The sequence below is a fragment of the Microtus oregoni genome, unplaced genomic scaffold (genome assembly GCF_018167655.1).
Source record: "Microtus oregoni isolate MIOR12 unplaced genomic scaffold, Mior012 000050F_ref0000143, whole genome shotgun sequence".
Classification (NCBI taxonomy): domain Eukaryota; kingdom Metazoa; phylum Chordata; class Mammalia; order Rodentia; family Cricetidae; genus Microtus; species Microtus oregoni.
The window spans coordinates 11,087,111-11,159,199 of record NW_024543256.1 but is presented as its reverse complement, the minus strand read 5'-3'; the positions used below and the strand labels follow the sequence as shown (position 1 = coordinate 11,159,199).

The window sequence follows — 72,089 nt, the reverse complement described above, 5'->3', positions numbered from 1 at the left end:
GTGCGCGCCGCACAGGGGTGGGAATCTGGAGTCGCGGTAGGGAGGCGAGCGACTGGTGCGGTCACCGCTGCCCCCTAGGGAGAGCCCTTAGCCTTCCCTTTCCCTTGCGCCTGTGGCTTGAGCGCAAACGCTCTGGTCTGTTTGTTTGTGCTTTTCCCCCACGCAGACTCTCAGAACATCTTTGCCTCGACTTTTCTGGACGAAACAAACTACCAGGAAAACGAGGGATTCAAACCGGCTAGTGAAGAACCAACCCTCCCTTTTGTCGAAACACCGCCAGACTGGGAGGGGTTCGAAGCCCTTGAGTTTGGAGGCGGCTTCCCGGAGGCCAACTCTCAGCTGGAGGAGGAGGCTGCTGCCCCCGAGCCTCAGCCCCAGCGGCAACCCTTGCAGCTGACCCGGCTGAAGCCCCCAATGCAAGCGCTGCGACAGCCCGTGCCGCAGGCCCCGCCGCTGGCCCCGCCGCAGCCCCCGCCGCTGGCCCCGCCGCAGCCCCCGCCGCTGGCCCCGCCGCAGCCCCCGCCGCAGGCCCCGCCGCAGCCCCCGCCGCAGGCCCCGCCGCAGCCCCCGCCGCTGGCCCCGCCGCAGCCCCCGCCGCTGGCCCCGCCGCAGCCCCCGCCGCTGGCCCCGCTGCAGCCCCTGCCGCAGCCCCCACCTCAACCAAAGCGCCGCCGCTACCGAATCACCTTCACTGAGCTTCAACTGCGGGAGCTGGAGGCCTCCTTCCAGCGTGTCCAGTACCCCGATGTGTTTGCTAGGTGAGCGGTTGTTTTTCTTCTTTGGCGCCCATTTCGCTGGCGGGCTTGGGGGGTTGCTGGGTTGTAGCTCTTTGAAGGCGAGAATCGGCTAGGGAGCGCCTGAGCCTGGGGTCCATCTTTCCCCGGGGGCAAAGCTAGAGCACACGAGCAGGAATTGGCGCGGGGGGGGGGGGGGGGGGGGCGGGTTAACGGGGGTGGGGGCGACGGAGCGACAGGATGGGGGCGGGGGGGCGGGGCGACGGATGGGGGCGGCGAAGCGAAGGAATGAGAGCGGGGGGGGGGGGGGGGGGGGGTGGGGTGGGGGAGGGGCCAGAGCGAGGGGGGGTGACTGAGCGAGGAAGGGGGCGGCGGGAGAGGGCTGGGAAGAGAGGGCGGGACTGCGGGGGCTGCGGGCACGGGACGCGGTGAGCAAGGAGGTCGCTGCTCTGCCAACCTGGAACCCCTGGAACCCGCTTTACTTAAAATGTTAATAGTCTATAATCATAAATTTCGAGTTTTTGTTTTGTACGGTTTGACATTTTTAAAATATTATAGTAAAAAGTGATTTTACACATTTAGTGAACTTTAAAACCCTTTGATTTTGCACGTGAGATGAGCGCCACGGAGGACCCCAGTAGGGCGTGGCGGCTACATCTGCCGCTTTTCTCCCACCTAGCCCTGCAAAGCGCTGAAACTTCTTACTGCGCTGTGGTCCTGACGCTGTAGGGGAAATCCCATTCATTTTAGCCCGGGTGAAATGAGGGACGGGGTTGGTTGGTGTATGTAATGAATACAGAGTCTGCTCTGACTTTGCGGCACTCAGTCTTCAGATGAATACAGAGTCTGCTCTGACTTTGCGGCACTCAGTCTTCAGATTAGAAACAGAAAAAAATAATTTCCACTGAGCACCCTTGGACCTAAATAGTTTTGTATTTCCTTCTTTGAGAGTTTACCTATCCCTCTTAGAAGAAACAGAAATATTCAGGTCCAAAGGACCATTTGGGGGTTAGGAATTTAGCTCAGTGTTAGAGTTCTTACCCAGAAAGCCCAAAGTCCTGAGTTGAATCCCGAGCAGCAAGACCAGGGTGGCAGGTGGATGTAGCACTTTATGGGTAACTTGGCTGTTTGGTTTTTATACAGAACAACCTCTCAAGAAAAATGTTTTGAGGGGTGTTCTCTACTGATTCGCAAACAGAAAAATAAAGGCCATATTTAGTTAAGTAACAGACATTTTCATATATATTCCCTTTTTAATTTTTTTTTATTTTTATTTTTCGAGACAGGGTTTCTCCGTAGCTTTTGGTTCCTGTCCTGGAACTAGCTCTTGTAGACCAGGCTGGCCTCGAACTCACAAAGATCCGCCTGCCTCTGCCTCCCGAGTGCTGGTATTAAAGGCGTGCGCCACCACCGCCCGGCCATATATTCCTTTTTTAAATTTTCAATTGAAGAGATAACTTGTGACTAGGAAGCCACTCCCTAAATCAAGTCTCTGCTATTATAGAAAACTGCACTGGGAGGTTAGGTTAGATTTAATGTACATCCATATCTTTCTTTTTAGCCACAACTCCAATACTAAACATTACTTATTTTCTCCCATCAGAATGGAACTTGCCCAACGCCTGGGTTTGCCTGAATCCAGAGTGCAGGTTAGTAAATTTTGGAAAAGCAATTAGGTACAACAGGTATTCTAAAACACATTGTAGGTAATGTTTTGTGCTGGGAATTCTCAAGTTGGTATGTTTCTTTGGTGTTTTCTCTTTTTTTTGGCTAATGAATTTTATATTTGAACATAATTGGTCACATGGCCAAGGGATCCAAAAATGATACTGAAGGAAGCATCTGGTTATTTGGATTTTCAAAGGGCAAAGACAATTTCTTACATGTAAGGTCTTGTTTTCCTTTTTGGTGTTTTTTATTTTAACCTACGTTTTCTGGAATCTGAAAGTGCTCTCTTATCTGTGTTAATGTAAAATACCTTTTCCGTTTATTTAGGCATGTGTGGTGGAAATAGCTGTGTATCGGTTGGTGAGACATACAGAAAATCACCCCCACCAAAGCAGGCCGCTGAGTTAGAGCATCTTGAAGCCACAGGCTACTCCCTTAGGCAGACCTAGCTCAGCTTGAGAGGTCAACAAAGCAGATTCTGAGGAAAAGAAAAACTTAAGTTTTTCTGAGTGACACTTTACACACACACACACACATGCACGCATGTGCACGCAAATAACACACCTCTGTCCAAGGCCCGGAAAATAGTTAAAACAGCATTAAAGGGGGAAAAGAGAAATACAATATTTCAAACTCTACACCAGGTTTAGAGCAGTAGTTCTAATTTTAGCGGCCTGTAGGGTTTTTCCTATTAATGACATTAGTTGTCCAATATCCTAAATAATTTTTCCCCTTCTAATTGTAGATTTGGTTCCAGAACAGAAGGACCAAGTGGAGACAACTTCAGCAGGCACATTTATGCAGGAGCATGTTTCCAGTTGCCATGAGTACCCCCGTGGGTCTATACATGGATGATCGTTACGGCCCCATCCCTATCGTGGAGGTTATTTGGAGATATCAACCTGTGGCACCCCAGCCAATCCATCCTCACATGCTGCCTCTCCCACCCCTGGTTCCCCCACCATTCATGCCTATGCCACTAAGGGGACCCCATCCACCTCCATTTCCCTGGCCACCTGCGCCACCTAATGCTCCTAATGCTCAAAATGCTCATAATGCTCCTAATGCTCCCAATGCTCAAAATGCTCCCAATGCTCAAAATGCTCCTAATGCTCAAAATGCTCAAATGCCCAATGCAGGTATGGGATATGTCCCCAACCCCAATGGCCAGTTCTAAGGTCCTGAAAACTGAAGTCTACATCAGTTTTCCCAAAGTGTTTTCCAATAAGATTCCAATAAGATTTTTCCAATAAGTGGTTTCCAATAAGTGTATTCCGTTAAGTGTTTTCCAATAAGATTCCAATAAATATTTTCCAATAAGTGTTTTCCAGTAAGATTTCCAGTAAGATTCATGCTGTTCATAGACATTGTTAAAAGTTACTTATAAAATAGCTGTTAAGGGCTGGAGAGATGGCTCAGAGATTAAGAGCACTGGCTGCTCTTCCAGAAATCCTGAGTTCAATTAGCAGCAACCACATGGTGGCTCACAACCCTCAGATCTGGCACCCTGCTCTGGCGTGCAAGCATACATCGAGGCAAAATGTTTCATATATAATAAATAAGTAAATCTTAAAAAAATACTTGTTAAATGAAATTGTGTGCACATATTCTCTATGTAAAGTTATGAGTTCAATAAAAGTTTGGTTTAGCAGCATATTGGCTTTGAGGATCATCCTGTGTTAAGGGCATGGGTGGAAATTGCTAAGAGAATGAAATTTTAACAGAATATTGCAGAGGCCTCCTTTTATAAGCTAGTATCCCTAGGTTACTCTCAATAGGATTTGTTCATCACAAAATTGTCCAAGAGCCCAAAGCAAGTATACATAGAGTAACACACGGTCTCTGCACACCTCACCCTCTACATTATTATTTTGCCCAGGTGAAAGAGCGCATGCACGTGCCAGATGATTTGGGGGTGTTTCTGGAATGGAAGCAGTCATTTCTAAGCAGGGAGGTGTTGCGGGGGGGGGGGATAACAGCCAGTCACCTGACCAAAGCCCTAATTTTCTAAATCAATGTTTTCTCATTTGTGGAGGGTATAGGGATTGTACGCATTCTGGCCCTATAGCTCTGCTGTTTGAAAGAAATGAGAGTTAGCTCATCAAGACTGGGAAGGGAGGGGGCAGAGAGACATCTCAGGAGGTGAAAGTGCTTGAGATGCAGGCCTGACTAAGTGAATTCGATCCCTGGATCCCTGGAACTCGCAGTGGAGAGAAAGAAGTGACTCACCAGATTTGTCCTCTGTACTTCACACATGTGCTGTGGCCGATGCATTCCAGAACTCAAGGCACATCACACATGCATAAATAAATGTTTATAATATCTAAAAAAAGACCATAGGCTGGGAGTGGTGGCTCGTGCCTTCAATTCCAGTCTCCTGGAAAGTAGAATCAGGCAGTTCTCTGATTTCGAGGCCAGCTTAGTCTATAAAGTAAGTTCCAGGCCAGTTAGTGATACATAGGCAGACCATGCATTTTTTTAAAGTAAAATAAATGTAAAGAATGATAAAATGATATTGCACCCTTCCCTACTCACAGGCAGGAGAGTCTGTTGCTATAGATTTCCCAACTTAAAAAGCAGACATTTCACCATATAAATATAAATTTATATAAATATAAATAATATATATATTTACATTAAACAAGCTGGACAGAATCCTAGCTCCTAGAGGTGAAACACTGAAAGGAAATCTGTTGGTTTAATGCTGCTCCAAACAAAGGACGATGTTTTAGAATAATTCTTGCAAGGCAGCACTCTTGGCTAGAGTAATAAAGTGGTCGAGTATTTATGAGGCCATAGGTTCTCTTCTCAGCGCTGAAACTTGGAAGCGATCAGAATGCTATTTCATTTATGCCGTCTTTATGCCAATCTCCCCAGGCAGAAAGCAGCCAAAACCAAAATGCGGGATGGAAGAAGGGGACCAGTATCACAATTTTGAAAACATTTAACTTTTTTTGCAGCTTACTATTATTATTGTTGTTGTTGTTGTTATTATTATTACAAATTTTCATTTCCTCCCCTCCTCCCATTTCCCTCCCCCTCCCGCTCCCTCTCCAGTCCCAAGAGCAGTCAGGGTTCCCTGCCCTGAGGGAAGTCCAAGGTCCTCCCCCTTCCATCAGGTCTAGTAAGGTGAGCATCCAAACAGACTAGGCTCCCACAAAGCCAGTACATGCAGTAGAATCAAAACCCAGTGCCACTGTCCTTGGCTTCTCAGTCAGCCCTCATTGTCTGCTACGTTCAGAGAGTCTGGTTTGATCACAGGCTCCATCAGTCCCAGTCCAGGTGGCCTTGGTGAGCTCCCAATAGATCAGCTCCACTGTCTCAGTGTGTGGGTGCACCCCTCGCTGGTTCTGAATTTCTTGTTCATGTTCTCCCTCCTTCTGCTCCTCATTTGGACCTTGGGAGCTCAGTCCAGTGCTCCAATGTGGGTCTCTGTCTCTATCTCCGTCCATCGCCAGATGAAGGTTCTATGGTGCTATGCAAGATATTCATCAGAGTGGCTATAGTATAGGGCCAGTTCAGGCACCCTCTCCTCAGCTGCTCAAGGAACAAGCTGGAGATATCTCCTTGGACACCTGGGAACCCCTCTAGAGTACAGTCTCTTGCCAACCCTCAAATGGCTCCCTTAAATAAGATATATACTTCCCTGCTCCCATATCCACTCCTCCTCCATCCCAACTGTCCCATTCCCCCAAGCTCTCCCCATCCTCCCCTTCTCACTTCTCTCTCCCCATCTCCCCTCACCCCCCACCCCCAACCTCTTACTACTCAGTGGTAAAAACAATGACATTTTGAATTTTGCATGCAAATGGATGGAAATAGAGAACACTATCCTGAGTGAGATAACCCAGACCCAAAAAGATGAATATGGTATGTACTCACTCATTAGTGGATTCTAGCCATAAATAAAGGACATTGAGCATATAATTCATGATCCTAGAGAAGCTAAATAGGAAGGTGTGCCCCCCCAAAAAAAACATGCAGTTATCCTCCTGGATATTGGAAGTAAACATTTAACTTTTTCAAGTAAGGGGTTTGTAATTGAATAATTGCCAGTTGTTTTATGAGCGTGATTGTACTGTGAAGTTATTGTAGTTCCTTCAGATAAAGTATTGTATCTATACCAGAATTTGTAGGATAAAATTATTGTAGGCCCTTCAGAAAAAAAGTGTCGAATCTACACCAGACTTGCCTCTCAGCGGAGGTAGAGACTATCACAAATCACTATTGTGGCATTGTGGTGCATGCCTGTATGACCAGAATTTAGGAGGCTCAATTCTAGAAGTCAGAGACCTGCTGAGGCAACATAGTGAGCATAGTGAGACTCCATCTCAATGAGAGAGAGGAAAAAGAAAGAAAGGGAAGAGGCAGCCAGAGAAAGCGTGGTAGAAGGGAGCTATTTGCTCGGGAAAACATACTGTTTAGTGTTGTAAATTTGTATTACATTTTATTTATTTATATTTCTCTCTCACACACATCATGTACATACACACATACACATGCATACACACAAATGCATTCTCTCTCTCTCTCTCTCACACACACACAAACAAACACACTCACTAAAGGTCAGAGGACAAGTTGGGGAAATCAGCCCTCTCCTTTCACTATCTGGGACCATCATCTGCAGAGCCATCTCACCCTACCAAACCAGTTTTCGTGACTCACCCAATACCTTTCATTCCTTTTTCCCATCCACAACTGTCGATTGCAAACACCATCAAAAGCAGTTGTCTATCCAATGTGATTCTTTTACTTGCTGTCACAGGGTCACTGCCCCATAGGCAGCTTAGAGGAAGGAACATTCAGGAATGCATCCCCATAAATGCCCAATGTTGTCCTTTTCCAGGTGATTTTGAAATCCAATAATTGTAACTTCTTGTTGTTTCCACTTTGAACTATGGGATTTTTGTACAAATAAAAGTTTCAGGAACCTTTCATGCCTTGATACCTTTAGGCTCAAAAGTCAAACATTATCCAACAAAAAATCCCCACACTTGGTTGAAGAGATAGCTCAGAGGTTAAAAGTACTGGCTGCTCTTCCAGAGGACCCAGGATCAAATACTAGGACCCATGTGGCAACCCACAATTATCTGTAACTATAGTCCCAAGAAATCGTACACCCTCTTCCGACCTCAGAAAGCACCAAGGACATACATACCTGGTGCAAAGACATACGTGCAGGTAAAACATCCATATACATAAAAAGAAATTTAAAAAAAAATTGAATTTCCATAATTGGCTCTCATATTCGGCCTGACATACACAAACAAAAAAGTTATTTCTTCTCATGGTAACTTGGTATGTGGGAAAGTAAAACTGTGAAAACTTTCACATAATGTATGAGGGCTTCCAGAGACATTACACTATTTTAAAAAATCATACAGATTTCAGCAAATTATTGTTTTCTTCAGTTTAGGTTTTAAATGTTTACTACTACTACTGCTAATATTGCTACTACTACTACTGCTACTATTACGTCTGTGTCTCTGTGTGTGTGTGTGTGTGTGTGTGTGTGCGCGCGCGCGTGCTCCTCTGTGACCCGGGAACATTTATGGAGGTTAAAGGGCAGCTTGCAGGAGATGGTTCTCTCTTTCCACCGTGTGGGACTCAGGTCATCAGATTTGGCATTAAGTGCCTTTATTTGCTGAGTCATCTCATTATCTCACTGGCCTCAAACTAGTTTTTTTGTTGTTTTTATTTTTAAACAATCTTTTTTATTTTACGTACCAATCCCCGTTCCCTCTCCTTCCATTCCTCCTGCTCCCCACACCTTCTCCCGACCACCCTGCCTGCACCTGGAGGTGAAAGTCTGGGTTACTCCCGCGACACATCCCGAGCACCACCCCCACCCACTGAAGGCCCAGAGACCTGGCAGCAGCCTCCCCTTATCCCCAACAGTAGCCCGTGGCACCGGACTGGAGCCTTGGCCCCACCTGCACCTGGAGGAGGTGGGTGTCTGGCCTCCCAGGCCTGCTCTGTAGGCCCTAGCTTCCCCTGCCCCAACATGGCACGTCCCAATCGATCTCCACCCCTGCCCACCGAAGCTCAAACTAGATTTTAACTGAGGATGTGCCAGGCACGATAGCACAGTACTGTAATCCCAGCACATGGTAAACAGGCAGTTGTAGCACAAGTTTGAAACCAGCCTGTTCTACATAGTGAGTTTCAGGCCAGCCAGGGGCCTAGGGAGACACTTTTTTTTCCTAAAAGAAAGGTTGGGAAGAAGTATTCTAAAATAATCTCATCACACACACACACACACACACACACACACACACACACACACACAGAATTCATTCATGCCCACATGCTAAATAAATATGCCATGAATGAATGTTTAAAAAAAAAGAAGAAAAGTGAAGTGCCTCCCTTGAAATAGGTGGTAAGATTATTGTTTAAACCAGGAGGGAAGCCGGCAGGGGGATCTCTGTGAGCTTGAGGCCAGCCTGGTGTACAGAGTGAGTTCCAGGACAGGCTCCAAAGCTACAGAGAAACCTGTCTTGAAAAAAAAAGGAGGGAAATTACTATTAATTATATATACAAAAAAATAAAACAGAGGAACAGACCTTATTTTGAATTGTTTTCAATTCATGAAATCATGAATCATGCTGGAATCATGCTGCATCATACCTAATACTGGGAATGCTGCAGGCACAGGTGCCTCTGCTAGGGAGCTTTATCCATTGATACAAGAGGAAAAGTTGGTACACACTGGCCCATACAGTTTGGCCAGGAGTTCTCAAACCTTGAATGGACAAATGCACGGGAGGAAACTGCTATCTTAATACAAAAATCTCATCACGAACCCCCTTTCTGGGAAAACAGTGCAAGAGATTTCAGGAGGCAGGATTTATTTATTCCCTACTATCCTGTTTTTTCAAGGCACTCTGGAAGGCAGCAAGCCCTCAACCCAGCATCTCCTTCCTTGCAAAGGCATTCTCACTTCACACAAGATTACCTTAATTTCCCACGTGAGACCGGCAGATGTCCCGAGTCTCTTAGGAAAAGGTTGGGAACAGGATTCCAGTCCTATTCTTTCACACCACTCTTCCAAGAATTGCGCTTTTTTTTTCCTGCTGGGAGACATCTGATTTAAAGGAAGGAACTGCAGGGACTTTCAGTCACCCGGCACTCTTCATTTTACACAGGAGGGAGGCCGGGGTTGGGACAGTGAGACAACCTGTCTAAGACGACATGCAGAGTTCTCACCAGAAAAGGCAAGCCTCTGTGGGATTATGTTGCTCCCCAGTGAGGAGCAGCGCACCACAGCCCAGTTATAACTCCTTAGTGGTTATCCCCCTCCATCTGCCCAGAATGCTTTCTTTTCTTTTTTCTTTTATTTTTATTGAGCTCTACATTTTTCTCTGCTCTCCTCCCTGCCTCTCCCCTACCCTTCCACCCTCTCCCGTGATCCCCATGCTTCCAATTTATTCGGGAGATCTTGTCTTTTTCTACTTCCCATGTAGATTAGATCTCTGTATGTCTCTCTTAGGGTCCTCATTGTTTTCTAGGTTCTCTGGGATTGTGATTTGTAGGCTGGTTTGCTTTGCTTTATGATTAAAAATCACTTATGAGTGAGTACATGTGATAGTCGTCTTTCTGTATCTGGGCTACCTCACTCACAATGATGTTTTCTAGCCCCATCCAGGCAGAATACTGGATCTCCTCCCCAAGCTTAAATACTGGGCCACTTTATCTCTAAGAAAAGTGAGCCGTTTCTCCTGAAGACATGCAGTTTGGCGTCCATTCTCCACCTCTGAACTGCAGGGCCTTGAGAGAGTGATACAATTTGGACCCTCCTCACAAAGGGCTGAGTCTGCTTCCAGGATAGCCCTTACTTCTCCCAACCCCCTTGGAAAGCTGTGTCTCTCAACTGGCACCACAACACGTAAGCAAGAGCCAGCTCTGGGCTTGTGCCGAATTAACGTTCTTGTAAAGCGGGCGAATAGTTTGGAAAGTGTCATTAGACAATTTGCAACCGTGTTGAAATATGATAATTTATGCTTTGCCTTGATCAATGCGTGCAGGTCTGTAGGCTCCCCATGCAGAGCACAGATCTTAAGGAGACTAGAGTCCCAACATGGACATATAAATATTAGACTCTAAGAATACAAAACGACTCGTGAAACATACTCTGTGTGTTTCGCGGACAAAGGGACACAAGCGATTGAAGAGGTGGCATACAGACAAGGGCAGCATTATTGTTATACCTGGACCCTCCAGAAACAAGCGGCTGCAGAAAACTGGGGCCTCTGAGGAATGCAGTGTTCAAATATAATTTTCCATTTCAGGTCTTAGCCATTATACAACTAACGGGTTAAGAACACTGACTGCTGGTGCAGAGGACCCAGGCTTGAGTCCCAGTACACACATAGCAGCTTACAACTGTCTGTAACTCCACTTCTAGGGGACCCAACACCAATGTACATTTTTTAAAAAAGGAATAGAAAAGTCAACAAAATAATGTGATATTAAAAAAAAATACAGTATCGGTACTGAAATTCTTTGCCTCTTACCTCCCCTCCACCTGGCGGGTGCACAATCTCTGCAGTTAGGGGCACATCTCATCATGCCTTGGGTACTTTTAGAATAATCTCATCACACAGTTGTTAGCATAGGATTATCATTTTGTTCCCTGACACCACACACACACACACACACACACACACACACACACACACACAAAACAATGGGAATAGGAGAGAGAGAGAGACAGTAATGGGATACATGTGGAGAGAGAGAGAGAGAGAGAGAGAGAGAGAGAGAGAGGGAGAGAGAGAGAGAGAGAACCTGGGGAAAAGGAAGGGAATGAGCTAGAAGGAGCAGTGGGTTTGAGGAGGGCAGGAGGGGCTGAGAAGAAGTAGAATGAAGTATAATATGCTACATATGGATGAAAATTCCATCACAACACCCATTACTTTATATAATCATTTAAAATTATTTTTTTAAAAAAGTATAAACATGACCCTGGTGCTTAGCTGCCTTTTGGGAACGTGTTCCCCATGCTGTATGAGCTTGCCCAGCCTTGACTGAAGGGGAGGAGCTCGGACCTGCCTCAACTTAATGAGCCTACTTTGTTCTAGCCCCTGGCAGGCCCGCTGCTTTCTGAATGGAGGTGAAGGAGGAGTGGATGCGGACAGGGGTAGATGGGAGTCCCGGGGAGGGAGGGAGGGGAGTAAAACTATGGTCTGTTTGTAAAATAAATGAAAAAATGCTAATTAAGTTAAATTAAATTTTTTAAAAAAATTAAAAAGTATAAATATGTTCAAAGAAAGAAGTTCCTGAACAATAAATATCTAAAAATTCAGAATCATTTACTGAAATAGACATTGGGCTCACACCTATAATCCAGCACTCAGTTCACTGAGGCAAATGAGTTTAGGGTCAGTCTGAGATACATACTAATTCCATGCCTGTCTGAACTACACTGTAAGACACGGGCCAAATAAACACACAAAAGGTCATTTATTGAGAGGTAATTTCTTTGGTCCCTAAGATCACCGGCTTCTCATAGCCCAAAATAAATCTGACAGAAAATGGGGATGACAATAGCACTGGAGAAGCAGTTGATAAAATGGAACCACAGTCAGCCTGCATTACAAGGTACAGGTAAGCGGTTCCCTGGAGCCTTTGGAAACTGCCCCAAGCCTTTACAGTCTCTGTCTCTGTCAATGCAAGGCAAGTTGCCAGATAACAGTGGGTTGCCCCTGTAATCCCAGCATTTGAGAGACTGACTTAGGAAGGCCCTGTCCATGGGGCCCACCTGAGCTACACAGTGACTTCCAGGCCAGCCAGGCCTAGTGTGAAACTGTCTGAAAAGAAAAGAAAAGATGGAATATTACTCTTTAAAAAATAAGAACAAAATAAAGCAAAGCTTTCATTTTAAGATGAATCTCAAGAAACAAGTCAGATTCAAAGCTAGGCTGGTGCCTGCGGCTGAATCTATCTCGTGCAAACTTCTGAAGCTTCTGAGCTACTGAGGAACAATGTGGAACCTCAAAACTCAGTGGAACTACCAAATGAACTGGTAAAAATTATCTACAAAAAAAACCCCACTTGGTCATCTTAACTAAAAGAGAAAGTACCTTAAAAAAAAAAAAGCCGGGCAGTGGTGGCGCACACCTTTAATCCCAGCACTCGGGAGGCAGAGGCAGGCAGATCTCTGTGAGTTCTAGGCCAGCCTGGTCTACAAGAGCTAGTGCCAGGACAGGCTCCAAAGCTACAGAGAAACCCTGTCTCGAAAAAACTTAAAAAAAAAAGAGAGAGAGAAAGTACTTTATTAAAATCTAACTGCCAAGCCATAGTTCTTCATCGGGCCTTTTGACTTGGGCAGGCAGAAATTAACCAGCTCCCCCACCGCCCATCCCACCCCTACCCCCGCCTCTGGTCAGCATCATTATTGTGAGAGAATACAGGGCGGGGATTGGGAGAAAGAGGCAGAATGGTTCATGACCTGGGGAGAGGAGCAGATCTTAGCGGGTGACGCTGGTAAGGAACCAGCTGATGTGAATGTCCTGCTTGCTACCCAGGTCTATGGTGATCTCCAGGTAAGAATGTGACACCATAGGGGTCGTGCCGATCTGAGAGGCCTGTACTTCCACCAGGGACCAAGTGATGTCCGGGCCTGAAACACTGCCAAGGACCGTGTCTGAGTCCATGGTCCAATCACAGGCAGAATCTGTGTCGACAGCCTTGGCCATGTTGTCTCCTAAAGCCACTGGGACATCAGGGGTCTGGATGGCCACCTAGAACTGTGCTCATATCCAATAGTTATCGATGCCTCTGCCGGAGGCATACAGATCTGAGTGGCCTGCACTACCACCCAGGGCCATGGCGTCGTCTGGGCCTGGGCTGCTACCCAAGAGGCCCAGGTCTGTGGCCCTGCGGAATCTGCAATCTGTGTTGAAGTTTGTAGCTCCTATTACCACCCAGGGCAGTAAGGACAGAGCTATGCAGAGTCGGCCCCGCCCCCACCCACCAGCTGCTGCACTAGGGACACCTGGTCTTGCCCCTACCAATTACAGCACCCATTGCAGGCTGGGAAAAGTTGCTCTCAGGGTCACAAGAATGGGGGAGCTGACTCTGCTCTTCACTGGGTACAGCACTCAGGAGAGCAGGTCCCTCACCTCATGCACAGCACAGGAGAGCAGACCCTGCTGGACGTAGGGCTAGGTGATCCAGAACCTGTGTGGGGGACCTGAGGCCACCCCTCATCTAAGTGACCTTCCCTCCTCATGCCCTCTCCCCTTCCTAAGCCCTCTCCCCTCCCTGCCTGTGGCAGTAACAGAGCTGACCCAGAGATCCTGAGATTGGGAGAGCTAGCACTGACTTGGAGCACACTGGAGAGGGGGCCTTGCACTTTATCTGTGCAGCACAGCAGAGCTAACCCTCATTATTGCTGGAATGTAGGTAAGATGGCCCTGAGGGCAGGAGAGCAGGAGAGCTGACCTGCCCCCATTCCTATGCCCCATACAGCAATCAGGAGAAAAGGCCCTGTTCCTTGCCTGGGGAAAATGGAAGAGCTGGCCCTGGAGGGGTGAGTGCAGGTAAGCAGGATCAGGGGGCAGGAGAGCAGAAGAACTGGTTCTGTTCCTTGCTGCCGGACACATTGGGAGAGCTCGCCCTGGTGGTGGTGATGAGGGAGAGCTGGCGGGCTGACCAACACAGCCACTACCCAGGCCCAGATCCAGGGATGAGTTAGCCCACCTGGCATCCACCTTATCCATGAACTGCAGGAGCATGTAGAGTGGCTGGACCTACAGATCCAAAGCTACAGGATCTCCACGACACAGGACAACATCAGGATATCAAAGAGGAGTCCCAGTGAGGGCGCAGTATCCATAGTGTAACAGAATACTTAAAAAATACATGAACTAAAGGTGTATTGGGTAATTTACTAGGCCACTCTACAGCTTCCACATCAAAAATTCTCATTCATATTCTCTCTCTCTCTCTCTCTCTCTCTCTCTCTCTCTCTGTGTGTGTGTGTGTGTGTGTGTGTGTGTGTGTGTGTGTGTGTGTGTTTGATTTTGACTTGTTTTAATTTTGTCTTGTTTTTGTGGAAGGTTGCAAGGGCAGATGTGAGGGGGTAGGGAGATGAGTGGGATCAGAATGCATGATGTGACATCTACAAAGCATCAATAAAACACTTTAAAAGAATAATCTGAGGAAGAGGGAAAGAAAAACAGAAATTTAAAATAATTGCCCTATAAATGAAAAATGTGTAAACAAAGGTAAATATAACAAGAGGAATAAAAAATAAAAATATGAAACTTACAAAACTAAGTTTCATTTTTCAAAAGATTTCTAGCTAGTCTCTTTGTTTTGTTTTAAGGTAGGGTCCTCATTTTGTAGTCCTAGAATACAGGTTCCCCCAACCCCAGGCTCCCAAGTGCTTCAATTGCAGGTATGTGCCAACATTCCCAGCTTCAAAGTCTACTGAACTTTTTCCTCTTTTTTGAGTCAGGGCCTCTATATAGCTCAGGTTTACCTACACCTCACTGTGTAACCCACGCTGGTTTTGAACTTGAAGCTATTTTCCAGCCTTAGCTTTCCCAGTGCTGGGATTACTGGAATACACTACCATGCCTTAACTAAGAATTGTGGTTCCGTGCTCCCCTATCCACCTTTCCTTTATCCCAATTCTCCTGTTTCCCAGGTCCCCCCTCCTTCCCTTCTACCTTTTCTCTCCCCATCTCCCTTTACCCCCATCCCACCCCATCCCCAAGATCCCATTTTCTCCCCGGAAATTTGGTCTACTTCCCTTAGCCAAGAGGACAACTATATGTTTTTCCTTGGGTTCTCCTTCTTACTTAGCTTCTTTAGGTTCACCTATTGTAGACTCCGTGGTCCTTATTTATGGCTAGAAACCAATTATGAGTGAGTACATCCCATATTCATCTTTTTGGGTCTGGGACACCTCACTCAGGATAGTGTTTTCTATTTCCATCCATTTGCATGCAAAATTCGAGAAGTCATTGTTTTTTACCGCAGCGTAGTACTCTAGCGTGTATATATTCCATACTTTCTTCATCCATTCTTCCATTGAAGGGCATCTAGGTTGTTTCCAGGTTCTGGCTATTACAAATAATACTGCTATGAACATAGTTGAACAAATGCTTTTGTCATTTGATAAAGCATCTCTTGGGTATATTCCCAAGAGTGGTATTGCTGGGTCCAGGGGTAAGTTGATCCCGAATTTCCTGAGAAACCGAAACACTGACTTCCACAGTGGTTGCACAAGATTGCATTCCCACCAGCAATGGATGAGGGTACCCGTTCCTCCACAGCCTCTCCAGCAAAGGTTATCCTTGGTGTTTTTGACTTTAGCCATTCTGACAGGTGTAAGATGATATCTCAAAGTTGTTTTGATTTGCATTTCCCTGATTGCTAAGGAAGTTGAACACGACCTTAAGTGTCTTTTGGCCATTTGAACTTCTTCTGTTGAGAATTCTCTGTTCAGTTCAGTGCCCCATTTTTTAATTGGGTTAATTAGCATTTTAAAGTCTAGTTTCTTGAGTTCTCTATAAGATGAGGTTCCCAGTTAGTTCCTTGGGCAGCTGAGGTTTGGGAACCTGAAATGACCCTATCCTAGAGCAATACTGACAAATATCTTGCATATCATCATAGAATCTTCATCTGGTGATGGATAGAGATAGAGACAGAGACCCACACAGGAGCACTGGACTGAGCTCCCAAGGTCCCAAGGAGGAGCAGAAGGAGGGAGAACATGAACAAAGAATTCGGGACCACGAGGCGTGCATCCACCCACTGAGACAGTGGAGCTGATCTACGGGGAGCTCAACAAGGCCAGATGGACTGTGACCGAAAAAGCATGGGATAAAACTGGACTCTCTGAACATGGCGAACAATGAGGGCTGATGAGACACCAAGGACAATGGCACGGGGTTTTGATCCTACTTAATGTGCTGGCTTTGTGGGAGCCTAGCCAGTTTGGATGTTCGCCTTCCTAGATATGGACGGAGGGGGGAGGACGTAGGACTTACCACAGGGCAGGGAACCCGGACTGCTCTGTGGACTGGAGAGGGAGGGGGGGGAGAGGAGTGGGGGGAGGGGGAGAAGGGTGGGAGGAGGGGGAGAAGGGTGGGAGGAGGGGAAGGGAAATGGGAGGCTGGGAGGAGGTGGTAACTTGTTTTTTGTTTATGTTTTTTTTCTTCTTTTCGCAGTAAAAAAAATTAATATATATATATATATATATATATATATATATATATATATATTATTAGCCGGGCAGTGGTGGCACACGCCTTTCATCCCAGCACTCGGGAGGCAGAGGCAGGCGGATCTCTGGGAGTTCGAGACCAGCCTGGTCTACAAGAGCTAGTTCCGGGACAGGCACCAAAGCTACAGAGAAACCCTGTCTTGAAAAACAAACAAAAAAAAAACAAAAACAAACAAAATTATTATTGCTGCAGGAGCACAGTGGCATACATCTGCAACCACAACAGTCAGGAGGTTGAAGCAGGAGGGCTGTGTATTCCAAGCCCACCTGGGTTACAAAAATGTGATCTTGTTGGCTGAGGCAGGGGACTTGCCTGAGCACAGGAATGCAAAGGCCAGCCTAGATAACACAATGAGATCCCATCTCAAGGAAAACAGAAGGGAAATACACTTCTTTTTTTAAACTGGCCCCAGTGGAAATATGTGCTAGCACTCACAGATGACCAAGCTTGGCCCCAAACTGTGAACATCAGAGTTTTGAAAAGTATAATTGTCTGGGCCCTTTGGCCAACAATTCTGTTGTTCTGATGTACTAAGTAGTACAGGTGGGGCTTGGACACTGTTTCCTCTGACATCTCTCCAGGAGATGCTGCTACACAGCCCAAACTGGGAGCTGCAGCACAAGCTCTAATAGGTCTTAATAATAAAAGCTTCGAGTCAGATAATAGGGAGCCATTGATTCAGCCATATTGTTTTAAACGGTGGCTAACTTTCTTTTTTTCTTTTTATTTATTTTAAGACAAGTTCTGTGTTGCCCTGGTTTTCCTGGAACTAGATCTATAGACCAGGCTAGTTTCAGATTCAGAAATTTGCCTGGCCCTGCCTCTCATGTTCTAGGATTAAAGTGATGCGACCCCATGCCCAGCCTTGAGTCATTATTCTTAGAGACTACCCAGATCAGGCATGAGACACTTGCCAAAGGAGCAGATTTCTGGGTTACGTGGCAAGAAAGAGTCAAAAGTATGTTGATGTGGGGAGATTTCTGGGGGAATAGTTCAGTTGATAGAGTGCTTGCTGTACAAGTACGAAGATCTGAGTTCAATTCCCAGGATTAAAGATGCCAGGAATGGTGGTACATGTCTGCAATCCCAGAGCTTTGGAGGTAGAGATGGGAGGATACCTTGGGCTTGCTGGCTAGCCAGCCTAACCAAATCAATCTGTTTCAGGTTCAATAAGAGACCCTGTGTCAAAAAAGTTGGGGGGTCAGTTGAAGAAGACACTGGTGCTGCCTTATGGCCTCAATATGCACGTGCATATTTGCTGAATGCGTATACACCCACATGCACATACTTGAACACATACACATAAATGCACCCACAGGCAAAATTAGCAGGGAATTTGGATCACAGGGAGTCTACTTTTGAAGACATTCCTTAGATGATGTTGCCTTCCTTGCATTCTCCCTACCCCTTCACCTAAATACACATCTTTCAAGCTATTCTGTAATGTAAAACATTAACCAGCTCAACTACACATATTTAGTTAGGGAGCGATTCACTGTCTTTGGTCTCTGGACAAAAAATAAAGTCTCTTCCAAGACTGGGGATATAGCTCGAGTGTAGAGTGTCTGCCTAGCGCATTCAAAACTCCAGATTTGATCCCTAGCCCTGCACATGGAAACTCTGTCACCTCCACCGGACCTCCCAGCAATGGCTACTCCATGGTTGAAACGTGAACTCACTCCTATGGTAAGCTCTGGTTTGGCATATCACTCATCCCACAGCAGCAGGAGGGTTTCCCAGAGAAGTGGGCATCGGACACAGACCTTACGCCCTGAAACTAGCTGCTCTGTGCTTTAAGAATGAATTGAACTTGACTTTGAAGTACAGAGCGTACAATGTGACCAGGTTACAGAATCTCTCTGAGCCTCTGTTGCTGCATCTACTAAACAGATATGACTGGTTTAACTCTTGACAGCTTGAAGCCATGAAGTTTAAATAAGCTGCCAGTGTAGAAGACAAAACATTAGATTTATAACCAGATGGGTAGAGCTCCAAATTTAGCTCAGCCATTTAGTAGCTGTTTGACTGTGGGTGGGTTTTTCCTTTCTGAATACTGTTTAATTTTTAGGCTTTATCTTAATCATTTGTATCTGTGTATGTCTGTGTGTGGGTATGTATATATGAATGCAGATGTCCTGAGGCCAGAGGTGTCAAATCTTCCTGGAGCTGGAGTTACAGACTGTTGTGAGCCACTTGACACAGGACCTGCACAATAGCATTCTTGTCTCTCTTCACTGCTGAGCCTTCTCTCTAGCCCCGAATACTGGTTTCTTCATGATGTGTAAAAATGTGAGAAATTATACAGTTCATTCTCTTAATAAATATTTGTTAAATGCTAAATACTATACTCTGTGCAGCTCTGATGAGAAGCTAAACATTATGTGTTTTTAAGAATCTTACATTCAGCTGGGCCATGGTGGTGTAGCACTCCCCAGCACCCTGTCTAGAAAAAAAAAACAGAAAAAGAAAGAAAAGGAGAGGGGGAGGGATGGAGGGACGGAGGGACAGAGGGAGGGACGGAGGGAGCAAGGGAAGGAGAGAAGGGAAGAATCTTACATCCAGATGCAGTGACATATGCCTGAAATTCCAGCACCTGATTGGCTGAAAAAAGAGGATTGATAAAATTTTGAGTGAAGCATTATGGTACTCTTTGAGGAGTGGAGGATGTCTACAGTGCGGGGAAGGTGGGTGGCGTGGAAGGAGGGGAGGGAGTGGGATCTGAGATAGGTATGTAAAATGAGAAAAGATTGTTTAAAAATTAAATTTAATAAAAATGTTTGAGTCTAACCTGGGCTAAGAAATGAGTTCTAGGCCTGCCTTAGCTACACAATGGCACTCTTTCTCAAAGAGGGTGAAAGGGAGGAAGAAAGAGCGAGTAAGAGGAGAGAGGGAGGTAGAAAGAGAGACTTAAGATTTTTCCAGCATGAAATGACAAACAGACATAATACCTTAGTGTTAAGTATTATGCTGCAACAGGGAACCATAGAAAGGAGTCGAAAATGTGCTGTGAGGGCAAGGGTGCAAAGAGGAGCAGGGCACCAGAAGATCTAAACGAGATGTTTTAGGCGTCATATGAAAAATGGGTGACGGCAGGTCAAAAATGCTAAATGATGTATAGCTATTTCAGTTTGCTTGCTTTCTTTCCGGAAGCACTGGGAATTGAACCCAGGACCTAGCACATGCTAGGCAGTGTTCTGCCATTTAGCTATATCCATAGTCCTCTTTTTACTTATTAAGGCAGGAGCTCACTGCTATACCCAGGCTGGACTTGAACTTATTTTGTAGCCTCCTTGGTCCTTGAACTTTTAATCCTCCTGCCTCAGCCTTTGTAGAATTGGGATCACAGGTCTAGAACACCAAGTTCAACTGAGATTTAAGTATTTTTCCCTTTCTTTCTTTCTTTCTTTCTTTCTTTCTTTCTTCCAAGTTTAAAAATCTTGGGCTTGATCAATCAGTCTCCAGCCTGAACCTCTCAGCTGTCTGGAACTATTGAATAGGAACATGTGCTACCACACTTAGCTATCTCTTACAAAACATACAAAAAGGTACAGAGAAAATAACTTCACAGTTGAATGTACTGCTACAAATTACAAATGTATAAAGCACCATAAAGTTCTCAACAGCACCCAAGGTGTTTCCCCAATACTCACCCATATTACTATTCCTTTCCTCTCCAAAGGCCAACATCTTCACATTCCAAAAAAGCCAGGAATGCAGAGACGGCCTAGTGGTTAAGAACACATGTTGCTCTTCCCTAGGATCCAGGTTGGAGTCCTAACTCTTATATGGGGGCTCATAATTGTCTGTAACTCCACCTGTAGAGGACCTGGCAGCCCTCTTTTGTCCCCCAAATGGGCACCAGGCACAAATGTGGTGCACAGACATATGTGCAGGCAAAACACCCACACACCCACACGCATACAAAAAACATGCTAAAGTAGAAAATAACAATAAAAAAGGGAAAATTTAGCCCTGGCTGTCCTGGAACTCACTACATAGACCAGACTGGCCTCAGTCTCACAGAGATCCACCTGGCTCTGCCTCCCAAGTGCTGGGATCAATGGTGTGTGACACCACACCCAGCCCTTCAAGTATCTCTTAATGGAGAGGACCACAACCATCAGCACACAATCTTCGTGCCTTTCTGTTTCCCTTGAAACTTTTGTTGAGGAAACCGAGTCGTTACCCAGCTGAAGGTCTGACTATGGAATGGACAAGCTGCAGCCTTTCCTTTCCTCTCAGTTTATTCAAACTTGAGCCAAATATGTAATAGTCCTTAACCAGAGAGCACGCCTATAAACTAGACCATCAAAACTTATACTTTACAGGGCCAGAGATATGGTTCAGGGGTTAAGTGCACTTGTTGCTCTTCTAAAGAACCTGAATTTGGATCCCAGTACCCGTATCAATTCAAACGTGCCTGTAACTCCAGCTCCAGGGGATTTGGCAACCTCTTCTGGCCTATGCATGCACCCATACACATATGGCATAAATACACACACATACACACACACACACACACACACACACACACACACACACACACACTGAATCTTATTTTAAAAACGTATACTTCTTCCAGCAATAGAAAAAGCACCCATTTTATATTAGTGCCAACATTGACAATTGATGGCTACTGGGAAAGGGAGAGATAAGGGCCTTGAGAGGCTTCCCGGGCACCAGAAGATGGTCCTACAGGCATGCACAAACAGGTAGCATTAAATAGATTCTATGTTGGTGTTTTTTCTCATTTATTATTTTTATGTGCAGGAGGAATTGAAACAAAAATTGAAGGGTTTTTTTTTCTCTTCTTTTCGATGGGTTTTTAAAAAAGAACACATGAAATAGAGAAAGAGGGGCTGGAGAGATGGCTCAGAGGTTAAGAGCATTGCCTGCTCTTCCAAAGGTCCTGAGTTCAATTCCCAGCAACCACATGGTGGCTCACAACCATCTGAAATGGGGTCTGGTGCCCTCTTCTGGCCTGCAGGCATACACACAGACAGAATATTGTATACATAATAAATAAATATTTTTAAAAAAAGAAATAAAGAAAGTGGTGGGGTATATATGGAAGAAATTCGAAGGAAGGGAATGGAAGGGTTGGTTTTTATCAGAGCACATTATATGCATGTATGATATTTCCAAACAAAAATTAAAATGGATATGTCAATACCAATACATAGGAGGTGAAGATAGGAAGAGCAGAAGTTCAAAATTATGAGATGTTGTGTCAAAACAGCAACCAAAACAAAAGAAAAAGACTCACACAATATCCATAAAATACAACAAGTAGAAAATTTACAACTGAAGATAAGATAGGTCTGGTAGCCCTGGTTGGGAACCCCAGACACTCACAATCTAAAGGCAGGAGGATTGCAAATCCAAGATCCCACTGGGCCACACACTGAGGATAATACTAAATATTTTTTAAGAAATATTAGCCAAGCCGGGCGGTGGTGGCACACGCCTTTAATCCCAGCTCTCAGGAGGCAGAGGCAGGCGGATTTCTGGGAGTTCGAGGCTAGCCTGGTCTACAAGAGCTAGTTCCAGGACAAGCACCAAAGCTACAGAGAAACCCTGTCTCAAAAAGCCAAAAAAAAAAAAAAGGAAATAGTAGCCAAGCATTGGTGGCACACACCTTTATTAATCCCAGCACTTGGAAGGCAGAGGCGGTCAGATCTCTCTGAGTGTGAGCCAGCCTGGTCTATAAAGTGAATTCCAGAACAGCCAGGCTGCACAGAGACCCTGTCTTGAAAAATCAAAGAAAGAAAGAAATATATGCATTGACATAGGGAAAAATAGATAATTAATTTGAATTTTTAGCTGAAAATACCTCAGAAATTAAGGAAATCAATGTGTCCACGTTGGGCTACACTCTTTTGTTATAAGTACTACAGCATCAATCTTAATTTTCTTAGCTTTTTAAATGATTATATTTTCAGTAGGAAGATAAATATCATGAGGCCTGTCTCCTTTAAGTTATTCTCATAGTTACTGCTGGAAAGGCAATTTCCTAAATGCACGTGAAATAAATTGGATTAATACTGATAGACAAACTTGATCAAGGATGATTTACCAAGAATACTGACTAATTACAAATTAATGGCAACATTATGAAACCATTCTGCACTTGACAGGCACACAGCCAGCTCTAAATTTATACGCTACTGTGTTCATTCTTGCCATAAGCAGTAATTAATTGCATGGTACTTTGTGGTCCATTTGTAATGCCTTTCTATATGTTTTGGCACATTATTGTAAAATATTATATAAACATAAAATAGCAGGATACTTTGCATAAACTTTGAAAAATGATCTCCTAAGAAAACTAGTGGAGAACATCCATAATATATTTATTGTTTACCTTGTGATGATTAAGACTTACAACCTTATTAGGTCTCATTATTATAATCTAAATACTTTAGAAAGAAACAAAGAGTTCTAAAAAGGAAACACGTTAGTGGCATGAAAAAAACACTTCCCCAAAACAAGAGAAAATCGTGACAGCACAATTCCACAATTAATATCAAATCACTACCGTTCTTCATACATGCAAAACACTTTTATGGATATGAGAAAATGAGGACTAGAGGGGAGGACAGAAAAAGAAACCTACCTCTACGGCAGAATAGCATATGAGGTAAATAAACTTAGTGTGGACATTTCAGTAGAGAATACATCCTAAGGTAAGTTAGGGTTGCTTTAAAATGAACTAGACAAGAACTTCAGAAATACCTGTACATAAGCCAGACCAGAATGAAGTCTTCACTGATTTTTAACAAAATATCCGCACTGAGAGCATGGAAAGGTTTTCCATTCCATGAACCGTGTCTTGGTTCTCTCTTTTGCGAGACTCAGAAAACCAGTGCAAAAGTCAGACTGTGTGTGGTAGTTTACCTCTCACCCATAGGAGCTTAACACAACGCCTAGCCATTAGTAGGTGTTCCACAAGTACTGCTCAACAAATGAATGAGAGGAAGCAGCATCCGTTCGCCTTTGAAGACTGAGAAAGATCTGGAAGTTGTTTCATTTCTGTTCTGTAGACGATGTATCAGTTACCTAGCGCCAAATAACAAATCACCCCCAAATTTGGCACAACTTCCGTATTATATTATAGCAGAGTCCCCAGATCAAGACACTTTATATGCTGAGATGAGTGCTCCATCTCAGGTCTTCTCAGAAGGCTGCCATCAATATATTCTGGCATTCTATTGCTCAGTAGGACGACTAGAGATAATAATATAATGGACACTTCAGAAAGAAGAGAAAAAAGAACTTGGAATGTATTCACTACAACGACAACAAAATATTTTATTCATACATATTTACCCCAATGTAAATATTTAATTATATATATATATATATATATATATATATATATATATATACATACAGAGGTATCAAACCATTACAATGTACTTCATATGTGTGTATAATTTTATGTGTCAGTTAAAATAAGTTTCAATTAAGGCTGGGGATGTAGCTCAGTTGGTAGAGCACTTGCTAAGCATGCATAAAAGTCCTGAGTTTAATTCCAGCATACCATAAAACAGCAACACTTAGGATATAGGAGTAGGAGATCAAGGCCAGCTGGGGCTACATGAGACCCTTTCTCAAAAATAAAACATCATGTTCAATGCCAGAAAAGCTTCAATAACAAAATAAACAAAGTAATACTGAATCACAACTCAAAGCATAAACAGAACTAGAGGTTTGGGAGATGGCTCAGTGGGTAAAGTGTTTACTAGGTGAACATTTAGATCTGAGCTCAGGTCTCCAGTGCCTGCATAAAAGTTGGATGTGGTGGCATATGCATGTAACCCTATCACTGGGAAGGGCAGAAACTGGCAAATCCCTGGAGCTCGCTGGCCAGTTGGTCTAGCTATAATACCAAGTTCAGGGTTCAGGGACAGGCTCTGACTCTAAAAGTAAGGTTGATTAAGTCGGGCGATGGTGGCGCAGGCCTTTAATCCCAGCACTCGGGAGGCAGAGGCAGGCAGATCTCTGTGAGTTCGAGGCCCGCCTGGTCTACAGAGCTAGTTCCAGGACAGGCTCCAAAGCCACAGAGAAACCCTGTCTCGAAAAACCAAAAAAGAAAAAAGTAAGGTTGATTTCAGCACTGAGGAGTCAGAGACAGGTAGATCTCTATGAGTTTGAGGCCAGCCTGATCTACATAGAGAGTTCCAAGCCAACCAGGGCTACAAGGTAAGAGACTTACTGAAAATAAATGAACAAAAAAACAAAAAGAAGATGGAAACAGAGGAAGAAATCCAGCATCAACCTCTGGCCGCCACAGGTATGCATTAGCATGTGTACCTCACACATGCGAACACATACCACACACACACATACACACACAGAGAGAGAGAGAGAGAGAGAGAGAGAGAGAGAGAGAGAGAATATATTAGTGTATTATACATGCAGTGTTCTGCCTGTATGTATGCCTGCAGGCCAGAAGAGGGCAACAGATCTCATTCTAGATGGTTGTGAGCCACCATGTGGTTGTAGGAATTGAACTCAGGACCTCTGGAAGAGTAGCTAGCGCTCTTAACCTCTGAGCCATCTTTCAAGCCCTGGAACCAGTATTTTCTAAAAGATCTGTACATGATTCTGATGTTCAGGGGAAGAGGGAACTATTATTCCAGTGGTTCTCAAATTTAAATATGCATCAGAATCATCAAGATGAACTGACATAGCATGAACCACTCCTACAAACATCTGTTTATATCCAGGGGAAAGGCTACACTCAGCCTTAAAAAGAGAAGCCTCTCCTTGCAGTGAAAGAAGATAAAGACAGACTCATGGCTGCACAACATGCTGAGAATAAAGGACTGGGGAGGGCTCAGACTCAGACAAAATACTTACACCACTTGCTTAAAGCTCGGAAACCATTGTGAGAGAAGGAAGAGAATATAAGAACTGGAAGACGGGGAAGGGAGCTGCAAAATCCCATTCTCTAAGCAGGCTATGTGCAAAATCCCATTCTCTAAGCAGGCTATGTGCAAAATCCCATTGTCTAAGCAGGCTATGTGCATGATGAGAACCACAAGCATGACAGCAGCTGTGCAAGATACTCCTAACAGTCAGCTATGAAGGTAGAAGGGACCCATGGAGCCCCGCAATACGCTGCTGATCTGTACATAAACAACAGATTCTAGGAGGAGGGGAGAAGCATGGTATCAAATTGTGTACCAACTTGTGAATCCACGAGGCTCTGAAGGCTGGTTCTAAACTTAGGATCACACAGACAGTCCTGATGAAATTTTCCATGAGACACAAAAGAACAATACAAATAGAGAAAAGAGATTTATAAAGGGGTGTTGGTAAGACCCAGAGGAAAATAGGAGAATGTGGGAGTGGAAAGAAAGAGGAACCAAACATCCTGAGTGTGCATGTCTGAAAGTGTAAAGGAGCAAACTTTACTAAGAGAAAAAACAAAGCAAATTCCCAAGCCTAGCCCTAAAGCTCCTGGCAGCTCCAAGGCTGGCTACCAACATCACCGGGATAAGCCTCCTGGGAATTATGATCTACTACTTAAGTTTGCAAACCACCACGGGAAACAATCTACAAAATCCCTGCAAACTCTCAAGATGTATCGTTTAACTGGCAATTGGACAGTCTGATAAGTTAAAAGGAAAAGAAAATCCAATAGTCTCAGAAACATAGTTTAAGAGTTGTTAAACACTGGGGGGGAGCTAAAAAACTCCATTTCCTTATGTCTTCTACATGATCTTAATGAGTCTTTATAGTCACTTCTTTACCCAAATATTGTTTATAAATGTTCTTTTACATTTAAAGGGGGATATGATATAGATATGAATAATTTGCATTGGTATGGATTTTAAGGTTAATTTTGTTATATGTATATGTATTTCTGATATTGATTAAGGTATTTTATTGTGTAGTTCATTTAAAATGTAATGTATAATTAGGAAATACAGGTTGCTAATGGATAATCATCAATGATAGTAAAGCTTGTAGTCATGTTAGTTAGATTTTCTAGATCTATAGAGATATATTTCAGTTAGATAGGCATTCTTCATATCTTTCAAAGATTATAGAATATGGCATTTTAAATGTCTTAATAACTTAGGACTTTTCATGACAATGAGACACGTCTGCTCCTGACAGCACCAATCTACTTAAAGAGGAAGATGGGCATCGAAGAGGATCCTTATGGAGCTTGATAGCCATTTGGGCAAGAAACTGCTCTTGCCTGGACTGATGCATAAACTGGACACAGAGAACCCGCAGAGAGAGGACTGCTGAACTTGCCTAAAGGTGAGATGATCTTTCGGGGTTCTTGATTCATGAAAGAGTCTGCGAGACATTCAGCAGGACACAGCAGAAAATGACTGAACTGTCTTTAAAATTTCCTGCATCATGAAAATGTCTCTGGATACCATGGGCCTGTAGGCAGAAGATGGATGCCCCAACAGTACAAAAGAACTTTGGGTGACTGTCCAGGCAGCGAGATGTCTCTGTCATTTCTGGAGTTTTCTTATTTCTTGTTTACTTAGGTAGTATTATATCCTTCTGGAGTCTTTGATGGAGTTGAAGAATGGATAGTTATAGTTTTCCTTAGTTATGATAAAAGATAAAATAGATATAAATATTGTAACTGTAATTCTTGCTTGATAACTGTTTTGCTATATGTAATTTTACTATGTTAAAATGAAAGCCCTCTTTTTTGTTTAAACAGAAAAAGGGGAAATGATGTGGGAGTGATTTCTTTCTAATCTGTTGCTTTCATTGGTTAATTAATAAAGAAACTGCCTAGGCCCATTTGATAGGCCAACCCTTAGGTAGGCAGAGAAAACAGAACAGAATGCTGGGAGAAAGAAGCTGAATCAGGGAGTCGCCATGATTCTCCCACTCCAGACAGACGCAGGTTAAGATCTTCCCTGGTAAGCCACCTCGTTGGCTACACAGATTATTAGAAATGGGTTAGATCAATATGTAAGAGCTAGCCAATAAGAAGCTGGAACTAATGGGCCAGGCAGTGTTCAAAAGAATACAGTTTCCGTGTAATTATTTCGGGTAAAGCTAGCTGTGTGGGTGGCCGGGCGCCAGGAACATAGCCCACCGCTCCGTATTTCAACAGTGGGAGCTCATGGACTCTGGGCTGATAACTGGGGAACCTGCATCAGACTGAACTAAGACCCCTAAATGCAGATGGCAATGGTGTGGCTTGGGCAGTGTGTGGGGCCACTGGCAGTTGTAGTAGCATTTCATTTTTATTTTAATAAATAAAACTTGCCTGAAGATGAGCAAAGTAAAACAGCCACACTGGCCAGCCTTACAGATCAGGTTGCAATGACACACACCATTAATCCCAGTAGCTATACTAGCTTGCCATAGAAACCAGGCAGTAGTGGTGCACATCCTTAATCCCAGAATTAGGGAGCATTATAAAACGGGAGGAGACAGTTCTCTTAGTCTCATTCTGCTGTTGGAAATTCTATACCCAGTAGGCTTTAAGTTACCTGCCAACTTGGGTGTAGCCTCTTATACTGTTTATGCTGGTGTAAAGAGCACATGCGACCAGCCTCTTTTCCAGTTGCGGGATTTGGTTGCTGTTTTCCATTCCAGCAGAGGATTCTGATTTGTGAGTATAACCCCAAATAATTAAGTATCTATTATTCTCAATTCTGAGCTAGTGTTGGATTTCTTTTAAGAGTCCTTTTTCATCTGGTGCCCATGTGGATTCAGACTCCACACCTACCAGGTGGACAGCCTAAAGACCTAACCAGTTCACAGCCCAGAAAGTCTCCCAACCCTGCCCACTTGGCTTGCTTTTACCTAAGTGGTTTTTTGTAGAACCCCCTCCACAGCGAAGCTTACTGTGTGTGTGCAGCGACTTAGAAATTTCCCAACTGCACACACACCTGCTGCCCCCACTGCCTCCCACTGCCCTGTTCCCTGGCACAGTTCCCTGTTGAGGTTCCTTGTCATGTGACGACTTGTGCAGCTTCCAGTTTGTGCTCCCTGCTGTGAGTTCTGTGTTTCTTGGTCAGTATATGGAATTGATTTAATTGCTTTTAATTTGTCAAGAAAAGCATATTTCTCAGTATTTAACCAGTACCAAGGTGGAAAACTAAAGCAGCTCAGGGCTATTCCTGTTACAAAGCAGAATTAAGTAAGGTGGAACAAAGCCCTTATAATTCTGTCCAGAAAATGCTATTCTCATGGTGCTAAGGGATTTTAAAGAACCTCTTAATATAGTTATTGTAATGATTGTTCTCTTTAAGAGACAAGCCATGCCCACTCCCTTCCTGCTTGCAGCCTCAGAGCCCTACTCCTCCTCTTCCTGTCCCCTCTCTCAAAGAGGCTGCCAACTTTCTCCCTCCCTTTTTCTCTACCTCTTTCTCTTTATTTCTCTCTCTACCCCCTTCTCCCCTTTTTGCTTCCCCTCCATAATCCATCTAATAAATGTTTAACTTTACTCTGTATGGTATATTTATCCATCTCTCTTGCCTGCTGGCCGCAGTCACATGGAGACCTACCGTGTGTTCGCGTGGTCTCGTGCACTATCCCCGCGCAGGACTGGCTGCTTTCAGGACCCTGGCCCTTGCAGCAAACCCATCTGCATGGTGTGCCTATCTGTCTGCCCCTTGCCCATCCACCGCCCACATGGCTAGCCACTGGGGATGCCCAGGGTATTATAGTTTTGGCCCCTGGTCCCTTTAAGAGAAAAGCTACACCTACTCCCTCCCCCATCAGCTGAGGCAGGCTGATCTTCAGCTTCTGGCCTGAGCTCACTCTTTTCCATCTTCCTCTCGGAGAGGCAGGTTCTCTTCTGCCTCTCTCTCCACTTCTCCGCTTCCCCCATCTCTCTCTCCTCTTCTCCTCTCTCTCCCTCTCTCTCCCCCCTTCTCCCTTCCCCCTCCATAACCCCCTGAATAAATATTCAACATCACTCTGAGTGTCGTATCTATCCATGTCTCTGTCTCCTACCTACCCACCATGTGTCTCCCTGCCTGGGACCAGCCACTGCTTGGGGACTGGCAGCCATATCTGCCTGGGACTGGCTGCTCCCAGGGCCCACTGCCTGCCACCACATGGCCCGCTACCACCATTTGAGACCTGCAGCATTCCTGCTGCCTACTGCTGCTGGGGATCTTGAAGCATTTTTTTTTAAAAAAATATGAAACAGTGGACCACCACCTTTGGAGACCTGCTGTGTGATGGTCCCAGGCCCTGCCCTGGACTGGCTGCTCTCAGGACCCGCTGCTCCCTGCCTGCTGGGCAACTGCAAATCCATTACATTTTAGTGCTACCACTCAGATAGACTCTTCCACTCCAGTTCCTCTCCAGATATTGGGATCCTGAACCAGGGTTTTTTCCTACTCCCACCACCAGCTTCCAGGCTTTGATTGGTGAGTCTCCACCGTTCTGCTATGGTTGCTTCCCTTAACTAAAATTGTGTCTGGCCTAACCCGGGTTAGTCAGCCCACTCTAGCACTGCAAATTCTGTGTGGTGCATTCAACTGGGGACCCAGGGTCCCTCAGATTCTTTATTTTTTTTCCCCATTTCTTCTCTCTTTTTTTTTTTGTCCTCGATGTAAAAGGCTGCTCAGAGTGGCCTCTGGCCTCTCAGGCTTCTGAGTCACCCCAACCAGATTCAGCCAGGCCATAGCACCCCAACCAGGATCAGGGGACACCCAGCCCACGGGTCCCTGTGGTGTTCACGCTGATTCACACCCCTCCACAGTCGAGAGACATCTCACAGTGTGCCTAGTGGTGTTTTGTGGGTTTTCACAATTTCAGCTGTGGGTAGCAACCATCCATGTCCATCCCCTGGCTTTTTTCAATTCCAGCCGTAGCGTGGTGCAGTTTTTTTCAGTTCCAGCTTTTTGCTCCCTTCTGCAGCTTGTGGCACAGCGGCTCAGCCACAGGGCGTTTCACACCTCTAGGTCTCTCTTACTAAGTTTAAAATCCCTGCAGCTCAAAAATTGTGGCTCTTTCATACACCAAGTGACCACTGCCATTTTAATTGGGGTCAGGTGACTTTGCCACCATCTTGGCTGAAAGCCAGGTCAAGTGACCAAGTTCTCCCATCTTTACTGAGATATTCCCTGCCTGGTTCTCCAGTGTTAGTTCTGTTACATGGGTGACCTTACCGCTGAGCCAGGTCAGGTGTCCAGGTTCTCCCATCTTTACTGAAGTGTACCCTGCCTTGACCCCTGGTTTTCACTAAATTCCTCTTGACTCTGTTGTATGCATGTTTTCTGCAGTGGCATGCCTTTGGTAGGGCCCACCAAGACCATTCACTTTCCCCAATTCCTGTTCACTCTATGTGTGTATATGTTCCTACATGTAACTTAAATACACCTATGGTTAATATTATAAATGTTACATCTCATTTCAGACTACAAAAACAATAAGTCTCATGTTTTAAACTGGTATGTACTTTTAAGTCTCTCACAAAAATACCTTATATTTAATCCAACCCTCATTTAAAATATATTACGCTGTTCCCTATCATTGTCAGTTCAGCTGTTAACCTTCTATTACAAGCAGTTTCTTCTTCTTTCTGCCTTTTTAGGAGTGTAAATCTTACCTGTTAAGAGCCAGTACAGTCAAGCTCAGACCCAACCTTCCAGACAGATTCTATATTGTAGTTATATCTAATAAACAGCCCTCAACTTCTCAGAGATTTGGGGAATGTGATATTTAAATATTTAATTATTAAAAAACTTTTCATAACAAAAAGAGACAGGTTGGCTCCTAGCAGCAGCACTCTGCTTCCTCCAAAAAAGATCTAAGAAAAAAGGACACACAGTAACGTCCATCCGCAATTGCTTCAACTGCCAAGCGCTGAACATTGGGAAAAACTGCCTTTCATCTAAGCTGAAGACCTCCTGATGTGGACAGAATCTCTGGAATCAACAGCCTAGCTGCTCAGGTCAAGGTAGGCCTGTCTTCCTACAGATTTCTTAGCCCACAGGGTCTTCTGGAGCCTGGCAGGCCCTGCACTAAACAGCAAAGGCAAACGCAACTTTCAGCGACCATGGAGGACCCTAAAGAGTAGTAGCTCTTGGTGCCAACCAAGTAAGTTCTCTGTCATTTTTTAATCAGTAACTCAAATAAAATCTTTTTTTTTTTTGGTTTTTCGAGACAGGGTTTCTCTGTGGTATTGGAGCCTGTCCTGGAACTAGCTCTTGTAGACCAGGCTGCCTCTGCCTCCCAAGTGCTGGGATTAAAGGCGTGCGCCACCACCGCCCGGCTCAAATAAAATCTTATCCTTCTCAAAGATCTCTGATGCAGTTTGACAGCTGAGAGGTTCTGTTAGTTTAAAAGGACAACCTCACCAAACAAATTTCAGATCAAATTTCTCTCTCATACTGCTTCCATAGTTTTAAAAATACTTTTCATTATACAAAAATATATCACAGTCATTATACAATGTATGTGTCTAAGACTTCTGTTTTCACAAACCCATAAATTATTGTGAGTTCCAGAGAGCTGAATTGAAGGATCCACTTTAAACAGGTCAGATACATTCCCCTCAATTCCCTGGTTCTATTTTTTTTTCTTAATATAACATTGTCCTCTGTTCTGCCAATACCTTAACCAGGTGTAAGAGATACCAGACATTTCCATACCACAAACACCGGACAGGAGCAAAGAGACCAACTATGCCAGGATGTGGCCAGCGCCCAGCCTTCTCAGGTCCCCCCCCCCCCCCAAGACAATGCCCACAAATAAGCTAGAAGCAGTCTTGAGAATCCGCCATCCCAATTCCTTCAACCTGTGGTGCCTAATCCCCTGCTTTTTATTATAAACAAAAAAGAGCTGGGAATGAAATGATTGTTGTCTTTTTTTTAAAAACATATTTATTCATTTATTATGTATACAATATTCTGTCTCAGTGTATGCCTGAAGGCCAGAAGAGGGCACCAGACCTCATTACAGATGGTTGTGTTGCTGGGAATTGAACTCAGGACCTTTGGAAGAGCAGACAATGCTCTTAACCTCCAAGCCATCTCTCCAGCCCCTGTTCTGTCTCTTTAAGAGACAAGCCACATCCACTCCCTTCCTGCTTGCAGCCTCAGAGCCACACTCTTCCACTTCCTGTCACCCTTCTCTCAGAGGCAGCCTCTCTCCCTCTCTCCCCCCACTTTTCCCCTTTTTCCTTCCCCTCCATAACCCATCTAATAAATGTTTTACTTTACTCTGTATGGTATGTTTATCCATCTCTCTCGCCAGCCGGCCACAGTCACATGGAGCCTGCCATGTGGTCTTTGTGCACTATCCCCGCGCAGGACTGGCTGCTTCCGGGACCCCAGCAGCTTGCAGCAAACCCATCTGCATGGTGTGCCTGTCTGCCACTTGCCTACAGGCCGCACACATGGCTTGCCGTAGGGGACGCCCAGGGGATCAGCCACCTTTGGAGACCTGATGCGTGGTATGCCCGGGCCCTGCCTAGGACTGGCTGCTCTCGGGACCCGCTGGCCCCCTGCCTGCCGGGCAGCTCGCAAATCCATTACAGTTACTGATTCACAATATGCAGAAAGAGTTGTCTTACATATTGAAACTTCTGAATTTATACCAGATGATATAGAATTGACTTCATTATTTATCCAGGTGCAAGGCATAATCAGGAATAGGCTTTGTCCAATGTACATAACACATCCAATTCCATATGGGTCTCCCAGGTCCTCTAGCACAGAGCAATGTAGACATTGATCAGTTATTGATAGGAAACATGTTTCAGGCCTCAGAATTTTATAAAAACATCAATATCAAATAGCAAAGGTTTAAAGAAAGAGTTTTCTATTACATGGCAACAAGCTAAGGAGATTATAAAGAGATGCCCTACTTGCTCTTTCTATAACCAAACACTGATACCTGCAGGGACCAACCCAAAGGATACTCAAAGGAATGAAATCTGGCAGATGGATGTGTTCCACTTTGCAGAATATGGAAAATTAAAATATGTTCACCATACCATTGACACTTATTCAGGTTTTCAGTGGGCAACTGCTTTAAGCTCAGAAAAGGCTGATTCAGTAATCACACATTTATTAGAAGCTATGGCCATCATGGGTATACCTGCTCAAATAAAGACAGATAATGGTTAAGCATATGTCTCTAAGAAAATGAAATTTTTTGTTTATTATATTAAGCATATTACAGATCTATCACACAATCCTAGAGGTAAGGCAGTTATAGAAAGATCAAATCAAACTATAAAGGATATGGTAAATAAACAGGGGTGGAAAATACCCCCAGAAATAGATTACATAATGCTTTATTAACCTTGAATTTTCTTAACGCTAATGAGAAAGGGACAACAGCAGCAGAGAGATGCCATGGAGCTGCCTGAGACAGACACTGATCAGAACTTTAGCAGGTAAGCCACAGCCATGTGGCGACACAGATGAATAGAAATGGGTTAAATTAATATGTAAGAGTTAGCCAATAAGAAGTTAGAGCTAATGGGCCAAGCAGCGATTTAATTAATACAGTTTCTGTGTGATTATTTCGGGTATAAGCTAGCCAGGCGGCCGGGAACCAACAAGTGGCGCCCTCCCCCAACATCATTCTGAGTTTTCCTGGAGGCAGGATCGCCATTTTCAGACTGAGTTCGAGGTAACAGCCAATGGCTGGCTGCTTTGCTTTTCTGGTTAAACCCCAATATCTGTCTCTGAGTCAGTGGGACCATGATCTAACCCTAATGCATGAACTGACTTTGTGAAGTCCATTCTCTATGGAGAGATGCCTTACTCAGCCTAGGCATGGGGGTGGGGTTGTGCTTGGTTCTGTGAAAAAAGAGATGTTGGGACAGACTTAGTTTAGTTCCTAGGGGAGGCCTTATCTCTCTGAGGAATGAATGGGTGTTGGGCAGGGACGTTGGGGGAGCAGGAGAGGAGGGAGGGGGAACTGGGATTGGTATGGAAAAATAAGTAAGTAAATAAATTAAAACCAACAAATCTTTACCATTTGATCTAATTCTAACTAAGGACATTCTTGTGAGTCATGTATAGAGACCTGATTACCATCAGGTGTCTTTTTTGATTGCTCTCTACTACATGTACTGAGGCAAGGTTTCTTGCTGACCTCAGTGGCTCCAGCTAGTGTAGCAAGCCAACTCGCCCCAAGGATCCCATCTCTGTTTTCCAAGTGCTAGGATTCTAGGCATCTGCTACGCCCATAATCTGGCTTGTGTGCCTTTCGTCTGGGCTATGGAGATCTGTGACTGTCCTTATGCTTTAACACTAAGCACTTTATCCACTAATCCATCTCCTCATGCCACGAAAAGAAAATTCTTGGATACAGAGGCACATCAAACAGCAAAGCCATACTTCAAGTTACTGTGATTTATTCCCTTCCTTCTGCCTAGGAACTCAAATCATTCTATGACTTTTAACAACATACTAAGGAAAACAACTGAGACTCTGTTTCTATATAAAAGCAATAGATATAGTGCTTCAAAACACATGGGGGTCAAGGCCTGGGAACGTAGCTCAGTTGGTAGAGTGTTTGCCTAGCATGCACGAAGTCCTGGGTTCCATCCTATCACAGCATACAAACAGGCATGGAAGATCAGAAGCTCACGGGTAGCATGCACTTCATAAAACTCTGTCATGAAAAGGGAGAGAAAAAGGAGAGGGCAGTGGCCAAGATACCACCAGAACTCAAGCAATAGAAAAAGTAATTTATATTAGGGTCAGCAACATGCAGAATTATTTTTGAACTTAGTAACAATAATAGTTATGATTTTTATTGTAAATAAATAACTACTTGACATTAGGAAGTATTTTTATAGATATGATTAAATACATGTGTGTGTGTATATATATATATATATATATATAAAACATACACATATACATACAAGTATGTTACAGAAGTACATTTATTACCCTTCGAAAACACAGATATTTACATCATAATTCATAGCAGTAGCAAAATTACAGTTATGAAGTAGCATATATAGTGATTATAGCATTCTAGTGAATGCCATGCTAAAAAAAATCAAGTAAGTGACATTGGACATAAATCTAGTAACTGCCAGCCTATCACCAAGAAACCCAGATAATACATTATAATATTCCACTTACCATGAGGTGCAAACCAACAGCAAGAGGGTAGAATATTGTCAGGCTTAAGAAATAGTGACTTTATTAGAATCTCCTATCACAAGAATTAATAGAGAAACACTGATCCTATAGCTCACACTTCTATTTGTAAGAAGAGTTTTACTAAATTCAATGTAATTACATCATTTCTGCTCTTTCCCCCTCCCATGCCTGACCTTCCCCTCCCTCCCAAATTCATGGCTTCTTCTTTAACCATTGTTGTTACATATACATCAATCCACATACAATGCATCCTGCTGAGTCTCTTCACTGTTGCCCCCATGTTATTGTGTCTAGGGCTGAGCACTCGGCATTAGACTGTCTTTCAAAAATGTCTGTACTTGGTTCCGTGTCCTAATACTGTCATTTACAGATTTATGTCAAAGGAAGAACTCACAGACAAAGCTGCATGACAGCCTCTTTATAATAATAAAACTAAGAAATTGTGGGGTCAGGGGTACAGCTCAAGAGTAAGAGCATTGGTTTAACATGTTCTAGGGCCCAGGTTCAACCCTTACCACCGAAACTAATCAACTAAAGAAATGTGCCTAATCTGTCACCTTATTCAAACAATAACTTTCTCAGAGTCAAACAAAACAGCCAGTATCGGAGAAATTCTTCCACTAAAACCACAAGCTTCCAACTCTGGCAGTGGTTTCATTATTTTTTTTAAAGATTTATTTGATATGTACACAGTGTTCTGCCTGCATTCACACCTGCACACCAGAAGAGGGCGCCAGATCTCATTACAGATGGTTGTGAGCCACCGTGTAGGTACTGGGAATTGAACTCAGGACCTCTGCAAGAGCAGCCAGCGCTCTTAACCTCTGAGCCATCTCTCCAGCCCTTGGCAGTGATTTTAATGAAACAGAAAACCAAGTACACTTCACTTACCCTCTCACATCAGTCAATTACCAGCTTTGTGGGCAGCAGCTCTTAGCCACTGAATACTGTTAACTAGTAGAATGACAAAGACCGCTAAGCAACCATCAAATCTCTATAGCAGCTCTCTCCACAAGAATTCTCTGTGATTGTGGAACATTTTTAAAAAATTGTTTGTTTGAGACAGGGTCTCTTTATATAGCCCAGGCTGTGCTAGAACTCACTCTGTAGCCCAGGCCGGCCTTGAACTCAGAGAGCCACCTGCCTCTGCCTCCCACATGCTTGGATTAAAGGTATGTGCCACCCCCATGCCCAACATTATGGAACATTTTTCATATTCTGTGTTTCTAAAATAAAAATTAGCCTAAAGCCACATGTGGGTATTCGGACACTTGAAATATTGCTGCATGACTTAGGGAAAAAAAATCTGAACTTCATTTAATTTCAATTCATATACACAGTCACGTTTGTCTAGTGCCCACCATTAGGACAGTACAGCTATGGAGTACCTTAAAAAAGAAACACACACACACATACAGGTTTTACTTAGTATCTAACATTTATTAAAAATGGAAGATTACAGACAGCATGAGTAAGACTGCCTTTTTCATTAAACAAGCTTAATTAGTCTACCTTTGACTAATAAATGAACATAATTACTAAGAAAACATTCTGAGGATAAGTCTATGCCAATCTGTGAAACTTAAAAAAAAAAAAATTCCAAAGCAGAAAAGAACCATAGACGTCCCTCTAGTGGTAAGAAATAACATTGTTGATCAAAAAAAAAATCAAACTAAAAACCTACACACACACACACACACACACACACACACAAACAAACACAAAAATCAAATCAGAATGGCACCTGAATCTACACATACAACTGATCATAGACATTTCTTTTCTGGAAACTTAACTTTAAAAGGTTCTACAGCAATACATAAAGAAAATACATCGTTTTTGTCAACAACAACAACCTAATTTTCACTTATGGTGTGAATTATAATCTCTCTAGAAATCTGATCTCTTCAGAAAAAAATGTTTTACTCATGACTTTTGGGAGATCCGGAGTATACAGTAGTAATAGCAGTGGGGTTTTGAAAAGAGAGAATTAAGATGGAATGATTACCATAATTCTTAAAGACCAAAATGACTCCTTTCATTCTGATATTGGGTTCAAAAGACAATTCTGCCACATAGCCAGCTTCAGTTATAATCATACATATTCGTTTAGACATAACAGCTAAAATATTTTCATGTGTGAGAAGGAACTCAACATAGAAACCAACTGCACTCCCTCCTCACATAGCTTTGAGAAAAACAACCAGGTTTTATATACACTGTAGTAGGTACAGAATGTACAGGAGACTGTCATATATACAAAAGTGCATTAATAGAATATATTTTGCAGGAATACAGGAAAAAGTCCTGGTTAACAACCTGATACTTTACAGTATTTAAGACTACTTGCAGATTCTCTGAACCAGTCACCTTCCTACTACTTTGGTTATGATATTGCTGCTACATAACTAATTTTTGAAAAGTGGGGGAGCCCCACAATTTGCAACTCTTAACCATCTGTGAAATGTTTTACATGTGCTTGTGTTTATTGTTATATTGTTATTTTTGGCAACAGTCCTATTAAATTGCTAACACAAAGATTTATGAATAATATTTTTTATCTAAACTAACATACTCAAACATGAAATTAATTTCACCCACTACAGGAAGAGACACTACCAGCTCCATTCTCTAAAAGCCTCGAAATCTCAATGTAAACCTAAAAGGTCAGCTTCAGTTTAAGAACAAACAACTTTACAGAACAAGCCACGGCTGTTCTTCTGAACAATTCAGCATCTTAAGTGTGTACTTATCACCTGTACACATTAATTCTACAATTACCTTGACATAGTCAAAACAGATATGTATTAATTAAGCAATTCTTCCCTTTTCCACCCCATACATCACCAAAAAAAAGAACACATATCTCCACAGGTTCCATTCACCACAAAGATGTAACAGAAGAAATCTGACAATAAAGAAAAACTACTATATACTGAAATCAGCGAAGACCACACTGGTTTTTCTGAGTTTGGCATGAATGTCAAATTAAAATGCAATTTGCCATTGTCTGGTCTAGGTTAAAACATCAATAACCTCAATTCAAAAAATAATTGGATAGGGAGCTGTAAACAAATTTAGTATTTAAGAAATGGAAATTAAATCATAGTGAGCCAATTTGGACCTTGAGCTATGCCATGCAACTGCCTTACTCTTAATATCCAGTATAAGAAATGTCAGACTTCCCGCTAAGCCTCACAGAGGATGGAAATTATTTTTCAGAGACCAAATTTAAATATTCCAAGGATTGTGTTCCAAATACTACTCTGACAGAAATGCCTAGCTAAAAATACCCGAGAGGTCTTACACATTTAATAATGTTCAGTTTTAAGATAAAATTTATTCCACTTTATTAAGTTTAAAACTACTGCAAAGTTACCATACTAGATTTTTACTCAAATATTTATTTCCTAAAAGTCCCTTTCAAGACGCAATTTACCTCTCACTTAAATATGTTGAATGTCAACGAATTCAACATCCACACTACTATTGAACACAAAAGAACTATACTATCAGCTAAGTCAAACTGACTTCACCCTCCATCAATTCCAAAGAAGAATTCTTAAAGACAGGGCGCTAAGAGGTAATTTGTTAAAAAGGATAGAGGACAGGGTGACCTGATGAATATACAGAGGGACTCAATGAATCCCTAACATTAAAAGAAGAAACACCGTGCTCTAAAATCTTGGTTCTAGAAGAGTTTTTGTCTAGACCCTAAAAATTCTTTCATGATATATGTTAGCTAGTTTAAAAAGGTACACTCCCCAGACATGTCTGCATCCCAAAACCCAGAGAAGCTAAGGGGAAAGCATCAAGAGTTCCAGAGCAGCCTGGACGACATAGCAAGTTCAAGGCTAGCCTGATGTATATAGGGAGTCCTGTCTCAGAAAGAAAAAGTATCCTGGCCTCAGACATTTTTCTCCCGTGGAAAAAAACAATACATTAATTAAAACTTTACATAAATGCAAGGCTCTTCAATAATCTTGTGGATCAAAACTAGTTTTATGCAATCGTGTCTAAGATCTGAAGGTTTTTTTAATCTCATTTGATACTCTATGACTACTACTATTGGTAAGTTTTGTTTACTAATATCCAAACACCATGAGCATTACATGAACCAAATTATAACATTCTGATATTTGAGTTTGGAAAAGCCTGATATTGATGAAAATGTCAAAGTTCACCACCTTTAAGGCACATGAGGCTACAGAGAAGCCATGAAAAAAAAAAGTCTGCTACGAGAACCCAGAACAAACAAGACTACTAGAGAGTTTATGTAGTAACATTTTTGGCTTAAATATGAAGATATACAATAAATTTTACAATTTTTAAAGATCATCAAAATCTGGATACCTTTATATAATAATTTCTTATAATTTTTCTTTTTGAGGGAATTTACCACTTTTAAAAAGCTAAAAAATGAGATGTCTATGCACACTATGGGTCATTATTTGATAAGTCAGCTTTTGGGATTTAATTCAGCAATATCTAACTTACCCACAAAACAGAGGAACTCAATAAAGCTGCCACTATCTACCAAAGAATGAAGAAAAAGTTTCATTTTACTCTATGTTCTTGGTAAGACAGAATAAACCAGCCCGTTACAACCTACTACATTCTAGAACACTGCCTTCCTTTAATCATTTGCAAAACTGTATAAAAATACATGCCATTTGGCTTAACTCACTGCTTGCACTTTTAAAAGCAGTAATAAGGACTGACATGGTCTTCCAAGATCTCTAATAAAGTCTAGATAAATCTGTAAAGAGGAGACTTATTCACTCCACCGTCAGCTTTGTACAGAAGATAACCAACATTGGAGCAAATTCGAGACTTCTCATTCATTCACCAATTTATCCATACATATTTATAATCTACTTTGATCATATTTAACTACCATCTTTTGCCCCCCCATTCCTTTTTTACTAGATCCGTTCCCCTTCCCAAATAGTGTCCCCTTCTAATTTCTTAATTTGCATTTTATTAAATCTAGATTTCACATGTAAAAAAAAAACCCACAATGTTTGTCTTTCTGAGTCTGCCTTACTTTGTTTAACGTGACGATCTCCATCTAGTTCTATCGGTTTTCTTGCAAATGACATCATTGCAGTCTTCTTTATGGCTAAATACAACTATGCTCTGTGTATGTGCCACATTTTCTTTATTCATCTGCCGATAAGAATCTATTTATTGGTTATTGGTAACAATACTGCGAGAAACATGGAAATAGAAGTATTCCTGCCATATGCTGAGTTCATTTATTTTGAGCACACTCGGGAATGGTACAGCTGGATAATTTAGTTCTACTTGTAATTTTTTTTTTAAAAAAAGAACTTCCATATTGATTTCCACTGACTGGTACAGCAGTTCTGTATTCTCACCAGCAGCATATACAGATTCCTTCCTACCTCCCCCCACCCCGGCCTCTACTCTCACCACTATTTGCTTTTGGTTTCCTGGATGATATCTGTTCTGACTGGAATGAGATAGACTCTCATCAGTTTGGATTTGCATTTCCCTGATTTGCCTTTTAATTAACTGATTATGTAGGCTTTCCATTGAAAATGAAAGAAGAGATCCTGACTTGAATTTGTTTTAAATATACCCTACAGAGATAGCAGATTTAATAAATCACCACCCATTCCAACAATTCTCTCTCAGTTAGCCACATGAAACGTCCTGACAGATAACAGCCTTTTGTGATATAGCTTCTATTTTGGAAGGAAAGAGAAAGACTTTAATCTCTATCTCTTAAATCATAAACAAGTCCAAGAGTTCCACTTTTTGCTTTTAAATGAAAGTAGTATTTTCAATCTCCTCCAAATAGAGTTTATATTCTGGTTCTAATGTATAAAGTGAATAGACTCACACAAAATTTTATGACATATTTCTATAAATATGCAAACTTTTATAGACATTAAAAATCTGCCAATGGCACTTTGGTAAACTTATTCAATAGTGACTTAAGTTAAATCTAAGTTAAGAGGACACATGATTCTTGGGAGGATAGAGAAATTGGTCTTAAAATTATAACCTGAACCAGCTTTGCATTTTCCTCAAATCAACAGTTGGCAACTGTGTGACGGATAAACGCTGCTCTGCATCTCAGGGTTACCCATCTTCCTTAGAGGACAGGAAGAGCACGCAGAAACTCCTCCATGCGACTTTGCTACTAAGGGAAGGCAGCCAGCTTAGATGCATTTGCTTCTCTTCTCTGTTCTATTTCTGTGCTTGGAAGGGAAAACAGAGCACACGTTTCCTCAATTATTCTAGGGTCTGACCCTGAGATCTCTTCGGTCTCTCTAAACTAACCTGGAGTACCGAAGGAGACGGGAGAAAAATCACAACTCTTTCTCGAGCTGAAAGCACACAGCCATCCTTTCACTTGAGGAGGCCGGAGCACAGAGCTCAGCAATGCTGCAAAGCACGAGTCTTTCCTCTCAGTTTCAATTCGTTAGCCTTCAAGGAAGCAAAATAAAACTTTTAAAGGTATACAAAATTTCAGTAGCACTATGCAGCCCAGGCTGGCTTTGAACTTGTTATCCCAGCTCAGCTTCCTGAATGCTTGGATTAAAAGTGTGTTCTAACACACCAGGATTAAATCTTCACCTTTAATTTATTCAAATTTAAGCCCTTATACCAACTGAAAATGAAGGAAATTTAAGTTGTCAATCTTTTTGAAGAACTAAACTTAAATACTGTTGAGAGCCTATCAACCTCTGAACTCTGCAGTCTTTTCGAAACATGGATTACACAATCAGCTTGCCTTCCAAATGCTGTCATAAAAATGAAAGTCAGAAAGCAAGTCACCTGTCAGTCTCTGTTTCCATCTTCTCTAGCCCACGTGAATGCCCTAACACATGTGGTAAAGGAATCAGACTATTTCTAAGTTCATGATCATGAATTCTTTGAAACCATTAAAGAAACTCCATGATTTCACATTTAGACTTGGAGTCCTATCAGGAACCCACAAAGGTGCTTTCTATACTCCACTCACAGCGCTTTCTGAAGGTTGGTAGAACTCTAAGTGGTTTCGCAGTTAAGGAACATTAGCCTGTTCACATGCCTGCAAGCTGGCAAATGAAATGTATAACATTGGAGATGTTCTGCATAAAAATTTGGGTGTTTTCTGATAGATAAATGATCCAGTTTGGAGATTATCTGACAGCCTAAAATGTAAGGATGCAATGGGAAAGTTTGATATGCTACCACTGCTTAGTTGGAATCTCCATTTGAAAATTAATCAATAAGGCATTAAGTCTAAAATTTTGCTAGTGTAGCCATTATTTTCTCAGTAGTTATTACTTGCAGAAGTGATTCTCACTTGACATAAAGTATAGAAAGACAAAAAAAACCCCACATATAACTGAAAAAGATTAGGGCCTTTGCTTATACCTTTGTATTAATAATTAATGAAATCAGAACTAAACCTAATGAAGGCACTATTGTAAACAGCAATGCATGACTTATGCGCACCCTCACCTAAAGGAGATTTGCCCCTAGGAACTGATAATTATATTATGGCCCTCTTGAAAAATTAAACTAAGAAATGTTATCATTAAGAAGGGAACTGAATTACAGATGTTACACATAGTAACAAACTACCTGTCATCTATACATTGACATCCCCAAAACTGCAAATGTTGTACTAGTCTTTGAAAAGTCCACTTAATCACCACAAAGTTAAAATAGTTAAGACATTTACCAGTGGTTCTTAAATCAGAATGTGCATGAGAATAATCTGGCATTGGTTAAAACACAGTGCTGCCCCAAATCCACACGGCCTATGGGTCTGGAATGGGGCTCAAATGCAATTCTAACATCTTTTCGGGTGATGCTGAAGCTGCAGGTACTGGGACTGCCCTCTGCTAACCACTGGCCTAAATGATTAATGGTACATCAGCACAACCCTAACCAAACTTCTGGTCAAGATGCATGTAAGCCAATGAGAACAGAACAATGCTAAGAAGACTGCTGATAGATTTACCCTATTACATTAAAACATCAACATCTGCTTCGTGGTCTTCCTCAGTCACTTTCAAGGACAGCACCTCTTCATTGAGGAAGAGCCCACTGAGCCTCTCCTTCCGAGCCTGCCTCTGCTCCTTCAGCTGCCTCTTGCGGAAGGCCTTCTGCTGTAGCTTTCGCTGCTTGGATCGCTTCTGTCAAAGTGAAAAGTACAAAGTCAGTAAGGTGTAGACACTGTTGTATGCAGCCCAGGGTTATGTGGCTCAAATTCTCTATTTTCCACATTTTAGGAGCTGCTCAAGTTTCTCTGCAGAGTGATTCTTATACCAACAAGTAATTCACCAGCTTAGACGTAAAAAAAAAAGATTCTATTTTTATTGCATCTGACTAGTGATTTTTGTGGCTAGCAAGGGCTGATTCTTTATTGTTTGAGCTAGCTATGGACAACAAAATACTGTCAAGAATTTATATTTTTAAAATTCAATTAGGGTAAAATGGCATCATCACAGCAAAAACAAAATGTTAGAGTACAATACTGGATATAAAATGCAGAAAACATTGTCCAAATCAATAATACTTAACGTTTTCAAGGTACACTTTACCCCAGAATACTAAAAATCTCCCAATGGCTACGAAGGAATCATGCTTTCCTAATATCAGGCAAATGCTATCTTAAAAGCCTGTTAGGAAACCTGAATCCTCATCACTGGTAAACTAATAACAAAAAAAGAATAACCACGTATTCAGTGAAATCCCTTGGTAACCACCAAAGATGGCTGTTTCTTCTACTTTGACAAAAACAAGCAAAACAAAACGGGAAGGAATCACTGTGTATCTTCTGATCACTGGATTTCCAAAGAGTTAAAGAGATTCTCTCATCTTTAAATGGGCTCTACTCTGTGCCACTGCAAAGAACCATACATATGTCCACGCTGAGCCACATAACCATTCCATATGTACTTCTACTTTCTTTTACAAGTGCCCAACAGTAAGTTTCAACAATAAAAGAATAGAACTAGAGGGCTGGAGAGATGGCTCAGTGGTTAAGAGCATTGCCTGCTCTTCCGAGGGTCCTGAGTTCAGTTTCCAGCAACCACATGGTGGCTCACAACCATCTATAGTAAGATCTGGTGCCCTCTTCTGGCCTGCGGGCATATACACAACACAGATAGACTATATATAACAAATCAATAAATAAATATTTAAAAAAAAAGAATAGAACTAGATTACAGAAAGTGTTACTTTTTACTTAGTCAAGGAACAGTTAAGGTTAAAACATCAAGAAAATACACACACACACACACACGCATAAACAAACACACACCGAAGACATACATGACAATTTTAGAAGCTAATAAATGGCAACATTAGCAACATAGTGAGATTCACTCAGTAGTGAGTTGCAATCTTGAGAATAAGCTGTTATTTTAATATTTCTAGTATTTCTTACTGAAAGGGAAGATAAAAACTGAAAGACTGAAGGCGGCCTGGTAGTGGGTGAAGCGTATCTGAAAGCACTCAAGCTTTCTTCAACAGTGGAGCACTCTGCTTGTTCAATCAAAACCAAGACCCACGGGCATCCAGAGAGTGGAGCAATTTTTAGTTTGCAAGAGATTGAAGCGAAAGCGTCCTAATGCTAACACTGAAAGGTAAAGTTTTGTATTGAATAGACATTTTACTTTTGAATCCCGAATCCGCTCTGCTGCACTTGCAGACAGGTTGCTGTCGCTGTGTGCTCGACTCATGTTGGCACTGGAGTTTGAAGCAGAGTTTCCAACACTGGACGCACTGCTGCTTGCAGAACTGACCATGCTGGCACTGCTGCTGCTGGCGCTGGCACTGGCACCGCTCACGCCACTGGTGCTTGCACAGCTAAAGTTGCTTCTCTTCCAGGCCTCCCTTGTAGGCCGCTGACGAGGGCTATGCTCCTTGATATAGTTTCTGACCTTAGGACACATGGACAAGCACTGGTAAGTATTGCACCTTGATATTCCACCTTCAAGATGCTGGAGGGAAAAACCTCACAGTGTGTTCAATCTGAATGATGCTCAGATGCATAAAAGAGGCAGAATAGAAGCTAATAAGAAACACCCAAATATAGAAATGAATACCAAGTCAGGTGTATTAGTTCTAGCACTAGGTGTATCTAGTTCTCTAGGCTGAGGCAGGAGGGTTGCAACTAGTTCTGCAGAGCCTGAGCTTAATACTGCATTCTAAGCCAGTCTGGACTATAGAAAAGAACTGTTTCAAAACAATACTCAAGAGAGGGGCAGGAACAGCATGAAGGAAAGGAAGAGAGGGAAGGGAAGGGAAGGGAAGGGAGGGGAGGGGAGGGGAGGGGAGGGGAGGGGAGGGGAGGGGAGGGAAGGGAAGGGAAGGGAAGGGAGGAAGGATGACCACAAAACCAGCAGGGGTCAAAACTCCAGCAAACACATAGACCTATATTTTAAAAATATAAAAATTACTTAGCAAATTCTATTGGCCTTTAGAATTTGAATTTTAAGAAAAGAACACTGAAAGAGAAACAACAAAATCAAACAAACGTGGTTACACTAAAAATGAGGTAAGCATATTAATGAATCCATTTCTGACTTGTGTGCATTTCCCCCTACATTTTTTGAGGGGGACAATGACACCCAGTTTTAAATGCAACACATCAACTTACCACACTAAAGAAACTAGCAGAAACGGGGAAAGATATTTCGTTTTGAGAAATGAGAATTTTCAAATGCCAAATGTAAGACACCAGAAGCAGAGAATTCAAAGCCTTTCTATTAAAGCATGTACCAGAGAAAAGGTACAGCACAACTGTTATTTAGAAGGGATCGTAAACGTACAGAGTAATACACTGGAGGAAAAGTTCCTCAGATGTCACTCTGCACAGGCTGTTATTCCACAAGACCACTCAAATCCCTCGGCACACATGCCTGGCCACATAAAACTCTTCTTAAGTAGGGACTTGGAGGTTTCAGTTTTTGTTTTGGCTTTGAGACATTCAGGATCTCAGGTATTCCAGGCTGGCCTTCAAGTCTTTAACAAATCATAGATGACCCTGAACTTCTGTCCTCCTAACTCTACATCCCAAGTGCTATGATTACAGGCATGTGCTGCTACTCCAGGTCATTTTTTCCCTTCTTTGCAGTCCTGGGGACTGAATTCAGGGCTTTGTACATGTTATCCTCTAGCCCTGAGCTCCAACTCTTAGCTCAGCCCCAGTGCTTCCTAATGTTACATCTCACAGCAGTGATTTTAGTCTTGATAATGACGAGTATGCACATGATTACATAGGCCTACACTTCATAACATGGTGGCATCTTCAGTAGATAAACAATGTACATCTACTTTTCATACCTGCTTCAGTTTTTCATCTGTGAGACAGTTAAGTTCAATAATGAACTCACTGTCAGTAGGGGAGATCTGAGCAGAAGGATCAATGATCTTAATAATATCAAGTTGCTCCCGAAGGCCCATCTCAGTACTGACTTTACGGCTCAGATACTCAATATATTCCACCTATGTGAAGAAAAATAACAACAAACAATATCAGTGTGAATAACTGACTTTTACTATGTGAATTATAACACAATTTAGACATTAGAAGAATTATTTTGCCCAAGGCTCCAGTGAAGCACCAACCACTGTCTGAATAGGAAAGGTGATCATTTCTTATGATCGTTGCTAAGATGTCCTGATTTCACTTGCTTCCTAGAAAAAGTTAAAACTCAATTTCAGACTTCACACAATTTGGGGGCTACAAAGAGGTAAATAAAGGAGGCTTCACATCTGCTCTACACATAAGCTTTATTCCACATACACTTTGAATGAAGAATGCCAACATGTTTACCTGCTCATCATTTGTCATCACACTCCAAGCAAGTTCATCGAGATTCCGATGCTTGTTCTTCTTTTTAGGAAGCAGGCAAGGTGAACTGGGGATACTGGGTATGACGTCAGAAAGTACATCACTTCCACTGGCAATGTCACTGCCTGGTAACTTTAGAAAAGTAAGAAGTACAGGGGTTAAAGAAAGTAGAAATTAAAAACTGCATTTTAAATATGGCAACACATTTTATGCATCAATTAAAGTTATTTTGGTCAGCCATGGTTGGTTACATATGCAGGCAATCCCCATACTCAGGAAGTAGAGAGTGGACGATCAGTGGCCTAAGGGCAGTCAGAGCTCAATAGCCAGCCTCAGGTCACCCTAAGGTATAGAAGATCATGTGTCAAAAACAAAATAAAATTTACTTCAATATATGACTAAGGCAAATATACAGTCAGGATTTTATACAAAAGGACCAACATCAGGATATTCTCTTTGAAGATATCCCATGAAAATGTACTTTCCAAAACGCATAAATCATAAATATAAATTACAAAAATGCTAATCTATGTTTCAATATCCACTAAGCTTTTTACTTTATAGCCACAATATTATCAGAGCCCTAAAACCTGAGTAAGAAGTACTGATCTCCATCACAGGAGACCTGAGTGCTCTGCCAAAAACTGGCTCTATTAAACACACATAATTCCACAAATTTTTCTCCTCAAGAGCACCGGAGCAATATAAGAAGAACTAAAGTAATTTAAAATATGCTATTGATATAAAGGAAAAACTCAAGAATGGAAATACTAGAAAACAAAATAAGAAAATAGAAAACAACGTGTCGAGAAAGGATAAAAACTAAACCCAAAAACACAGAAAAATCAAATCAAATCCATTTAAAGAAAGACAAGTATCAAGAATATATTGCCTCTAAAAAGAGTGGATTAAATAGCTTCATTAAGATACACTTGATAAACAAAAACTACACAGCATATAATTTGATATATTTGAACATGCACCCACGAAACCAAAACATGTCACATCAAATATCCTCTAAAATTAGTTAATTTAATGCACTATTTTTAAAATACTAATTAAAATAAAATAGGTATTTTTTTCCTTTCTTAGCAAATTTCAAAGAATATTTTCATGATTACAAGCTACATCAACTTTTATTGGTTTTTTGGTAGCCAGAATTTGCAACTACATTTGACTCTGAATGATTTCTAGGCTTTGAATTTTCAAACAGGACAAAACTTTAGCACTAAAAACTATTGCTTTCATAGCTTTCATATGTATTTAAGATGCTAATACATACAAGGCACTATAATGGGTATAGGGGTTTCAACAAAGTGAAATCATGTTCATTACATTAAAATTTTAGACACCACAGTACCATCCACTTACAAACGCAAAGGGTGGCACAAGGTGGATGTAAAAACAGACAGAAAGGGGCTGGAGAGATGGCTCAGCGGTTAAGAGCACTGACTGCTCTTCCAGAGGACCCGGGTTCGATTCCCAGCACCCACATGGCAGCTCACAACTGTCTGAAAATGCAGTTCCATGAGATCTGACACCTTCACACCAATGAACATAATAAAGTTAAATAAAAAAAAGTTTAAAAAAAAATAAAAAATAAAAAAAATAAAAACAGACAGACAGATCCTTGGGGCTCACTGGCCAGTCAGCCTAGGTTAAGGTCAATTAGAGAAATTAGAGACGGTATCTCAAAAGATGTGGATGATATTCCTGAGATTGACCTCTAAACTCTGCATGCTCTCACTCTCTCTCACCACCCCCCCCCAACTAAACATACCTATACTTGGGCTGGAGAGACGACTCGGTGATTAAAAGTACTTTTTGCTCTTGAGAGGACCCCGATTCCCAACACACACATGGTGGTTCACAACCATCTGGAACGCCAGCTCCAGACATCAGGCATGCACACGATACCCAGACTTACATGCACACAAAACACTCATAGAAACATAAACTAAATAAAGCTAAAAAAATAGAAAAACTTCAACTTTCAAAATTTAGTAAACTTTTCTTTGAATCTTTGGAGACTATCTCTTTGGGGTCAGACTATATGATAAGCACTTAAATTCACATCTTTGGTTTTGTCTGGTATGGGAGATGAGGAGATATAAAAAAGTTATAAATAATAGTTTTGTCATTTTTTTAGGGAGAATTTAAAACACCCTACAACACAAAACCTAGTTCCATTGCTCACTAGAGGTAAGATCTTGTATAACTTATTTATTTAATGGCTGATTTTCTTTTTGAGAAAAGATCTCACACTGTATGTCAGGCCATGTGGAACTCTCAATATGTAGACTAGGCTGCCTTGTTCCTCCCGCTTCAGCCTCTCAATACTGCAATTACAGGGATCTGGCATCATACTTTGAGTCAGTCTTCAACCATGGTTTCTGAGACCACTAAAAAGGTAGTAAAAGTCCTTATAGAATGTGTCCTATGTTGCCAAAGTGGTGTTTAATGACTTCAGAGGGACAGAAAAAGACATTTGGGAAAGAAAAATAATTTAGTAAAACCACAGATGGCAAAAACACAGGGTAAGGGGAAAAAACCCGACATAAAGCAAAAAAGAAGCCAGGTGTGGTGTAGCGTACCTCTAATCCCAGCACACAGGAGGCAGAGGCAGGAGGATCTCTGTGAGTTTGTAGCCAGTCTAGTCTATATAGTGAGCTCTCTAGGACAGTTGGGGCTATGTAGAGAGACTCTGTCTTGAAATGAATAAAAAAAATGTTATTTTAAAAAAGAAGGAAGGAAAATTATTGCTGAGGATCGGAACCACGGAAGAACTAGAAACACTCTCATACCATGCCGGAGCGGATGGACACAAAACATTTTCCAAGCGACAGTATCTTGATGAAACAAAACAGGATGAAGAACGATTGGAACGAAACATGAAGCCTTTGCTGTGATCATGCCTATCCTCTAACAAGCATCAATAGGAAAAACAGATGACTATAAAAGTTTAGAAGACAAACGATAATGTATAAATCGTTTAGGAACCTTCATTGCTCTCTGCTTACTGGCTACTGATGCTAGTAGCTGCCGAGAGTCTGCTTCCAGGAATTACCCACCACAAGGGAGTCCACCCTCAAAGTAGAAAAATAAAGCCTTCCTTAAGAAAAAAGAGCTGTTTGGTAACTGGCTGGTTAGCAAGCAATCCAATATTCAGACCAGAGGAAAATAGTTCACAACCATAGAACCCACACAGGATGGTACACTCAAAGACTTCAAATATTAATCATTCTAACTCAACACACTTATTCTAACAAATAAAGGGGGAAATGGTATCCAATGAGACTTGAAGAACTAGTGACTAAATCCAAAGTAGGACACAAATTCACTGTATTCACACAAGCCAGGCAATCTGGACTTCAGTAGGAACTAAGAAGATGGTGCAGTGTGGGATATGGGTAACGGGAAAATGGTAGGTGTGCAAGTATACTCTCAATAGACAACAGTCATTATTCACCATACTGTAAGATATGTCACAAAGGCTCGTGGACGTTTTCCATGGGAAGGCGATTTTTGGAAGTGATATCACTGATCGAGGACTCAGCATCTCAGATAATGGGTTACTATGAAATAATAAAGTCATTCAAGTGGAAATGTCAAATAGTCAATTGAACATACGGGACTAGAGTAGCAGCTGTATAGCAGAATTAATTGTATGGGCGCTTGTGTATTTATTAGGCCAGGAATTTCCCACTTTATAACTGATAAAGTATTTCAGAATAAAAATGCTTAATGAGTCCTATCCTATATTTTATAGACCATATTCAGTATATTTATACCATCCATATTCAGTATATTTATGCCATAATCTGTAGCCGTGACACATGGAGAGAATTAAATCAAACCTCTGTCATATTTTCTGTAAGTTTCAGCAGAATTCTGTAAGTAACCTCATTTCTCTAACCGCTGATGTGTAATTTCGTAACCCCTCTAGGATTAAAGTATGACAGAAGAATCACTTGCTCATCGCATCTTCTAAGCTCTCCTGCTCAACAACAGAAATGGTTTCTTAAATGCAACTTCCCAAAGAATCTGTGAATCATACATATTAACTACTGTATCCCCAAAACATTTACTCAGAAGTTTAAATAGATGGAGTTTTTAACCACAAGACTTAATATAATTTTTAAACTCTAAAACAATAATTTTCAGTAAATTCTAATACAATTTGTAAGCACAATCTTCTATAATTTCCTGAATATTATTTTGAGATCTCACAAAGATAATAAAGCATTTTAAACTTCTCATCATAGTTCAATGTTAAATGTCCATGAGCACGGAGTACCTATACTCCAGTGTAAGGAGTGGAAAAAAAGTCAATGAAATGATTCCTAATGATATTCTGCTATAGTCATAGATCAGAGCCCAGCCCAATCTTCATAGAGGCTTTATCTAGCAACTGATGAGAACAGATGCAGAGATCCACAGCCAAGTATTAGGTGGAGCTTGAGGAGCCCTGTGGAAAGCGGTGACTGTCTGACTCTGTTGCCTACTTTTAGGACTCTTCCTCCTACTAGGTTGCTTCTCCAGTCTTCATGAGGGCATGTGCGTAAACTTATTGCAACATGTTATGCCATGTTCAGTTGATGTCCCCAGAAAGCCTGCTTTTTCCTGAAGGGAAACAGGAACAGTGGATCTGATGGAGAGAGGAGATAGGGGAAGGGGAACTGGGAGAAGTGGAGGGAGGGGAAACAGGAGGCAGGATGTAAGGTGTGAGAGAAGAATGCACTTTGGCTGGACAGATGACTTGGCAACTTGCGGCTCTTGCAAGTGGATCTCTCAAAGGCAAGATTTTAATCTTTGGATGAGGTAGCATCTTAGCATGTGCATTGGCACCGAGTCACTTTACTGACAATATCCTTTGTTTGCAATCCTTCAATTATTAAATTAATAAGTAAATTAGGAATCACTCCTCTTTTGGAGAATAGTTTATAATATTTTCTCATTTAACATATAAAACCTTCCACGATCTACATTAACACCTATACAATTATATAATATCCCTGGTATTAGATAGGCTACAACAACTTATAAAAGTGCTGACCTTATTTATATTTGCTTATTTATTTGTTTGTATTATTTTTGGAGATAGCGTCTCACTAAGTATTCCTAGTTGGTATGGAACTCACTGCATAGACGAAACTGATCTTGAACTCGCAGAGATCCACTTGCTGGGATTAAATACATACGCCACCACACCTGAGTTTTTCTAAGAGGCCCATATTTCTCTGATTCTAATCCTAACAGACTGTGAATCCTGCTTGGATAAGGAATCAGATAAAAGGCAAGCCACTTGGCACTCTATGACATTTTCTTTATTAGATTATTAAAGTGGAAACACCCACCCTAAATGTGAGTAGCAGTTCAGATAAAAGAAAGATTTAAAAGATAGAAGAAAGAAGCTCTCTCTTTGCCTGTTTGACTTCACTTTTCCTAGCAACTTCATCTATTCTATTGCTACTGCTGCTTATTAATCATTTCTTATACTTCTTTGTGCAAGGAGGAGGCTACTTATGGTCTCACTATATACCCTAGGCTGGCTTCCAACTGCCTCAGTTTCATGAGCAATGGGGTTGTAGGCATGTATCACCGTACACTTCAACACTGGATGAGCTGGGTAGGGCAAATAAGCAAGAAGAAAAAAGATTAGGAGGAAAGAAAGACAACTATTCACTGATAACATGAACTTAACTAAGGAAAACCCAAATGAATCCACACAGGAGGAAACTACAGAGCTAACAAACAAGTTCAGCGCTAGTTACGAAAATCTGCATTAAAAAGACTGAATTGTATATTGCTTTATATATACAGTGAGAAATCTGCAATTGAAATTATGAAAAGGACACTTCCAAAAGCAAAATAAAGGATTTTTTTAAAACAAATTTAACCAAAAAAGTTTAAGATTTGAATACTGAGAACTGTAAGGCATCATTGAAAGAATTAAATAAAAACAATACCACTTTCATGAATTGGAATGTTGAAATTAAGACAGCAATCCTCCTCACAGGCTTAATTCAATCTGTACTAAAATTTCAACTGCTCTATTTTGTAGAAATAAAAAACTGATCCTAAAATTTGTGTGGAATTACAAGAGACCCCCAAAATCCAAATGATCTTAATAAAGAGGAAAAACAGTTTGGGGCTGTGCGAGTTATCTGGTGGCCACGGAGGCAGCGGCTGTAGCACACAGCGGCTTCTGGTCGCCACCGTGAGAAGAAGCTCCCCTGTGGAGTGGGGCACAGCCGAGGCTCAGTGCCAACCCAAGGGAGAGTTAAGCACCCTGGGCTCAGGCAATGATGCTAGGAGTTCGAGCTCCTGCACGCCGCGACATAACTGGAGCCTGTGGCGAGCCTTCCCAGGGCCTGCCTTTGCTCCAGCGATGAAGGCGGCGGCAGCAGCGGGGACAAAGGCGCTCCTGGAGGCAGTGGTGACAACGCCAAAAGAAACGGAGGAAGAAGCTGCGGAGGCGCTCAGTATCCTGAAGCCCTGTCCCCCGCAGGACGAGGCATGCACGGAGCCTGCGACTGTGGCTCTAGGGTCTCTTCCCCGCCAGCCTTCCCCGCTTCTGTTGCCTGCACCCCGAAAAGTTCGACCTCTGTCACAGCATGGAACTCGAGAACATCACAGCCAATACTCTGCTACTGAAGGCTCGTCAAGAAAAGGATTTTAGCAGCCTTTGTGACAAGCAGCCAATAGGAAGACTTCTTTTCAGACAATTCTGTGATACAAAACCAGACCTAAAGAGATGCATTGAATTCTTGGATGCAGTGGCAGAGTATGAAGTTACCACTGAAGAGGAGCAAAGAGAGTTTGGGGCTAGCCATCTTAAATAGATTCTTCAAAGAGAAGTCAGAAGTTCCCTTACCACAGATACCTCCAGCTCTTGTGAAAACCTGTAAATGGAATCTGAAACAGAATTCCTCCCCTAAAAATGTTTTCCAGAAATGTGCTGGAATTGTCTATGCCTATTTGAGGGAAACACCATTTGAAGAATACCAAGACAGTACGTACTTCTGTCAATTTTTACAATGGAAATGGTAGGAAGGCAGCCAGTAACAAAGAACACGTTCAGACATTACACAGTACTAGGAAAAGGCGGGTTTGGAGAGCCCCTTTATCATTTGTATGTAGGAGGCCTACTGATATCTTTTAGTTGATTTTTGTATCCTGCCACATTAACTGAACGTGTTTATCAGCTCTGAAACTGAGAAGTTTCTAAAAGCAAAGGACACAGTCACTAAGACAAAAACAGCAGCTTATAGAATGGGGAAATCTTCACTAACCCCACAAAGAGAGGGCTGATCTCCAAAATAAATAAAGAACTCAAGAAATTAAACCTCAAATTACCAAATAATCCAATCAAAAATGGGATACAGATCTAAACAGAGAATTCTTAACAGAAGAATTGCAGATGGCCGAAAGATACTTAAGGAATTGCTCAACATCAGAGAAATTAGCCATCAGGGAAACGCAAATTAAAACGACTCTGTGATACTCTGTGATCGTACACCAGTCAGAATGGCTAAGATAAAAGGCACCAATGATAGCTTATGCTGGAGAGGATGCAGAGTAAAGGGAACACTCATCCATTGCCGGTGGAGTGCAAACGTATACAGCTACTTTGGACATCAGTGTTGCGGTTTGTCAGAAAATTGAGACTCAATCTACCTCAAGACCCAGCAACACCACTCTTGGGCATATACCCAATGGATGCTCACTCATACCACAAGGAAATTTGCTCAACTGTGTTCATAGCAGCATTATTCCTAATAGCCAGAACCTGGAAATGACATTGGTGCCCCTCAACTGAAGAAGAGATAAAGTGGAGTACTACTCAGTAGTAAAAAAAAAAAAAAAAAAACAGTGACATCTTGAAATTTGCATGCAAATGAATGGAACTAGGAAAATAAAACATCCTGAGTGAGGTAACTCAGACTCAGATAGACAAACATGGTATGTACTCACTCATAAGATTAGACATAAAGCAAAGGCAAACCAGCCTACAGTCCAAGATCCCAGAGAAACTAGGTAACAAGGAGAACCCTAAGAGAGACATACATAGATCCCCCTGGGAAGGGGAAACAGACAAGATCTCCTGAAAACATTGAGGGAAGGTGGAAGGAGATAGGAAGGGGGAAAGGGGAAGGAGGAGGAGAATATGAGGGAACAGGATGCTCAAGAAAGGAGAAGGACAGAGAGGGAGAGAGACGAAAGAGATATCTTGAGGGAGCCATTAAAGGGCTAGTGAGAAACATGGTACTAAGGAAATTCCTCGGAATCCACAGGATGACCCCAGCTAAGACTCTAAGCAGCAGTGAAGAGGACAGCTAAACTGGCCTTCCCCTGTAATCAATTTGATGATTACCTTAATTGTTATCATAGAACCTTCTCCCAGCAACTGATGGAAGCAGATACAGAGATCTGCAGCGAAGCACTCGACCAAGCTACCTGAGACCAGTCCAAGAGAGAGAGGTGCAATATATGAGCAAAGGGGTCAAGACCATGATGTTGCTAGCCACTGAAACAGCTGATCTGAGCTAGTGAGAGCTCACTGACTCTGGACTGATAGCAGGGGAACCTACATAGGACCAAGCTAGGCCCACTGAATGTGGGGGACAGTTGTGAGGCTTGGGCAGTCTGTGGAGCCACTGCAGTAGGACCAGGATTTATCCCTAGTGCTTGAACTGGCATCTTGGAGCACATTTTCTTTGGAGGGATACCTTGCTCAGCCTAGATATAGGGGAGAGGGCCTTGGTCTTGCCTCAGAGTGAAGTGTCCAACTTTGTTGATTCCCCATGGGAAGCCTTACCATTTCTGAGGAGTGGATGGAAATGGTATGGGATGAGGGAAAGACTGGGGTGGTAGGAAGGGAGGGAGTAGAAATGGGGACAGCTGTCTAAAATGAGAAAAGATCGTATTAAAAAAATTTAATAAAAAAGTCAACTTTCATTAAAAAAACACTGTTTGGGAGCAGGAGTGCAAGTCTTGAACCCCAGCATGTGAGAGTCAGAGGCAGGTGGATCTAGTTCAAAGCCAGCTTGATCTACATAGACAGGCCAACCAGGGCTACATAGAGAGACCCTGTCTGGAAAAAAAAAAGCAAAATCCAAGCAAACAACAACAACATGGGAGAACGCACACTTCCCAAACAGTGCTGTACAAGCACAAGGACAAATGCTGGTATTAAGACAGGAGAACTGTGAGTCCAGAGCCAAAGCCATTTGCAGCAGGGTGCCAAGACGATTCGATGAGAAAAACAACAGACTTTAGCAAATGATGCTGGATTAAAAAAAATACCTAGAAACCAACATCCACAGCAATGAATTTGTATAAACTGAGAGTAGACGAGAAATTCTTCTCTATCGTACAGGGAATTTATTGAAAAACTACACTAACATTACACTCAGTGGAAAGACTGGAAGCTTTCCTTTCCAACTAGGAAAAAATACAGGAGGTGTGTGTGTGGGGGAACATACACAGAGAAAAATCAAAACACATCAAAGGCCTATACATGTAAGAACTAAATCTCTAAACTCTAAGAAGAAACAGGTAAATTTCATCATCTTGAGTAAAGCAGTTTTTAATACAACAGCATAGGCACAATGAAGAAAAACACATGCAGAGGAATGGGGAAAATGTATAGCTCAATAAAAACAATAAAAAGAGAAAAACAGGGGGCTGGAGAGATGACTCAAACGTTAAGAGCACTGGCTGTTCTTCCAGAGGTCCTGAGTTCAATTTCCGGCAACCACATGGTGGCTCACAGCCATCTGTAATGAGAACTGGCACTGTCTTCTGGCGTGCGGCCACACATGGAGGCAGAGCATTGAACACACAATAAATAAATCTTAAGAAAATGATGTAAGTATGAAAAGGTGCTCAACATTACACATCAGAGAAATGTGAAACCAAACCACAGTATGACACCACTTCACATTCACCATGCTGGTTGAAATAAAACAGATAAACATCGAGTATAGACCAAGATGGAGAAATTCAAACCAGAGAGGAATAAAATCCATGCCATAATATGGATGAACCTTGAAAACAGCACAACAGCTCTATATAATTGTGTACGTCCATTTACACAGAGAACAGGAAACCGAGGTCATGAGGAGAGCTCAGAGAGGAAAGGAACTTACAGTCCAGTCTGACCACCTAGGTTTGATTTCTGGGATGCACGTAGTGGAGAGAACTCCCTCAGAATTCATCCTCCGACCTCCACATGCACATGGTGCTACACGTGCATGCGCACACACACAAACACAACACAAAAAATAATAGAAAACATTTTACAGATAAATCTACAGAATAGATTGGTGTTTACCAGATAACAAAGGCAGAGTGTAAGTGAAGCTCTGTGCTTAACAGGCATACAGTTCCCTTGTGTGTGAGTGTGGGAGAGGGCGATTATGGAAATACCCTGGAATCAGTGGTGATGCCTCTGCAGGACTGTGAGTATATTAATGAGCATTTAATTATGTTTTTAAATTATTTAAATGCTCAATTCTATCATTTTTAAAGGTAAAAAATAAACTTTTATCTGACGTATATTTGCATCTCTATGTGGAACAGAAGCTGAAATAACACACAAAAAATGGGGGTGGTAAATTATTTTTTCCTCTTTAAAACCTCTTAGCTTAGCATATCACTCTTTATAGCACATATATACACAAAACTGAAGCCAACTAAAAAACACTGTGACAGTTACAATACGGCTCTGAAAATGAATGAGATATTTCAGAATCTGAAAAAAAACATATAATTACTGAGTGAAATATTTATATATGAACATACATACTATGTATATAGGAACATACACTTCTATCTGTAAAAGCGCTTCACAGTGGTAACCAGAAGAGTTTTTGAGACTTTTAATTTATACCACCTCGTATTATTTCATAATTTCATAAAAATAGTTTTAACTCAAATAATATCTGAACCCTTTTTAAAAATATAAGTTCATATATTCAGATGACTGTTAAAATATCAGAGATTCAAGTTTATCTGTTGAATAAAACATGCAGCATATGCAAGGGAAGACTTTTTAATATGATTTTTTTACAATCACAAAATGGATGTTCCAATAAAGCAACATACATTTTCTAATATATCACATTTATTATAATGCAGTATTTGTAGACAACTTGCCACAAAGACATTTTACATATTATATATGCCCCAAGAAAAAAAATTATTGTGGCCAGAAAAACATCTATGTGAAAAAAGAATATAAAATAATAAACTAGCATACTTCGGATAAGAGAACCAAAAATTAGATGACTGTGATAGAAACAACTTATCATATTTGATATCTAATATAATCTGATGTGTCTTCTAAGCACAAGAATGCTATCAATTATGAAATAGGGAGAGTACATTTGCATAGTAAAGTGCTGAGTGCTTAATACACGAAAATCTACGAAAGGATGACTGTAGGATCAGAAGCCTAAAATGCATATTAGCAATATTATAGAATGTGCATTCCATCTATTTCTTAACTGTATGACACACTCTGCAAAACATACAAAAGAAAATTGACTTCACCAAGACTCCAAGGTGGCATCAGTCATACTAGTGAAAGAGAAGGCAATGGATGTTAAACTGGAAGAGCTGCCATACTGAATACTGATGGAAGATTTCATCCCCAAAGTCATTGCTGTTCCATTTCAGATTGGTTATGAGCAGTATTACAAAAAGAATGTCAACACAAGAAAAGAGACCATCACTAGCGTTAGCATGGGGCTGACCTATAGCTTATGTGTGTTTCAGCTACTTGGAGCTAACAACTTAGGCTTTTTACAAAGAACTCAATTATGAGCAATGGTACAAGTACCACCGAAAAGGAACCAGAATAGAAAGCACTCTGTGCTTTTTAACGTGACTTCCTGCCAGCTCCCAATCATAAAGAATTCAAGTCAGACTGAACCTTTTCATAACCTGAGAATTAAGGTCCAAGAAGAGGTGAGTGGCACATGCAAAAAAATAAAATTAAAATAAACAAATACTTGGAGGTAAAAATGAGAAACTTGAGAGAATTTACACCTTTACTTATTTAATAATGATGTTAACAAGTGGGGGGGAGACTTTCCTGCCACTCAAAACCCACTTTTACTTATCTAATAAGAATGTTAGTAAGAAGGAAAAGAAAATCTTACCTGCCACTCAAATTCGCTGTCTGACCAATCCCAGTAAGTGCTGATAGATGAGGAGACATCACTGCAGACACTTCCCTCAGGGAATAGGTCAAAAGAAGTGAAGTCTTGATCATCCAACAGCGAATAGCAATCATCTTGATCTCCCACGGAAACGGACGAAAACAGCTCCTGCTACATTCCGAGCTTGCGACACTTGTTCCACAAGAAGTTAGGTTCCACCTTCAAAAGCACAAGAGAAGTAACATCAGGAACCCCAGAACCACACAACGTGAAGACATTAACAAAACCCACTTAGGATATTTGTGACGAAGGACTTTTGCAGTCTGGGGGTAGTGTGATTATTTTTTAAAGTCTTTAACCTTTGGCTGAGTTACTGTGAGGGATTATATGAAAACCCATATAGAAAACTTAACACATGCTAAAAAAAAAACACTAAATACACTATCCACTAAATTTACACATATACGCGCATGTGTGTGTTTGGACCAGAATACAACCTTGTGTCGGTTTTCAGGAACTGTCCTACCTTTGTTCATTCACCCATTCAACAGTTGTTAGTAATAGCTAAATGCCAGATAATATCTTCAGTGCTGGGGGAAGCTGCAACTAATTGTTTTTAATTAGAATTGCCTTTCAGCATGCAAAAATCCTGTGGAAATATGTTTGCCTCCCTGAGCAATAATGACGTTCATCACATGAAGTTTGTCTGCCACACTTAACAATAACTAGTCAATCACTGACAAGAGTCAGGCCTTTGCTTGCTTTTGTACTCTTACTGTGCTCCTTGGGCTTCCAGGGGTGTGTGTGTGTGTGTGTGTGTGTGTGTGTGTGTGTGTGTGTAACAAGGCTCTAGAATCCTCTCAGATGCTCCTTGGGCTTCCAGGTGTGTGTGTGTGTGTGTGTGTGTGTGTGTGTGTGTGTGTAAAACAAGGCTCTAGAATCCTCTCAGATGCCACGGACTTTTTTTATCAGCATCGAGTGAAAAGGATTCACAGCTAAAACAAAAAATTGGCAAAACAGAAAAATAGCACCTTTTCCTGTCACAGATTTTTAAACTCCATATATGTATAGCTAGTCTAATTTAGAAATATAATTCTTCTTATCTTTAAGCAATGCAGATAAAACAAAGTAAGTAATATTTATCTATTTCTGGAACTTGGTTCTATGGGAACAAGAGGTTTATAATTCCCCTTCTAGGAATCCACTCCCTTCCCCAAATAGAAATTTGAAAAATAAAAGATGTATTACAAATATGCATAGATAATATTATTCTATTGTTTTGTTGTTGTTGTTTGGTTTTTATTTTTTCAAGACAGGGTTTCTCTGTGTAGTCTTAGCTGTCCTGGAACTCACTCTGTAGACCAGCCTGACCTCAAACTCAGAGATCCACCTGCATCTGCCTCCCAAGTACTCAGATTAAAGGCATGTGCCACCATTGCCTGAAAAACAATGTTATTTTAAAAAGAAAAAATAAATGCCCTAAATGCCCCTAGATGGAAAATTGGATAAAAAAAATGTAGTACATTTACACAATGGAGTACTACACAGCAGAAAATAATAACGATACCTTGAAATTTGCAGGAAAATGGATGGAGCTAGAAAATATATTGAGTGAGGTAACCCAGGCACAGAAAGAAAATTATCACATGTACTCACTCATAAGTGATTTTTAATCATAAAGCAAAGCAAACCAGCCTACATATCACAATCCCAGAGAACTTAGACAACAATGAGGACTCTAAGAGAGACTTACATAGATATAATCTACTTGGGTAGTAGAAAAAGACAAGATCTCCTGAGTAAATTGGAAGCATGGGGACCATGGGAGAGGGTTGAAGGGGAGGGGAAAGGCAGAGAGGGGAGCAGAGAAAAATGGAGAGCTCAATAAAAATCAATAATAAAGAAAGAAAGGACCTCAAAGCATCAAGAATGACAGCTATATCTCAACACTGGCATTTTCAGACTAAGAGTTCTGGGCTGGGGAGGTGCTTCAGTGGTTAAAGCACTTGCACCACAAGCCCAAGGACCAGAATTTCAATCCCAGAACCCATGAAAATATTTATGGTGGGGAATATTGTCCACCAGTAATTCTAGCGTTCTAGCGTTCTAAAGGCTGAGAGAGGGGACCCCCCCACACCCTGGACAAGCTGGTAAGACAAACTAGCTGTATAAGCAAACACTGGCTTCAACTGAGAGATCCTGCCTGAATGAACCAGGAGAGCAGAGAAAAACAACTATCAACACCACTTGAGCCTACACACACAAACGCATAGCACATACTCACACAGTAAACACACGTGAACACGAGAAAAAATAGAAAAATACATAATTGCAATAAACAGTTCACAAATTAAATTGTGAACACACACACAGGAGAGAGAGAAAAAAAGCCGCAAATCCAAAACTTTTGTCAGGCAAGCTTTATACTATAAATAGGATAATTCCACCCTGACCTCATATGATGTGGGGTACAGTCAAAATAAAGGTATGCTAAAAATATTATATAAAATTTCTTCAAGCTGGGGGCTGGAGAGATGGCTCAGTGGTTAAGAGCATTGCCTGCTCTTCCAAAGGTCCTGAGTTCAACTCCCAGCAACCACATGGTGGCTCACAACCATCTGTAATGAGGTCTGGTGCCCTCTTCTGGCCTGCAGGCATAGACACAGAACATTGTACACATAATAAATAAATATTTAAAAAAAAAATTAAAAAAAAATTCTTCAAGCTATGCCTGCACTACTCATGTGAAACATAAATTCAGCATTTAGACTTTGGTCACATCTCTAACATATCTCATTATGTATGTGAATACTGCAACCAAAAAATATAAAATTGGAAACATCAGATTCCAAGTATTTCACATGAGCAATCCTCAATCTGTATTTATATATAGAAAAAAAATGAAAAGAAACACAGTGTTGCCAATATTCTCTCTGAGAAAAGAGCGGCTTTTTAAAGAGCCTTCAATTTCCTATAAAGAGCTTTTGAAATAAAAATTTAAATAAGATTCTTTTAGACTGTTCTGATAGTTTTGAATTCTCAATGAATGTTGAGTGTGTGTTCAGCACGGATTCATTGAAAATTACAAGCCTTTATACTTTTAAATTGCTTAACTATTTTATGTGTATGGGTGTGCATACCATGTGCATGCTTGGTGCTCAGAGAGGCCAGAAGTAAGCACTGGATTCCTTGGAAATGGACTTACAGATGGTTATGAGTTGCCAGGAGGGTGCTGGGGATGGAATCCTCGTCCTGGGGAAGAGCAGCTGGTGCTCTTAACCACTGAGCCATCTCTCCAGCCTGAGCCCTTACATTTTAATGCTGTCGAACACCAAAATATGACCATAACATTAGACTCAAAGGATGAGAGTAATGATATGGTTGTAGTTAGAATTTGAAGAGAAAAATGTAGACAAAACTGCCAATATTTATGGTGTTTGACTTTAACAATTAAGCTTGCTGTTCTAATTGCAGGGTAATTTTTTTTAAAGAGGAAAGCCAATAGCATTTCTTCCCAAGATTGTTCTAGTATACATATGGACTAAAGACTTGGTTATTTTGATAAGCAGTCATTTAAATTCTAAAATAAAACCGTCTGCTTTTTATGGAATATATACATATTAGAGTATTACTCAGCAGTAAAAAACAACGACTTCTTGAATTTGGCATACAAATGGATGGAAATAGAAAACACTATCCTGAGTGAGGTAAGCCAGACCCAAAAAGAGGAACATGGGATGTACTCACTCATATTTGGTTTCTAGCCATAAATAAAGGACATTGAGCTTATAATTCATGTTCCTAGAGAAGCTAAATAAGGTGAATCCAAAGACAAACACATAGGCATCCTCAGGAATATTAACCTTCATCAGGCGATGAAAGGAGACAGAGACAGAGACCCACATGGGAGCACCGGACAGAAATCTCAAGGTCCAAATCAGGAGCAGAAGGAGAGAGAGCACGAGCAAGGAACTCAGGACCGTGAGGGGTGCACCCACACACTGAGACAATGGGGATGTTCTATCAGGAACTCACCAAGGCCAGCTGGCCTAGGTCTGAAAAAGCATGGGATAAATCCGGACTAGCTGAACATAGCAGACAATGAGGAATACTGAGAACTCAAGAACAATCGCAGTGGGTTTTTGATCCTACTGCACGTACTGGCTTTGTGGGAGCCTAGGCAGTTTGGATGCTCACCTTACGAGACCTGGATAGAGGTGGGCAGTCCTTGGGCTTCCCACAGGTCAGGGAACCCTGATTGCTCTTCGAGCAGATGAGGGAGGGGGACTTGATCGGGGGAGGGGGAGGGAAATGGGAAGCGGTTGCGGGGACGAGGCAGAAATCCTTAATAAATAAATAAATTTAAAAAATAAAAATAAAAAAAAATAATAAAATAAAATCCCTTGGAAAAAAAAACGTCTGCTTTTCTCAAGCCTGATCCCAGTACTCAGCAAGCTACAGCAGGAAGGAATATTTTATGAGCTTGAGCCCAGCTCAGGCTACAGAGCAAAATTCAAGAGGACCCTAGGATACAGTGTGTTCCAGGCCAGCATGTCAAAAATAAAATTAATTAGAAAAGTTTTTAAAATTAAAAAAAGAGCTAGGCAGGTCAAGTGGTGGCAGTACATGTCTTTAATCCAAGCAGAGGCAGGCAGATCTCTGTGAGTTGGAGGCCAGGACAGCCAGGAGTGTTTCACAGAAAAATCCTGTCTCAAAAAACCACCCCCCCCCGAAAAAAAAAAACAGGAGAGAGAGAGAGAGAGAGAGAGAGAGAGAGAGAGAGAGAGAAGAGCTAAGAGCTAGGCCCTTTTCTGAGGGGAGAGACAGTGGTAGATACGGAGAAGGAAGGTGGGGGAAAACGGTGGGCGGACCATATGCAGTCGGGATGTGATATATGAGAGAAGATAAAAGAGAAGGGCATGGTGCAGGCCTGTTCTAATCCCAGCATTCAGGAAGTAAAGAGAGGAGGAGAAGCAGCAACATAAGTCCCAGGCCAATTTGGTCTTCACAGTGAGTTCCAGGCCAGTTAGGACTATATAACTATATGAGACTGTATTTAAAAAGCAAAAACCATGAGGCGATCAAGATGGGTTAAAGTGCTTGGCACGCAAGCCTGAAGAACCTCCAGTTCCATGCCTACGTGGGAAGATTACAGGAGTATAAACAGCACAAGCCTGGAGATGGGGATGTATCTCAGTGGTAAAGAGCAGTCCCTAAATGTCTTTATCCCCTACAGTGCTGACAAAATAGGTGGCTATAATAGCTCACAACTGATCTGGGCCTGGCCTTGCTGCTCCACGGCTGTAATCCCTAGTGCTCAGGAGGTGTAGAAAGGAGTGTAACTTCATGGCTAGCCTGGGCAGCTCAGCAAGATTCTGTAAGATGAAAATAAACATAGGACAAGGGATATACAATAGCAGTAGAGTATTGGCTCAGCATGCATGAGGCTCTAGGATAATCTCTAGTTCTTTTTTTTTTTGGTTTTTTCGAGACAGGGTTTCTCTGTGGCTTTGGAGCCTGTCCTGGAACTAGCTCTGTAGACCAGGCTGGCCTTGAACTCACAGAGATCCGCCAGCCTCTGCCTCCCGAGTGCTGGGATTAAAGGCGTGCGCCATCACCGCCAGGCGACAATCTCTAGTTCTGCAAGAACCAATCACCCAACTGAGAAACTGATGTATTCAGAAGCTCATTTCACATCCTGCCGGAAAGGTACACAAAAATCAGGCAATCTCCTCACCCATTCGCTTTTCACAAGGGTTTATGTTGATGACATAGTCCCCTGACAGATGAAGGGAACGACTCATCTGGCAGTTTTATTCTCCTCTTTCATCTCATATTTGAGTTATAGGACTTACCAACATTGTTGGGAAGGAAACAAGAAATCAAAGGAAGGTAAACGAAACCTCTTTTTACTATGGAAAAACCTCACCAAAAGGAAATGTCTTAAGCATGCATATATACTTAATCCCGACATTTTGTTTATAAATCTACTCATTTTTGACTTATCAAAATTTATTCTTCTCTTCCAAAATTCTAGACAAACCCAATTACATCATAAAATATAATCATAGGAAAAGGTAAATGTTTCTGAGATGGAGTTGAGAAACTTAACCCAGACCTGGTTCAAACTCCTGGGCTCAAGTGATTCTCCTACCTTGGCATTTCTGTGTGCCACCACAATTATGGACAGTGAGTTCCTTAATAAAGGCATTTCCTTGTCATGGAATTTACTTTTCCCCAAATCTAGTCTGTAGGTATGGTAATCAATGTCACGGATGAGATTCAACTTTAGAAGCCATTAGTACTAGTGCCAGGACTCCCTGGGCTAATGAGACTGTAGATACAGCCTGGTATCTGATAAATGAGAAGGCACAAAATTGTCATCATCACAAGGCCCTTAGCAAGGGTAGTATTTAAACAGTCTGGCCATTTTCTTATCTGGTAACAAAGAGGGAACAAAATCAAGATAAACCAAATATCTAATCACTGACAAGTTCCTGGATGCAATAAAGTTTGTTTTATAATGACTAAATCTTAAGCTGGATTTTTATGCTCAACTATTCAGACCTGGTCTGTGGACTGTGGCGTGACTTGGCAAATGATGTGAAGCAAAAAAGTGATGCATTCAACTCCAAAATAAAAGAACTCCCGAAATTAAACTGTGCCCACATATATGACTTAGCTGCTTGCTTCTCCCGGAAAAGAATCAGCAGCAAGCATATGATCTCCTCAAACACAATTCTGAAGAAAGGCAAGAAGGCAGAACACTGCTTGAGTGTGAAAAGATCTAAAAAGAAAGACAAGCCAGGTATGAAGCCTCACACTGGGGAAGTAGGGTCTCCATGAGTCTAGGGCCAGTCTGGGTAGAATAGTGAAGTCCAAGCCAGCCTGGGCTACAGAGCAATAAAACTTTCTGAGGGGGGGAGGGGGGGAGGGGGGGAGGGAGGGGGGGAGGGAGGGAGGGAGGGAAACAGAAAAGAGCCAGGCAGTGGTGATGAATGCCTTTAATCCCAGCACTCAGGAGGCCGAAGTGAGCTCGTGAGTTAGCCTATAGACCAGGTTAGCCTGGTCTACAGAGTGAGTTCCAGGACAGGCACAACTACACAGAGAAACCCTGTCTCAAAAAACCAAAAAAATAAAATCAAGAAAATAAAGAAAAAGGAGAGGGGGGAAAAAGTCATCAAGTTTAATGACAGATGCCTATAATCTTGACACTTAGAGACAGAGACAGGAAGATAACAAATTCAATGCTACACTTAACTACATGAAACCCTATCTCAAACCTCTAGCCAAACAAACACATATTAAGATAGCAATAATAATAAACAAGGTAGTCTGGGGCAAAAATCCATTTTGTGTGTGTATATGTATATATATCTATATCTCTCTCTCTATCTCTCTCTCTCTATCTCTCTCTCTCTCTCTCTCTCTCTATATATATATATATATATATATATAATTAACTCCTTTCTCCCCTACTTTCTGATGAAAAATACACGTATCTGGGATTCCTACTTATTGTTCCAAGCCTTGTGAAAAGATGTGTTGAAAAGGGATATTCAAAATGAAACAGTCAATCCGGGTTTGGTAGCTCCTGCTTCAAACCTAGTACTCAGGAAAGCAGGATAGAACTGTCTCAAGTTCTAGCCCAGCGTGGGCTATACAGCGAGTTCCAGACCAGCCTACTTAACGAGACCTTGTCTGAAGTAAACAAAAATAACTAAATAAATAGGCAGACAGGAAGTAGGAGAAATTATGTTTGAGTTCAAAAAGCAGAGCCTTAATTGGAGCCTACCCTTTCCATCCTGGCTGCCCTATTCTGGAAAACAGTCTTGACCTTAAAAGAGTCTTGAATGGGTGATAACAGAGAACGCGTTGTAAAAGAAAAACAAACAAACAAAATTCCTTGAATGCTGGGAACCGAATCTGTGTCCTCTCTGGGGCATTACATGCTCTTGACCATGGAGCCATTTCTCTAGGCCCTCAACTCTCACCGTCCCTTACCCTTAATCACCAGATTTTGCAGTGCTTATCCTCGATCAATCAGCAGAGATGGCAAATTCTGAAATTATTTAAATGTACTGGGCATATAACTTTGTCTAGTGCTTCAAAAATTAAATACTTTAAGCACACTTAATTTTGTCAATTTTCTATGTATGTTTGTTATATCATGGGCTAAATAGACTTAGTTTAAGAAAGCTCTGTGATCACTAATAACATTAGATTCTTTAGTTGTTTTTTTCTTTCCTGTTTTGGCTTTTTATTCTCAAGTCAGGGCTTCTCTGTGTACCAGCCTGGGCTGTCCTGGAACTTACTCTATAAACCACGCTGACCTCGAACTCAAGAAATCCCCCTGCTTCTGCCTCCTGAGTGCTGGGATTAAAGGAGTGTACTACCATGGCCAGCAATCCTTTCGTTCTAATTCAAGTTTTCTCACCGGCTCCAAAGGTGTAGTCTATGACTGAAAGGTCATAGACTAGAAATTATGAACTTCACACTTGGTTTCTATCTCTGGGCCTCAGTTTCTTCATTATGCAATGAAGACTTAGCTTATCAGAAACTCCCTGTCATCTCATTTTAAAATGTGTTGTGCCGAAATTCTAGACGATTTTTTTTTTTTTTTGGTTTTTCGAGACAGGGTTTCTCTGTGGCTTTGGAGCCTGTCCTGTCTAGATGATTATTAAGCTATAACATTTTCTTTCCCCAAACTGTAAATTTACTTTTTAAAATCTCATTATAAACCAGGCAGTGGTGGTGCATGCCTTAAATCCCAGCACTCAGGAGGCAGAAGCAAGCGGATCTCTGTGAATTTGAGCCCAACCTGGTCTACAGAGCTAGTTCCAGGACAGCTAAGACTGTAACACAGAGAAACCCTGTCTCGAAAAAACAAAAACAAAACCTCATTATATATGTAAATGCATGAATTACACAGTAAAGATAGGTTGATTTAAGGATTGGGGGGAATATATGCAAAATATGGATAGATGTAACCAAACACACATAGCAAACTTGGACCAGAAACCAGAACTGGATTCCTTATTTCTAATCCATAGATGGATCATTTCCCTCTTCTCTTATCCACACTCTGCCAGTCCTGGGGGGGGGAAGGTGGTGTGTGTGTGTGTGTGTGTGTGTGTGTGTGTGTGTGAAGTTGAGGGGCTAGAGCCAAGGCTCCACGGTTAACAGCATGTACTGCTCTCCCAGCCGAGCCAAACCCCTTCCCAGCATCCACATACAGGCTGTTCACAACCAGCTGTAACTCCAGTTCCAGGGAGTCTGAGGTCTCTGGCCTCCATAGACACCTGCACTTTCATACACGTACCCACCCCTGACACACACACACACACACACTTGAAAATAAATCATTTTTAAAAGTTGAGGCCAAATTGAAAACCCATTTCAAACTGCTCAAATTAGATAAAACACTTAAACGCTTGCATGTCCAGAACATTGCCTTCCAATAAAATAATTTAGATGAACCCTCTGAAGAAATTATTTGTACAAATTAACCCATCCTACACTCGCTCTACTTCCCTCGCCAGGGATGCAAACCAGGTGGTATGTTTTAGGAAGGAATCTTCCAGAGTTTACATTTTGGGACAGCCTACAGAAGTAATGCAAGGTGTTCACAAAGGAAGGAGAAAAAAAACTGACTAGTTTCTAGGGTAACTAAGGGTATAGCTCACTTGGCAGAATGATTAGCATGCATGAGGCTCTGGTATCAATCCACAGTGCTGCAAAAAGAAAATTATAAACTGAATTGATTAAAATACAGTAAACTTAGTTGGACATAACAAATGTTTGTAATCCCAGAATTTGGGAAAGGCGGGGAGGGGGTGCCAGGAGTTCAAGGTCATCCTCACTGTGTAACCAGTTTGCTGAGAGAGACTAAGCTACAGGAGATCCTGCTTTCAAAGCAACAAGGGGGAGGCGGCGGGGACACTAATTTCCCAATGCTCTGGTACAACGTGGATTAGAACGGGGTTAAATATCGAGAAAGGGGAGGTTCGATAAGATCCACAGATCGATTTGGGGCTCCCTGAAATCGTGTGCCAGAAATGGAAGGGGTTAAACTTTGGAAGATGAATCTAAAAATCAAGAGTTTGGGGTTTAAGATTCTCGGTGTACAGATGGGGGCGGGGGTCACGAAGAGGTAAAGGAGAAGATCTGGAAGGAAGGAATCAGTAGAGTCCAAAGAGGAAAGGGGAAAAGAAGAAAGAAGGCGCAGGGAAACCGGTCTTAAGAAAAATCAGAGGGCAGGGGGTGAACTGGGAGGAGCTGGGGAAGAGCGCTGGTCAAAGGAAGATGGGGGAGGGGGTAGCTCACGGCTCAGCCCAGCACGAGGGACCAAGAGCAGCCGGCAGGAGAGCGAACCGGCATCTCCCAGCCGCCTGCGGGAAGTCCGCCCCTGCTCTCGGAAGAGCTCCTTACCTGTTGGTATGAAACCGGTGGAGCGGATCCGTGCGATGGCAGGAGGACAGCTGGCAGCCGGGTTCCTCGCTGGGGCAGGTGCCCACCCCACGAGGGGCTCCTAGGAGCGGGAAGGGTTCCTCTGGGGTTAGAAACTTCTCATAGGAAGTGGTGGCCGACGTCTCGTCGGACATGGTGGGAGATGGGCCGGCTCGTACTCCGGTGCTGGAGATGGGCTACTCAGATGCTCGCCCCTTCCCCCACGGTAACCTGTCCGCGGTGGCCACCGCCCCCGGGTGTGCCCACTGCAGCCACCCGAGGAGTGGGGGGCGCTGCACAAAGGTCGCTGGAGGCCGCAGGGACCCGCCGGCCACCCAGTCCGCTTCTCCGGAACCTCAGAAGCCGCTGCCGCTGCCGGGCCCAGCGAGTCACTGCAGCGCCGCCGCCCGGCCCGGCCGCCCCGCCCACTGCGCTCGCCGCCCGCTGCGGCTTTGGTCCGCCCCGCGGACTCCACCAGCTCCAGTGGCCCCAGCCGCTGCCCTTGCCCCCTGCCGGAGTGGAGGAGGAACTGAATGTTGGTGGTTGAAGGCCAGGGCGACCTGGCTGGCCTCCTGGATTCGGGGATGATTGAAGGGCCCATGCCTCAGCCAGCCTCTTCCTGGCGCTTCCCACTCGCATTCAAGAACAAAATGTTAGCCAAATAACAACTGTACTCCTTTGGACTAGGGACTTAGCCAAGGTCACACTGAGGGAGCGTGTGAAAAACGAGTCTTAGGTGCCCTTGAACACCAGTAGGCTGGACCACAGTAGGCTGGACCACTGTGTATGCTTCTATTTATACTGAGCCCCCGCAGTATGTGTGCCCGGTCAAAGCAATGAGCTAGCTGTAAGGGAAATGGGCCCTAGAGAGAAGGGAAAAAATGCCCGCCTCTCTTTTAAGTCACTTTAATCCAAAAAGAACCCTAATACAGCTGCTAGGCTACTCAGAGCTGCTGGACGGTAAGGTTCTTTTGTGTTCGGTGCTTTCTTTCTCCTGCGGACTCTGGAATGTCCTGCCAGTCTCCTCTGCTAATCCCTAAATCCCCAGCTCAAGTGCTATCTTTTCAGTGAAGCCTTCCCTACCTCTCAAAGGAGGAGACTTAATGTACTACTGCTGATAATGGCCCGCAACCCTGCTTCCGTTGATGTTATGCAGCTTAACTTGTTCGACCGAAATTGTTATGCCTTTCATGGCTGGCTCATGCCAAATCAACTTACTAGGTGGCACATGGGGGCTCCTTTCTCCTAGCACTTAACTTTTCCTGCATTCTAGCCAAGTGATTCCAAACATCCATCGGAGGCATGTTTTTGTTTTAATATCCAGCTTCTTAAATGCTCCCTTTAAAATGTATATACAAAAAATAAAAATAAAAAAGCCAGGCGGTGTTGGCACATGCCTTTAACCCCAGAACACAGGAGGCAGGGACAGGGAGGCAGAGACAGGCAGATCTGTTGGGAGTTCGAGGACAGGTCTACTAGAGGTAGTTCCAGGACAGGCTCCAAGGCTACAGAGAAACCCTGTCTCAAAAAAAAAAAAAAAAAACAAAAAAAAAAAAAAACACCAAAATGTATATACACATCCCTGGAAAAAAATCTGATTAATCCTGATTGTTATTCTTTCGGTCCCAGCCCTAGCCACTCCCACTCCTTTTAACCTCTAACCTCGCCCACCATCACTTTTTCCCTGTTTTCTCTCCCGGTGTACACAAGGGGCTTTGCCTCTCTCCTCCTCTCTCTCTGCCTCCCTCCCTCTCTCTCTCTCTCTCTCTCTCCCTCCCCCTTTCTCTTTTTTTTCTTTTTTAATAAATACCTATGCCTATCTTATGTGTTTATGTGTTTGTTACCCGCTGCCACCATCTGCGCAGCGTGCGCCCTCGCCCTGGGGACCGGCAACCGTCTCT

The 72,089-nt window shown here is 42.2% G+C and overlaps 2 protein-coding genes across 2 annotated transcripts in view; one reads left to right on the top strand and one right to left on the bottom strand.

The window, feature by feature from the left end:
- Nucleotides 1–3,579, top strand: part of LOC121437109 (homeobox protein ESX1-like) — a 4,010-nt gene extending 431 nt beyond the window's left edge. The window contains exons 3-5 of the mRNA XM_041636946.1: nt 167–758; nt 2,338–2,383; nt 3,148–3,579. Coding sequence (XP_041492880.1) covers nt 167–758; nt 2,338–2,383; nt 3,148–3,579 — 1,070 coding nt within the window. The remainder of the gene's footprint in view (nt 1–166; nt 759–2,337; nt 2,384–3,147) is intronic.
- A 39,965-nt stretch (nt 3,580–43,544) lies between these two features.
- LOC121437177 (protein FAM199X-like) lies at nt 43,545–70,380 on the bottom strand. Its single transcript, XM_041637029.1, is given in 7 exon segments — nt 43,545–43,901; nt 45,387–45,653; nt 47,059–47,220; nt 47,552–47,701; nt 59,740–59,909; nt 59,912–59,958; nt 70,171–70,380. Coding segments are annotated over 7 exon segments (1,140 nt in total). The 5' UTR covers nt 70,344–70,380; the 3' UTR covers nt 43,545–43,730.
- Between the last annotated feature and the right edge of the window lie 1,709 nt (nt 70,381–72,089).